This window comes from Papilio xuthus, unplaced genomic scaffold, assembly GCF_000836235.2.
Source record: "Papilio xuthus unplaced genomic scaffold, Pxut_1.1 DF827714.1, whole genome shotgun sequence".
Taxonomy (NCBI): Eukaryota; Metazoa; Arthropoda; class Insecta; order Lepidoptera; family Papilionidae; genus Papilio; species Papilio xuthus.
Genome location: NW_013530935.1, coordinates 766,741 through 820,855, shown reverse-complemented (window position 1 = coordinate 820,855; position 54,115 = coordinate 766,741). Strand labels below are relative to the sequence as shown.

At 35.6% G+C, this 54,115-nt stretch overlaps 6 protein-coding genes across 6 annotated transcripts; 3 read left to right on the top strand and 3 right to left on the bottom strand.

Annotated features, from left to right (window-relative positions):
* Window positions 1–8,670: 8,670 nt before the first annotated feature.
* Window positions 8,671–11,455, bottom strand: LOC106116600 (CD151 antigen). The gene is made up of 4 exons (XM_013310480.1): window positions 11,243–11,455; window positions 10,731–11,084; window positions 10,337–10,486; window positions 8,671–9,916 (listed from the first exon to the last, which is right to left on the bottom strand). Exons 1-4 carry the CDS (start codon window positions 11,306–11,308, stop codon window positions 9,686–9,688), a joined length of 801 nt encoding a protein of 266 aa, XP_013165934.1. The 5' UTR covers window positions 11,309–11,455; the 3' UTR covers window positions 8,671–9,685.
* Window positions 11,456–11,784: 329 nt separating this feature from the next.
* On the top strand, window positions 11,785–20,172 carry LOC106116868 (uncharacterized). The gene is made up of 10 exons (XM_013310919.1): window positions 11,785–11,869; window positions 12,051–12,177; window positions 13,519–13,724; window positions 16,599–16,872; window positions 17,190–17,508; window positions 17,783–17,923; window positions 18,215–18,250; window positions 18,470–18,606; window positions 19,175–19,444; window positions 19,744–20,172. Exons 1-10 carry the CDS (start codon window positions 11,787–11,789, stop codon window positions 19,879–19,881), a joined length of 1,731 nt encoding a protein of 576 aa, XP_013166373.1. The 5' UTR covers window positions 11,785–11,786; the 3' UTR covers window positions 19,882–20,172.
* A 5,453-nt stretch (window positions 20,173–25,625) lies between these two features.
* Window positions 25,626–32,935, top strand: CatD (cathepsin D). The gene is made up of 10 exons (XM_013310820.1): window positions 25,626–25,755; window positions 25,833–25,918; window positions 26,055–26,181; window positions 30,131–30,254; window positions 30,334–30,452; window positions 30,712–30,821; window positions 31,198–31,284; window positions 31,752–31,905; window positions 32,077–32,283; window positions 32,678–32,935. The coding sequence occupies exons 2-10, from the start codon at window positions 25,842–25,844 to the stop codon at window positions 32,837–32,839; spliced, it is 1,167 nt and encodes a 388-aa protein (XP_013166274.1). The 5' UTR covers window positions 25,626–25,755; window positions 25,833–25,841; the 3' UTR covers window positions 32,840–32,935.
* Window positions 32,936–33,949: 1,014 nt separating this feature from the next.
* On the bottom strand, window positions 33,950–43,646 carry LOC106116494 (PHD and RING finger domain-containing protein 1). The gene is made up of 9 exons (XM_013310364.1): window positions 43,255–43,646; window positions 42,700–43,179; window positions 41,972–42,067; window positions 40,829–41,179; window positions 40,239–40,526; window positions 35,059–39,805; window positions 34,878–34,975; window positions 34,639–34,767; window positions 33,950–34,200 (listed from the first exon to the last, which is right to left on the bottom strand). The coding sequence occupies exons 1-9, from the start codon at window positions 43,390–43,392 to the stop codon at window positions 34,096–34,098; spliced, it is 6,432 nt and encodes a 2,143-aa protein (XP_013165818.1). The 5' UTR covers window positions 43,393–43,646; the 3' UTR covers window positions 33,950–34,095.
* A 180-nt stretch (window positions 43,647–43,826) lies between these two features.
* LOC106116593 (zinc finger C4H2 domain-containing protein) lies at window positions 43,827–47,321 on the top strand. The gene is made up of 5 exons (XM_013310472.1): window positions 43,827–44,087; window positions 44,305–44,476; window positions 45,980–46,158; window positions 46,393–46,581; window positions 46,934–47,321. The coding sequence occupies exons 1-5, from the start codon at window positions 44,029–44,031 to the stop codon at window positions 47,058–47,060; spliced, it is 726 nt and encodes a 241-aa protein (XP_013165926.1). The 5' UTR covers window positions 43,827–44,028; the 3' UTR covers window positions 47,061–47,321.
* A 2,401-nt stretch (window positions 47,322–49,722) lies between these two features.
* On the bottom strand, window positions 49,723–53,065 carry LOC106116882 (cathepsin L1-like). The gene is made up of 6 exons (XM_013310942.1): window positions 52,887–53,065; window positions 51,957–52,156; window positions 51,641–51,776; window positions 51,201–51,406; window positions 50,683–50,878; window positions 49,723–50,348 (listed from the first exon to the last, which is right to left on the bottom strand). The coding sequence occupies exons 1-6, from the start codon at window positions 52,974–52,976 to the stop codon at window positions 50,190–50,192; spliced, it is 987 nt and encodes a 328-aa protein (XP_013166396.1). The 5' UTR covers window positions 52,977–53,065; the 3' UTR covers window positions 49,723–50,189.
* Between the last annotated feature and the right edge of the window lie 1,050 nt (window positions 53,066–54,115).

The window sequence follows — 54,115 nt, the reverse complement described above, 5'->3', positions numbered from 1 at the left end:
TCGTACTTATATAATATAATTTCCAAAAAACACAATTAAAAAAAATACCGAGCAAAGCTCAGTCGTCCAGATTTTTATATTTATTTATTAGACGTCTACTCTAATTCCGATAATAAGGGATACTTAAACGCTATCTTTTTTAAGTTTAAATTTTGAGTATCACACTCTCGGCTATGACACATTGGATATCACTAATCAAAAACATTGTATCTCTTGGTATCAAATGAAAGAGAAACCCCACTATCTTTAGTATGGCTTCTATTTAATATTAAAAGAACTACTTAATTAAAAAGTTTTTAATAAAAGAACACGTTAAAAGTTTTTAAAACATCTATAAATGATTAAAATTAGTTAACATTTGGATTAAGATTAACTTAGTTTTCAGCACTAAAAGAACACATATTAATGTTATTTTTGATCCAAATTAGCACAAGCCTTGTCCTTGATAATTAACTGTATGATATCACTGTTTAAATACTCCCCTTAATTTACTATGAGGAACAGAGATTAGTGTACTTTGCTTCGGCAGAGGAAAGCCACGCTAAGAATCTATATGTTAATAAAAATTTAACTTCTTTGACAACACTTTTAAGGTATATTTACATAAAGCTCATATGCGGTTATCAATAAAACACAGATTAAGTTTAATTTTTAATACTTCTACGCATTCAACGAAAAGAGTTATATGTCTCTTAAGAGATGTAACTCCTTTCATCACTTTGGTCGTGTTGCGTCATTCTCCAAAACTACATTTCCGTCTAAAATTGAACGAACGTATATTGATTTACGATAAACGAATTGAAAAAGGTCATATCACGTTACTTATCCATTTAGGCTCCGTTACGGAATAAATGAAATCGTGAGAGCATTTGATTTTGTTCTACAGAAGCATTGAAACAGTAAAGTTGTTAAATCAATTTGTGGTACGAACTGACTTGTTTATGTTGTCTATGCCCATCTTACTAATATTATAAATGCAAATGTTTGAAGTTTATTAAAAGGTATCTCCATGAACGGAACGACTGCATGGATCTCGCTGAAATTTAACATAGATGTAGAACATTCCGAGCGCACAGAGTTGCGGGTGACAGCTAGTATAGTATAGCAAAGAAAAAATGAATCTGCTTTTAGCCTAATAATTATTTCTAACCAAACTTCTTGACAGCATCAGTAAAGTAAAGAAGATGAGCATATTTTTTTACCTAACCTCTAATTTTGTAGTCGTGATTAGTTTTTTTATTGTTGAATAAAACTTAAGTCAACGTCCGAGAAATAAACCAATGGTCCGTGACATTTCTCACCGCGAAGCGTTAAATCGCAAAAATAATTACAGTTTTACACTGATCCGACCTATTATATTGCAAACGTTTGATTGTGAATTTGGAAAAATACAGAATTTGTTCATTCTCCGAAAACTTGAGTTGAATTCTAACTAAGCTACTCCTTACTAATATTATAAATGCGAATGTTTATGATGGATGGATGGATTTTTGAAGGTATCACCAGAACGGCTCTATGGATCTCGCTGAAATTTAGCATAGATTTAGAACATAGTCTGGAAGAACACATCAGCTTATTTAGTTTTTTTAATTCCTCGCGACGAAGCTATCATAACATTTTTAAAACAAGACATTTGTGTAACAATGCAAATACAGGCAAACTTAGGGAACATACCCATACTACGTGAACCTCCCTCCCCTTGGTGACCACTCGTAGTACATGCCATGACACCCCCCCCCCCATCTTTAGTTTTACGTAGTAATTCATAATTATGATTTTTAATGATATCACAAGCAAAAATTGAAAAATTTGGCTCATACTCTTCTTTATAGCATAAGACTGCATGCATATTTAAATTACTAGTTAATTATGTATTATGAAAAAAACAAGTACTAGACTACGTGACTTTTTTTTTTTTAGAGGGGAATGCTTTATGCATACTCCGCGCCCCGGGGGGGACGCGGTAGTTACGTGGGATTCTCCTCCATACCCACTAAACCCCTCTGTTCCTCCAACGCATCGGGACGGGACCACGGGCACGCTTTCGCTCTCGTCCGCGGCCCAACGACTACGTGACTAAAATCTGAGCCCCCGCCCCCCGATCCTGTGACTGACCGTAGTGTTTTAAAGACTCCGCTCACCCCTCCCTAAACGGGTCACGTAGTATGGGACGTTCCCTTATTAAAACTGAACCAGTTCAATTAAATAAATTTTTTCTTTGCCTCTCGATAAAAATATTGATTAAACTACATTAAATATTAATTAGTAATGATTAATTATTCTACTTTTTATATCGTAGTTTAATATGTCCTTGCTATCGTCGTTTACTCCATGTCGATAAATTACTGATGTCCTCGACTATTGTAGTAACAAGTTATAGCAATTGTAATGGCCGACGTGGTCTGAATCGATACAGTTGCCCAATGTTCACAATGCCTCATTGATTGCACTCAATAGCCCTCTTACAGGACCGTATTCAGATTACATTAATTTTAATCTTTAAAATACTTTTTAATAATAAATATATTTATAAGAATTAAATAATCGAATCTTACTAAATTAATGCGAATGTCCCAACCATTTGAATGGAATTCACAATTTGTTTGGATGGATTTTTGTCCGAAGGTATCTCCAGATTGGCCGCATGGATCTCGCTGAAATTTAGCATAGTCTGTAAGAACACAGATGCTATAATACTAATTTAGTTTTTTAATCTCGGACTTAGTCGTAGGCGACAGCTAGTGAATTTATAAGAACTTAATGCTCATACCAATCCAAAAGTAAGCATCCCGTAAGTCGAAATAACGATTATTTATTTTTTAAGAAGGTTTATCTTTGCCCACATACAACTATTGCTTTATCTATACAATATGTATTTCTTTTTATATGGGATAACAACAGAGAGGTAATGATGATAACCTAATTACTTAGCACGTTACATATTTAAATATCATTATTTTGTTTACCCATTTCATTTTCTTGCTATAAGAATCCGCTTCTGGCATTCTGAGCGACATGTTGCAGAGGCGGAGCATCAATTGGGAACTCTTAAGACGGCAATCATCACAATTACTGCAAATAGCCGCTAACTATAACACGATTCAAACTTTACGGCAGCTCGTGTTTAAATATCTATACTAATACTAAAATTATATAAAGGAAAGATTGTTATGTTCATTTGCATTGAATAAGCTCGGAAAATACTGAACCGATCTGAAAAATTCATTCGCTGTTGGGAAGCTATACTATCCTAAGGTGACATAGGCTTTTTTTTATTAGAGAAGTGGCAAACGAGAGGCGGGAATATCGATGTGATCAATGACATCCATAGTTATCTGTAGCACCAGAGAAACTGCAGATGCGTTGCCGGCCGTTAAGGAAATGGTATGCTCGCTTTTTGAATGACCCTAAAACGTAAGGCTATGTTTATTACAAGATTTTTCTTTAGTTCCAGGATGAAGGCGTGGTAAGCTGCTATTACGTATAAACTTGCGCTTGACCACGATTCCACTTGCAGAAAATTGTGATGTGGTTGAAAGATGGTACCCGCCCAGATATTAAGTTCTACTCTTCAAAATCTCCATTCATCTTTGCTTGGAATCACTAACATGCCAAGTATGAGGCGTTAGAAAGAATGTGGGAGTTAGGTAAGCTCAATGAAATTAAAGGAAAGAGCAAGAAGGGGCGTGCCCGCATCTTTTTAACGCCGAAAAAAATTGTGATGCGTGTGAGAAATTGCATGCCGCCATTAAGTTTGGATAGCAATATACCGCCGGTTATATCTGAGTATTGACTTAATCTTTTTAATTATAACGCGCTTTAGATAATTGAAAGACGAATTTATTTAGTACTGACCTTATTAATCTTAGCAAGTTATGGAATAATACGAAAGAATATACAAAGATATTTGGTATCGTAGGAAATAAATTAAAAAGTTGAACGCAAATAAAAGGAAATGGAACGAAAAACTTTATTTGTATTCCATTAATTTTATCAATCATTATGACGTTACTTTGGACTGAAATCTTTTAATAGATATTAATTATGGAACAAAAGTTATTGATCGATCAGTATTCCCCAGAAAACGAGTGTAAGATATTTTTTTTTACTATTTACAAAAGAACTTTTCGAACGATTATTCGGTGAAACTTGAAAATATTAAACACTAGTCGCCCGCGACTCCGTCGTTCGCGAGCTTGTGTTCTCTCAGACTATGTTCTACATCTATGCCAAATTACAGCGAGACCCATGCAGCCGTTTTTTTTTTAATTGCGCGCGGACACAGTTGAAGAAGACAGTTTTTACATAAAGACTTCACTGTTTGACATCTACTTTGTTACCAATAATGTGACTTTAACCATATGAAAGCATATCGAATTTGACTGCAATCTATTTTACGTCAGTGTCAACTGTCAATCATAGTTATATAGCAACATTGTATGAAAAAGTTACTATATATTTGCAGACGCTTGTTGTCTTCCTAGATGCAATCATACTTCTTTATATTGAGGTCTTTGTTTCACTAACATTTTTTTTATATCATAAGATGACAAACGATAGAGCGGCCACCTGAAATCGCTGAAATAGTGAAATGACCGTTGCCCATAGACATACGCAATTGCATATGCGTTACCTACATTTAATCGACGGAGGAATGTACATAAAGAAAACATTTTCCCCCTCCTTCCTCTTCCCATCCTTTCCTTATAAGAAAAAGGGTGGGAAAGGAAAGGGGACTAACTTATATTTCTTGTACCATTCTAAGTATACTTTAGGCTTGTGGTTGGAAATGGTTTACAATAGTCGAATTGCGGGATTCGAACTTTCGACCACATGATTGGAAACCCTTAACCATTAGGCTATTGGCGCTCTGTCGTTTAAATTAAGTAAAAATCTATTTATTAGTAAACAAAAGGTTTCATATTTCTCCATGTATTTTTATCTTATCGTGGGTTTCCGAGACCAAAATCCTTGTTGTTATTCAACAAAAACATATTGTTATTCCTATTTTGTTAAAAAAACCAGGGACGATATGTTTTATACAGATTTATTAATCTCAGAAACCCACGGTTATTTAGTACTTAATATTAAAGATATCAAATCTTACCTTGGTAATAAATTATCCTTAGAAACTTGCAAAGAGTTTGAAAACCTGCATTTTGTCACGTGATAAAAATACAGAGTGTATTTTGTTTTAGGAAAATCAAAGACAAAATTGTTAATGTATCCATTTATTAGTGTTTAAATTAACATTTGCATCTGACGCCGCTAGATGGCGTTCTACAACTACAACGAATACCATGGAAGCCTTGACAGATTGAATATCAAAATATTATTAATCAATGTAAATTGTAAGAAAAATGGTTTTATTTAAAAAAAAGTCGGATCAAACCAAAACACAAAATTAATTAAAAAAGCAAAAATGATAGATAAGTAAAATCATTAACAAATTCTATGCTTACAAACAAAAAAGTGCACGTAAGAAAAAATGTATCATGTTTTTAATTTTTTTTTTTACAAAATAGATTCTCTTTCAAAGATTTATTGCAAAAAAGAAAAATTACCACACAAATAACAATATTATTAAATGAACTGAAATTACATGAATTAAAAAAGAAAAGGATAATCGTGTTGCTTTTGAACTGAAACGTTTGCTAAGACTAGAATAAGAGCACGATTAAAGTGGAGTTCCACTGCCAAAAATATTTATGCCAGTACAGGACGTGAATATTGTTGTCTCCATTCTGTCAAAGATATTGAGAAAAAAAATCGTGCGAATATTTCAGCAGTGGAAACTTACATTAAGAAAACATAAGTCCGACTTAAATTATGTTTTTTTTATTGATGGTGGCTTATTGAAACATCCTATATATTGATATAAAAGGTGTTTAAAATACAAATGACTACCTCACTAATGTAAATAAGGCACTGGTAACACATTCAGCCAGATTTTAACCATCGAGAAAACCATAGACATTGTTTTTTTAAGACAAAGCTTCCACAGACTCAAACAACATCGACTAACAATTATTAATAGCTTAGTTTTATATTAATTTATTTATTAATTTTATAAAAAGCACACCCATATTAACCTAACGTTAACTTAACATCCGAATCTTTGCAAAATTGATAACCACTTCAATAACAATATAGCCGAAGACATTTATTACATACCCACTGCTGTGAAATCTCATTTTTAACGGTCTTAATGAGGTCATCATCATCAGCTCACTGTACGTTCCCACCGAAGGGCTCGGAGCCTACCCTATGTTAGGGGTGACTAGGCTGCATCACGATGTTTTCCTTCACCGTATGAACGTCGGATAAATGTACATTTGTAAATCGGAAATAGAAAAACACATTGGTACATGGCGGGATTCGAACCCAGGACCGTGCAGATTACAATTCAAGTGCTAAAACCACTGAGCCACCCACGCTCTGACTTAATGACGTAATCATCGTTAAACAAGTATGTCTATCCCGGTAGGAGGCGCTGCTATGGGTTGATTCAGAAAAAAATATATAAAAATCTCATTACACTGACAAGAGGCGTTAGTGACATATCATTTATCATGATTGAGTTTGACTTATGTTCACCGAGATACCCTTATCGGTCTAGTTTAATAATTTGTTCGTTATTTAAAGAGTAATTACGAGTTAAGCAACGAAAATAGTTACATCTCATAAAAAATATTTATACCAAATGTAACTGTTTTCTTTTTCGTTGAAGTAGGTTAACAATGTAATAGTCTAAGCGTAATTCGATTATAATACGTCAGAGGGCGCCACTAAAAAAGTTAAAAGTTACGGGCACACAGTGGCGCCGTCAGATTTCATTTCTCTATTTTATCGAGTGTGTTTTGTTATTTTTTCAGTGTGTAAAAACGAGTGAGTAACAATGAACAGAGAATAGTGTGTTGTCCTAATTAATTATATTTGTTAAATCGTAGTGTGTTGTATATATGTTTTGTTAAGTTATCATCATAATTCTATAATAATCATTAAGTGAAGAGAACGATGCTTTTATTTTGAACAGTAATGAAAATCATTTTACAAAAATTCGGATATTTCTAACTAACATATAAACCTAAATAAATAGCTACATAGTGTTTACTACATTAGTAAGAGTATTAATATATCTTATTAATTAGATATAAAATTATATCTTAACTAGAAATATAAGAAAAAATTAAACAATGACTAAAAACATTTGTACTGAGTTTGTGAAATTACAAAGTTGCGTTTAATTTGTTAAAGATTATATATATACGAATAATATTGTCTAACGTGGATAAGCAAGAAACCTCTATAAAGGTACGTGTCCATTGGCCCGCACAGGACGCTTCACACCGTAGTCTGCAACAGATTCTAGATTGCTACTGATTTTTCATAGCACTACGTCCGTCATTCGCACCAACCGCTTGGAACAGTCTTTCCCAAAGTGGGCGATAACGCCCCCTTGTGGGCACTGCAGTTCTCAAGGGGGGCGGTAAGAAACCCAGAAAGAAAATGGAGGCGTTGTGTAGAGGCCTTGGGGGGTGATTTGTAATTTTATTTAGCTAGGAGGACTTAGACACCGACTGCATGACTCTCAACAACAACTTGTGAACATCAACTAATATGAATTAAAAGATTGCTTAAACTCTAATATGGGGGCGCTAAAAAAATATTTATTCTCAAAGTGGGCAGTAGACAAAATAAGTTTGGGAACCACTGGCTTAGAAAGGCAAAAAGCAAATCCGTATAGGCCAGTGGAGCCGTACTTTAACTAAGAAAAATATCACCGTTTGGACTCTCACTTATCCAGATTCGACTCTGTATTTTCAAATTATAAATACGAAATAAATAAGAAATCCTATTATACTTTTATATTTAAAAATAAACGCACTTAGTAATTTTAAGTAAACATTGTAAAATATGAAAAAAAAATCAGTCTCAGTGGAAAAAAAACTTAAAACATAAATTGTACATTGGTTAAGATTTAAGTACGGCACAGTCTCTTTGGTGTAAATAAATACGAGAATTCAATATTAATTATGACGTCATCAGAATTGTATGAAAAATCTTATTTCCTTTCCTAAATAATTGTATTCATGAAATAAACAATAAAAAAATTATACACAAAAAACAATATAACTAAAGGGATGTAAAATTTAAAAACACAGTGTAGAACAATTTTTTAAAATTATAAGTCATGTCCACTCTAATATTACGTTAAACCCTAAAATAACGATAATCGAATAAGCACAAAAAACCACGTCAAATAGCCTGACCATTAATCATTTAAATTTTACAAAACCATTAATTCTTAACTGATATATAAACACGGCTAAACACTCACGTATATACGTCCGGTGGCGGCACCGACTTGTTTCGAGCCCATCGGTGGGCCCTTCATCAGGATGAGTGGTACTGGAATTATTTCGCGGACGCGGCCCTCAGCTCACTCATTAATTCTTGTATATTATGACTTAAATTCCTTATTTATCGAAATCTACAATTACATATAATATTCATACATTTATTTTATTAAAAAAAATTAAAAAAAAATCACCTTAAATTTTTTAAATATTTTTCTTAATACAACTAAGATAGGAAAAATAAATAGAATTAATAACATATATGGCACGCAAATAACTTAAAATACCTAAATAAAAGTAATAAATGTCTGTTAGTCTGTTATTATTCAAAATTATTAATTTCCATAAACATGTAACATGGAATAGCTTCTCTTTCTGACTGGGTGTAAATCTATCCATCTCTTTCTAATTTAATAAGGTTAGAAAGAGATGGCATGAATGTGACATTTTTTAATTTATTCCGAAAGAGAGTTACATGTTTTTTTGTTTCGACTTTCAAATACAGGGTGATGCATTATATTTTTAGTTAGTTTTTTATTATTGATAATAATAAATTAAAAAAAAACTTAATTCATAAGATTCCAATCCTTTTTCATTGTAATTGATTTATAAAGTGGATATTAGTTAACTTATTCTAAACTATTGTAGTAATATTTTGGTTTAGTTTCAGTCAGATATGGCTGGTCGAATAAAATCAGTCTTGTATAGATAAAGATCAACGTAAAATCAGTCTGACAACATTCGGACATACGGAATGTGACTAAAAGGAAATAATTATAGCGTATCAGAGCCAAAATGCCCTAAAAATAAAAAAATAAAATGCAAAATACAAAAAAAAAACTGAGTAACAACATTATCAAATCTGCTATGTATATTAGTAAATTAATTTCCACTGTTTAAAGAATTAAAAAAAATATCTCGCCAGTGGAAATACACAGTAACATGTTTGAAAAGGCCCTTAACCTATTACAATAAGCTATATTATTAGATTAACACATTCAATGCCACTATAATTTTTCATGTAATAAAATGTACTCGCTGGGGTAGTCGGTAGCATTGAAAGTGTTAAATCATTTGAACACATTTAACTGTACTAAATATATGCGACTAAAAACTTGGCTTTGGATGAAATACAAGAAAAAAACAATTATTTGTTTGTATGTATAACATAATCACATAATTAAATCAACATATTGTTAAAATTAGATGTAATTTTCATGACAAAAGATATCTTTTTTAAGAAATTAAAAAAAATCCAGGAGATTTTATGAAAAACTATTGGATTTAGTGAATAAATATAATATCTTTAATTCCCCTATTTAATCTTATGCCTTGTACCTGGTGTCATGTTGAGGTCGTGCTGCGATAGCGAGCGCGAGCAATAACGCAAGCACATGCGCGGCAAGCAGCGCGGCCGCTATACCCAGCGGTGCGCGCGCCACACGAGCAAGCTCGGCAAGCACACGCGGCGCGCATGCTACAGTATACAGTCCGGGTGACCCGCGCGATGCTGTCGCGATACGACGAGATGTCTCACACTCGAATGGGTCATCAGTCTATTTAATATAGAAAAATCCTCATTATGTAATCGATAATTAGTTTGATATGGTAAAACTACAATATCCCTATATTCGCGGATTTTCAATTGGCAGGCAAAAAATTTGTAGACAAATTCCATATTCACGGCTAAAATGTTAAGTAGCAGATATTCAAACGAAACAAGTTTCCAGAACGTAACACCCGCGAATACGGAAATTTAACTGTATATAACTCAAATAAACATATTGGTATTATATATTAATTAAATTACGTAAGTTAAGTAATCCTACAAGCATATAAAAAAAATTGCTATTTACATTGGACAATTTCTTACAACTGAAATAAATAAATCATGTATTATATTAATATTAGTCTATTCTAATTCACTTGGATCCAAGGCAATACTTTTAGGTCCTTACTCATTGTATAATACTCACCGCACAGCAGGAAGTGGGTACCCAATAGTAAGAGGCTGGAGCACTGACTGACAAGTCAAGGGAGCCTCGTGGTGAAGGCTCAGCGACATCGCCGCCAGCCCACGCAGCTTCCTGCCAGTCACGAACACTCTCAGCACCGCAACATTGTAACTGTAATATAATATAAAATATTAGATTAAAATAATTATGATACATTGACCGAGAAAATCTGCAATATGCTTAAATCCTCATTCATACTCAGCCATAAAGAATATTGCTAATGGCTTATGCCTAATAAATATATCTTTTACTGAATATTTATAAAATATGTATTTTAATCAATAAAAATATCCAAAAGATTACTATTGTCACACCTTTTGTTACATTTTTAGACACTTAATTCTAATCAACTTACCTCATGCTGTATAACATCAAGCATATGCGTATGCGAATGCACAAGCCCATAATCATGGGTTATTGTGTCTCGTAGTCTATCACGGAGTGCCTGTCTCAGCTGTGGTGCATGAGCAGCACCCCAGGCTGCAGCTGCTGCTTCTGCTGCACAAGCCAGCGCCAGCAGTGCTAAGCCTCCGCGTAACGCTGCAGCATGCCCTGCACCGCAGACGCCTCGGAGAGTCCCGACGGCGCCCAAGGCTAGTACTGCGCCCCAGACAGCTACGCAACTAAGACCCGCTCTTCCAGCGCCTACACCGCCTGCACCCTCCCATAACGCCCAGCCCGAGAAGGCGCATGCTCCTAGACCAACAACCTAAAAACGACAACCACATAAACAACCCAAGCCAATAGATGAGTAAAATAAGTACCAAATATGATTTAATCCTAAAGGTTGTTCAGCTTTGGGATATCTAAATAATGAAGATAAGCTTCCAATACTAAGGAATATATTAATATAGTTATTGGGTTTACCAAGAAAATAATGTTGAACAGTATCAGCAAACATTTCATGAGGGCGTAGCAACGCGACATGCCCATCGTTTTTCGTTTGTTGCAGTGTAAATCAGAATTAAAATACTAAAATTCTTTAATGAAGTTTCAGTCAACGATTCTAACTAGCATTTAAATAATACAACTTTGTATTTAGATACAATTTTATGTCAATAAAACAAATATTTATCTCAAATCCAATACACAGAATAGCAATCAAATAAGACACAAGACAAAACCAAAGACAATAAATATAGCTTTGACAGCTAGGGCTTGAGTATTTAGCCGGAACTTATAATAATGTTACAAAATCAATAATAAATTATTGATTTAAGTGCAATATAATCTGAGACTTTTATTTCACATTATGTTTTTTGGATTAGTTTTAACAACATAAACAAAAAATAATGTATCTGTTTTCGGAACATAACCACAGATAAAACAATAGACGCGAACAACAACCGAACACCGAACAGCGAACATTTTGACAGCGAACATGGAATGTCTCCCATGAAAACAAAAATAAATGGCCACCGTTATTATTACGTTCTTTCTAATCATAAGATTTTATGTTCGTAAAATGGACGCCGATAGTTTGGAAACGCTTAGGTAATTTACAATTCCCGTGATAAAACTTTATATCCATTTAATATTGCGTGATATTTAAAATTTCATTTAACAACTTAAATTAGTTAGATGACAGAAAGTTTCGCGCCATTCGTACAACTTATGTTGCTTGTGCCCGCGTCGCGTTCCTGTGATGTTACCAATGGAATTTTATTATTTTCAGGGAAGGAAACTCGCATCAGCGAGTAAAACGGTGGAGTATGAACTCTCAAAGATTGGAAGAAATCGTGGCGGAGTTGATGAAACCTATTAGTGATGTTCGCCGCAGTTTCGATACAGACCTTTGTGCGGTGAGTGTAGTTTTTTCTGATAAACGCTTTATAGAATCTCAATATATCACTACATATTTGCATTTAAATAATATTAGCAAAAAAACTAGCCAAATAATTATAATGTATTGGCATCATTACCTGCTAATATAGCCATGCTTACCTTGTTTCAATACGCCGCTTCTTCATTAGCATATTATCCAAACAAACAAAAAGTTTTAAAATGTTTTCAAATTTATATAAATTACAAGCCTATAATAAATCTTATACATCTATTATATGGAAAGAAAACTTTCTTACTACCTTGTAACAGAATCAGTATGTAGAAATTACAATACCAATGTTATTATATTTTAAGTTTCATTTAGACACCCTTATAATTAAAAATACTTTGTGAATAAAAAGTAATAATAATAATAAATTAATCTTAATATAAATATTATATACTTTAGTTTTATTCTCTGCATCCATTTGGTTATGTTAACACTAACAAATATAACATTTCACTTAATCATTATGAATTAGTAATATTTAAAGAAAATATTGTAATTTGTGGTATTACTTCGCTTTAATAAATATAGGAATTAATATATCATTGTCAAAACTCATTGTTAAAACTAAAAACAGTAAAATTAAACTACAAGTTAATATCTCACTGTATTTAAGAAAACTTTGTATTAATATTATAGTATTTTCACTCATCCAATGAAAAGAGTTACATCTCGTAAGAGAACTTATACAGTTGGATTGGTCAAATTAATTATGAATTCGACATATTTTAACCTGACTGAAAAGAGGGTAATGTTATTCACATGTATTTGAATTCCTTGTGACTGCTTGTAGCGTACACAACTGAACAAATTTTGATGTGTAAAGTGTGATCCAATTTTTATTTCTTTTTCTAAGTATTATAGGGTTATTTATTTAGGTTTTCTGGTTATTAAATGATTAAATTAATGTTATTTTGTGTCAGTGTTTATACTCCTAGAGGTTATAAACACATAGGTGAGCAAAGCTCCTATCTGTTCTGCGTTGCAACACTTTATTATTACTTCTGTGCTTTTAATTGTTGTTGTTTCTGATATTTATTGTGTCCCTAATTTCAATTATATAAGCGAAGTTTATAATTTAGTTCTTTTAAGTGTCTTTAAGTGTTTTTAATTGTATTATTAAGGTACAAATCCATTAGGCCGCACTGGACACACATACTAACTGTAATGGATTGCTTGTTGATAAATGCCGTCTTTTGTTGCGGGTGGCGTGGAAGATGGACGCAGCACTATGTAATATCTAGTTTGGGCCAATGGATGCGTACCTTAAGTGTTTTTTACCTTAATTTCTTATTATTTTTATTTTTATCAGCTTTTAGAAGAGTACCTAACAGAGGCGGGTCTCCGTGCGCTAGAGGCGAGTGAAGGTGACGGTTCCGGTGAGGAAATTGATGTGGTCCCCAACTTTGCAGAGCTGGCCCTAGTCCTGCAGCACTCCGCAAGTGTGTATGGAAGGAAGGTGGATTACCTTTATCAACATGTTCTACGAGTTAGTGACTCCTTACATAACAGTGTCGGGTAAGTTTGGCAACAGCCTTAATCTTATTTCTACTAATATTATAAATACAAAAGTTTGGATGTATGGATATTTGATAGAAAATACCTGCACAAGTCTAGATGAAATTTTATATAGATGTAGATTGCATTGGCTACTTACTATTTTTTTTTTATTGGGTATGGAAAAAGTTGCTGACAGAAGCTATAATAGTTTTTTATATATAGCTTGGTATATGTGTTTTGTGTACTTTAGAAGAATAATGAATTTGTAATATAATACTTAATATCAAGTGACTGTTATTCATAACAAAAAATAGCCTTGGTAAGCAAATCTTGCAAAGTATGTAATTTTTTATTCAACTATTTGTGTAGAATATTATTCTGTCCTGTAGAACAGTTTAAACTAATGTTTAGAACTCTTTTGTAACTTGCTGGCTCAATAACTGCGAGTTTTCATTGCTGAAACATGTATAAGAACAGATCTGTCTCATTATCTTTGAAAAATTGTAAATATGTTTTTGTTACTTTTTCTGCGGTCACAGTAAGACATGCTGTGTGTGACTAATTTTGTATGTAAATTATAAAGCACTAGCTATACCAGCGACTTTGTCCGCGTGAAACTCTCTCTTTGGGTAGCATTTTCATTATTTAGGCTACTTATATTACTAACATTTATAGTAAATAACAAAACATATTAATGTTACAAAAATGCTGTCATAAACCTTACATATTCTAATACAAATTTTCAGGACCGACAGACAGACAGACATTCGCATTAATAATATTAGTAAGATATTAAAATTTTGTTACTATGCTGTATCGGGAAGTAACAATAAAAAGACAAAATTACAGACAATTTGAATATCAAATAATATCTGTTATTTCAACTGTTGAAAGTTTTATACTCTTTTATTTATTTTTTTATTAAAAAATTATTTATCAGTTATTTGAGCAGAGGAAACACTTTATTACTTTTTGCCATGTGATTATAGGATATACTAAGAAAATGTTCTGTTAGTAAACATCTTAAAATTTTAGCTAAAATGACCTTAAAAAATGTTTACAAAGATAATAACTGAGTCCAATGTAAATGTGACTAACCTCAATACTTTCGACACAGGTGTGTTTGCAATATTGTTTTGTCTGCTTGAGGACACAACACGAGGCTAAATTGTAATTTTAGCTAGACGCAAAACAAAAAAAAAATCCTTTGTAGATATTGATTAAGTGCAAATATTAATGTTTGTTTTTTTTTTGGTATTATCATTGCTTTTTTTTATTTTTATATCGCTTGCTCGTATACTTGTAGTTGTAATTAGCTCCTAAGTTGATTGTTATGGGACTGACATGTTCAAAAGAACAAAAGTCCCTAAATAATAAAGAGAAAAAAAAATTCAAGGTTGGTGACAATTTTAGGTTAGATTTTAGAGCGTCGGTGGCTCAGGGGTTACTTGACTTGTAATCTGCGGCCTGGGTTCGAATCCCGCCATGTACCATGTGTTTTTGGGTTTTCATTTATCTGACGTACTTACGATGAAGGAAATCCAGATCCAACCTGGACATATTCGGGAAGGAATTTCAAGATATGTGTGATGTCAATCTGCACTAGGCCAGCGTGGTTTGCTTGTGGCCTAGCAGTAGTGGCATCAGCTAAGTATAGTGAGTTCTGGTGACGATGGTTTGATTTCATTTAATACAAATCCATGAATATCGCGTAATTTTCTTATTGTCAGGATTTATATTCATGAGATTGTCAACTGTTCCCATTTCTATATGTATTCATGTTTATAGTTCTACAATCATGTTTTAACGTACAAGATAGCGCCATCTATTGGCTCCGATTTAAAACAAAAAAAATGTTGAATTCAAGCTAAATAAAATATAATGATACATTTAAAACTCTCTTATTATAGAATATATGCTCGAGAAAATAAAAAAAAATGTTTTTAAAATGAAAAAAAAATAATTATGACCAGAGAGATTTCAACTCGTTTTTTCATTAATATAGAATTTTAGTTCCTCCGTCCACGATGCAATATATGACACACTGCGAAAGAAGGCGAATCGAATGACAGCACCCTCGTCAAAATTGGTACAATCGTTTAGACTAAACCATCACAATGGAATTTACATACATAATAACGAACGTACATAGGCACGAAAACTTACATAATCATTTTCAGTCAGGTAATAAAGAGAGTAATTGTTACTCTAAGTTCTATGCTCTTAATGGGCCTGCAGTTCATCTAGTATTGCAGACGTTCATGTCGTTGACCAGCTTGATATTCCAGCATATCGTTTGCCCCTTCTCTTAAAAAAAAAATTGTAGAATACTTCGTGCAATTTTAAGTGCAAAGAAGACTTCAATTAGCAAATATGTGTTTTCACTTATAGTCTCAAGGTCATTGTTATCGTTCAATGACGCCAAATCCCCCATAATACATTCAGCTCTGTAAACTGGTTAGCAAGATAGGTAAATATTTGATTATGGTTACTAACTATATTGTTCATAAAATTATTCCTTTTTTATTCCTAAATTTACTATATAATAATATTTTAGTTACTGCGAAATATAGGATAAAAAGGAATCTAGGTTAGATGCTGCAATAAGATTAGGTATTTTTAGACATTACGAGATAGATTCTTTTGTAATGAATGGCGCGCTTTCGTTACAAAATCAAGTGTCAGAATGATTAGTGAGGGGACATATGTCGACATTTTAGTAAGGCTAGTGTTGCGCCAGTACACCGGCACACTGTCGGATTTTCTTCTTAACAATATTAATGTACAAATTTATACATATTTAACCTCGAATAGCTTAAAGATTATCATCATCATTGAAACATGAACATGACTTTTTTCTATATTAAACATTATTATTACAATCTATTCCAGGGAATCAGTCAGTTCCGGAGAGGAACCGCAGACACCGAACACAAGCCGTCGCAAGCGGAAAGCGTCAATAAACAATGAGTTTAGTACCATAGAGCTGGAGGAATGTCCCGGCTGCAGGCGGGAGCTGGACGTGTCCCGACCTCCGCCCACGTTACCCCGCCTGTACCTGCAGCTGGAGCCCCGCGCACCCACTGCATATGATGCACAACTCCTCGACTACGATGGAGAACCTATCGGCATGCTTGCTGATCTACATGTCACTTGGAGATTACAGGTAATTACAAAGTTAGAACAAAATTATAAGTTTTACTAATGAGACATTAAAGCTCACTAAGGAAGACCTTTAGATGATTAGGTATGATAAGTATAACTTAGTAGTTACTTGAATATGTTACTAAGACATTTTTTTTTGCCTAACCATGAATATTAAAATCCTTGTGATGTAATCGCCTTTCCAATTACTAAACGTAAATTTCTAATGTTTACAAATTTTTCCCCCAATGCAGTAAAGTTTTTATATCCTAGGCTATTATTATCTATCTCTAGTTATCATTTAAAGAAGAATCATGTTTATCTAAAAATCTTTTTCAGAACGGTTTCCTTGTCGACGATCTAGCAGAACCGCCCATAGACAATGAATCTATAGGAGCTACTCAGCGCCCTCTAACTCTGACAGAACTACAGACAGAGTTTGACAATGGTGCACCACCAGATTCACCGCCACGTTGTTCCACACCATTACCCATCACCAATGGAGATGTCAAGGATGAACATGATGAGGAACCAAGACCTATGGATATGCTGGATCTCTCACCGATACTGGATGAACCGGCCAAGAAGAAGCTGAAGAGAAAAAGGAATATGTCGGATGATGTTGTCAGCATTTCTGTTACATTGGTAATAAGTGATGGTAAGTTATTTTAAATAAAAGACTATCCATATTCAAGGTTAACAAAAGGCTATTCAGACATAAAAATTAACAAAGTGCGACACTTCCCAGGTGAATTATAAAAAAACTTAATTAAGTCTATGTGTTCTTCCAGACGATGTTCTACATCTATGCCACATATCAGTAAAATCTATGCAGCTGTATTGGAGATAACTTCTAACAGACATCCATCCATCTAAACATTCGCATTTATAATATTAGTAAGATTAATATTAAAACTATATTTTTTTTCTAGAACAAAAACGTAGAAATCGTGAAGAGCATGAGTTCAGTTTACCGGACAAGTGGATAACAAGAGTGATAGATAAACGGAAGAAACGAGCTCTTATCGTGCGCAAAGAATTATTAGCACATGAACCTAGACCACCTAATTTAGGTATGTCATTTTAACTTTTTTTTTTAGACATTTATGAAATATTATTACAAAAGGAAAAACACTGAAAGTGCTGTTTATTTATTAGATAACATGTAACGAAACTATAACTATAACTATTTAGCAATTGAAAAATATAATAACTTAATAATATATACATAAACTTATTATTGAATATATATTTTATAGTATTATTTTGGTGGATAAATTTTAATTTAATTAGTCACTTAATAATTAATATAGAGTTAAGGAAAAACTTGTAAAACTAATGTATTATGTTGTTGCTTGTTTTAGAATTTCGAGGCATTTTAGACCCTAGAGATATTGAAGGTAAGACGAAAAATATATTTGAGTAATCTTAAAACTTTTCAAAACTTTTTTCTTATAATAATTTTCATCACCCAAAACGAAATCTGACGCATTTTTATATGTGTTTTGCAGAAAATATTTTTTTTAAAAGTATTCCAAACAAAAAAAAAAATAGGGATAATCTTTGCTTTTAAACTTTAATCCATATAATGTTATTAACTCAAACTACCTTGGATTCAGGGTTTCTCGGCTGGACTAAATCAGAGATAGCGGCCGCGCTGCTGGCTGCCAAACGTCCCGACGAATCTGATGATGACGGCTTCTTCGAGCAGAGCTTCTTCGCTGAGTCGCCCACCGGTGATAGACCATCGCATATTGTATGTTTAAATATTTATACGAGAAACATATTTACCAGTGAACCTCACCATTACTATACATAACAACAATATTATGCTTAATCTCTTTCTCTATCTCTCTATCTCTCTCTTAAACACTTATATATAAGTCATTGTGCTTTATGTTTTCAAATATATAACTTACATATGTGAAAATAACATATACAAAATTGTACCTTTCGTATGGTAAAAGAGTTGCCAGTCCCCTCCCCTTCCTATTTCATCACATACTCCTCATATGTTTTAGGAAGGGGAGATTTGGCCTTCACCAAAAGTTGTCAGTCAATCTGTACAATTGCAAGATAAGGCCAGACAATAATTGTATATTAATTTTACTAATATCATAAATGCGAATGTTTAGATGGATATATAGATGTTTGTCCAAAGGTAGGTACCTCCAGAACGGCTGTACGGATCTAGATAAAATTTGTCATAGATGTAGAACATAGTCTGTAAGAACACATAAGCTGCTAATTTAGGTTTTTTTTTAATTCCACGCGGACATAGTCGCGGGTGTGTGCTAGTTTTATATATTTCCGCTTTTCAACAGTCACAACGTCAGAACTCAAGTGAGTCGGGCACGGATCAGACGGACTGGCAGTCATGGCGCGCGGAAGTGGTGCGCCGCGCCGCGCTCAGCGAGGGCAGAGTCGTCGACATACAGGCCTCCGCCGCGGTGCTGCTCAAGCACGTGCAGCAGTCCCAGCACGCGCAGACACAGCACGGCCAGGACCATGACCTCGTGCATTGCGACAGACTCCTCAGCATTGCTAAAGAACAAACTGATGTCTCCAAGTTGTTCTTTGCAACGCTTTTCCTGGTAAGTTACTTGGTGACTACATTTGTTTTAGATTCTTTCCAAGAAGCACGCATACCATTTCCTTAAATGCCGGCAACACTTCTTCAGTTCCTCTTTTCTTATATTAAAAAGGTTATAGAATCTTCTACGATTCTGCAGAAGAAGCGTCTTTTTTATATAAACTTTTGGAACTATAATATACAGAGATATGGGTTACTAAACTGAAGCTAACTTCCCAACAAATTAACTACACACTATGAAGAAACTGTCTAAAACATATATTTATTATCTGTATTAAAAATTATGTACTTAATTTCCAGGCTAATGCTGGCAACATTGAAATGGTGCAAGGTCCACCAATGACAACAAACTCTTTCTCAGTGCGTCTGTTGTCGACGGACGAGCGGCTGTACCGCACTGTGATGCAGCAAAACTCGGAGCAACCGCTCCCACGGTGAAGTGATAAAATACTGTGCGTTATGAAGAACAATGGATGATGAAGGTTGACAGTGCATCATGAACATTTTAATGTGTGTGAGAACGCTCAAATACATGTGTTGTGTTTTGTGAGTTCTAAAAGCTAAAGATTGTGTTGGGTAACTAAATTCAAGCACAATGGGACCAGAATATGAATTTTGGGTGTTATGGAATTATTGGTAAAGTTTCTGGAAATCTGTGCCATAAATGTTTTGTAAATATTACGAAGTACAATGTGTTCTGAAATGTATCATCTGTAAGCGTAACTTCGAAAGATTATTTGCAGTAATATTAGATTTGGACAAAAACTTCAATTCACCGAAATTGGAGATTTAATTCCGGTCTAAATGTATAGATATTTACATACTTTCTACATTATTTAATTAATTAAAATAATCTATGGTCAATTTTCATTATAAATGTCTATGATACTTGGGTTCAAAAGTTTTTATAATGGGTAATGAGGGTTAGGGTATAGCAGAATAATCCAGAAACTTTTAACAGTATTATAAATCTTCAAATTTATTTAGTGCTTGTTTATCTATGGGTGCTAGCTACCAAATTACTCTTAAGCTAAGATTCTTTATGGTCAGGTGTCAATTCATTACAAATGGTTTACTGAGACAGCATCAGTGTAACTATAATTTTTTTTACAAGGACGCTTAAATAGGAACAGCATGCAAAATGAGTTTAGTTTTCACTTTAACATTAGTGTTTGGACAAATCTACTAAATTTACTATAAATATTTCTTTACACTTGAACAGATGTTTTGATCTGCTAGAAATTTCAATATTTTCTTAAATCTTTATCTACGTAATAGGCTGTAAGATAATGCTTTAAATGTTGTAATATAGGAGAAACCTTTTAACCTGATTTTATGAGGACATTTTGCCCAATGAAATAAGGTTACGCTCATAATGTTATTATGTTTTTTATTTTGAATATTTTATTTTGTTTTTTTTTTTTGTCATTTATTTGCACGAATTGATTGGAAAATTATGAATGCTGAATCTTTCTATTTATATATTTTTTTTTATAAATTTACTTTTAAATTATTGATGATATAATTGCATTTATTTTGTGAATAGTACATATTATAAATAAATCAGGGACATAAATTGGTGACAATAAATAATTTATATTTTCTTCAGGATCATGAAATTTATATTTATAATCTCTGCTAACCCATTGAATAAGAGTTTTTTTTTGTAATTTATAGTAAAAAATTATCAAGTTTTCTATATTTTTTTTTTATTTTAAGAAACATATTCGAGACATTAATATTGTTTTTTTTTTAATAAGTTTATTAAAAGAAATGTGTATATAAGTGTAATGGTTTGTTAACTATTGTTAATTTTCTTAGGTGTTAAGTAATTATGCAATAATTTTAATGCAAAAATGTTCATAGTATTTGGCGGCTTTATAGACTAAGAGCAACTTAGATTTGTCATGGTTTTGTTGTGCTTGGATTTACTACTTATTGTATATAATTATGAGCATCGGTGGCTCAGTGGTCAAGCACTTGACTTGCAATCTGCAGGTCCTGTGTTGGAATCCCGCCATGTACCAATGTGTTTATTCGATTTCCGATTTACATATGTACATTTATTCGAAGTTCTTATGGTTAAGGAAAACATCGTGATGCTGCACATATCTGAGAAGTAATTCAAAGATATGTGTGAAGTCAACCAACCGGCACTTGGCCATTGTGGTTGACTATGGCCTAATCACCCTTAACTTAGGGTAGGCTCCGAGCCCTTTGGTGGGGACGTATAGTGAGCTGATGATGATGTATATAATTATTATATCTGATTGTAAGTTGGAATTGTAAAATAATCTCTGTGTCTTTTCTGTATGGACAATTTAAATTTATATAGGGATGTGATTTTGTAGTGTAGTGTAAGAATTAAATTCGCACCCCACTTAGGATGAAGCTGTCATAAGAGCTACAATTTTGCATGTATTTATGACTAGTTTTCCACCTAATTGCAATGTGGGCATTAAGACATTACGAAATGGGTGATTAATGTCCTGGACTTTAAAGTGTTAAAAACAATATGGTGATTGGAGGTGAAGTGGTTAACTTTTAAAGTGGATTCCGGGTTCAAATATATCAGTGAATTATAATTATAAATATTTGTTAAAATAGTGCAAATCATGTTCTATGTCTTTGATGGATTTACATTGTTTTATGTATGGGTAAATATGGAAGATCATGGTAAAGCATTTTTTTTTGTATAACATCCATCCAGTTCAGATTTGAAATATTTACAATTTTGTTTTTTTTTTTATCAAAAATTTAGTTTGTCTTTGAATTAATATGACATTATGTATATTTTTGTAAGTAGAGTTGCATAATATTGAAAAAAAAAACATTTCTGTTATGTACGGTTTGGGAATTTTTAATTTAAACTTTCATCCAAAATTATTGTTACAGATTTCAAATATTTCTACCAGATTTATCAATGAAATAAAGCTAATACCAAAAATATTATTATTTGTCCGTCTTCAAATAAATTAACACTTTCTATGCTACATTATGTTCGTTTCACAAAACTCTGCTGGCTACTGAGTTGTAGTATTTGATGTGTTAAATTTATTGATAAAAATGTCATTAAAAAATTAATGAATTGTCGTATACGAATATTCGTGTACATATAATTTGGAAATAAAACGTAATTTAGATATAAGTATTGCCTATCCTTATCATTCTTCATAAAATACAATAAAAACGACATTGTAATAACATATTTTCCTTATAGTATATAAGAATTTCAATGTATATGTAATCATTAATTATGTACGTAAACCAAATAACATTTCATTAAATAAAAACTACTTGTCTACAATAACATGACAATTAATACCAATGACGTCATCGAGATAGTACAATGTAAAGAAGCTTATCTCTTAAAATAACCTGACATGTGTGTACGTCATTACCCTTAAGTTATTGTGCACTCGTTGTATTGTAGAGTTGAATTCAATAGAAATGACAAATTTTATGAACATTTTACAATGACAATTTAAATATTAAAACTGAAAAATAAAGCGCCAATAGCCTAATGGTTAACGTTACGGATTTCCGATCATGTGCTCGAGAGTTTCCGCCAATCGACTATTGTCGTACACCATATCCTATCACAAGCCTAGAGCTTACTTGGAATGGTATAAGAAATATTAGTAAAATTACATTTGTGTAAATATAATTTCTTATTTCTATTGAATTCTTTGACTTTAGATGTATCAGGCTTAAATTGCATTATCTTAATTGTTTGTATACTGTAGTTCATAATAAAAAAGGGTAGACGCGGGTCTAAATTATATAGGACAGATTACAGGGTCTTACATCTATGTATGTTCTCAACATGTCTTACCCCAATCTTGATAATGTCTTAGTTTTATCCTAACTATAGATCCGCGTCAAAAAGTTTTATAATTACCCTACTAGTCAACAAACATATCAGGCAATGCAGTTTATAAAGCCGCCATATGTAATTGAATATTGTAATTTAATGTTTATTAACATCGGAGGCAGGGTAATAATAATTCTCGAGACCTCAATACCTAGACTAAGTTTAGTGCACTCCTTTATATATTTTTGACTTTTGTGCCAACGCACAAGATTCTATGGAATTCTAATTTTGTAATAAAATATCAAAATTAAATAAAAAAAAATATGATTGTGAAGTTATCCGCTTAGAGTTAATATGATTTAGGTAAGAAAACAAGGGATATCTCTATATTTGTTATTTTTAATATGACATTTCAAAACGAGTGGTGTCGGGGAAAATCGATTAAATTTTCTTGTGTATCGATTATTTTGTCAAGAACTTTTTTCGCCTTTTCTCTTGCTGTTAATTTATCTTTTTCAACAGACCAAATTGAAATTTTTGACAGAAATCTCTTGGTCGAATAACTTCACGATAATGAGTTTCATTTCGTAGTAAAAACTGCACTTTCTAAGTCAATGTTCCGCCTAAAGAAGTTTGACTTCGAAAATTAACAAAAATCATAGTCAAAATTGGTCAATTTATTTCAGTATTTTTACGCAAACTGTCCCTCTGTGATCGAAGCACAAATATCTATTGATTTATATTTACTATCCATTATTTTATTCTTCAATAGTTTAATGTCATTTTTCATACAAGCTATATTTTATAAGAAAAAATATTACTAATCCGTCCCTTGTTTCAACGCTTATTGTAGACACAAAATATCTTTTTTATTCTACAAATTAGGTCTCTGTAAACTAGAATTGGCTCAATTTTAAAAAAAATAAGCCGTCACATTTTTTTTTTAAATAGTAACAGTTAACGCGCGTATTCATAACGACAAAATTTAACAAATTATAAATTTGGATATAAGAAAATCGAATATTTTGGATTAGTATATTTCGTGCCTTATATTGGTAAAGGCGAGTTCGTTCATAAAATAGTATAGTTACTTTAAAATCTTATGTAAATAATGAGAGTGCACTTAAGCTTGGTCTGTATAATTATTTAATATTAAAATGTTGCAGCCGCATTTGCTACACTGTGTCAATTGGTTGCATTCATTCCAATACATTTCTTGCATACTTCTGATAAATAAGCCTGCTCTTGAGAATAGCATGTATACAGTCAGCAAAAAAATACATATTTTTAAGATAAATATTATTTTGATATCTTCTTGTACATATTATGTTATATTTTTTATGCTCATTATTTTCTTAAGGGCTATACGTGCATTAAAAATACGTGAACAAGAACTTCAATCTGGCGAATTATGTTTATTAAAACTATGTTTGTTATATTCTTTAATTCTGCATTTCATAAATGTGTTTATATTATCCGATACATTTTACTTTGAATTTATTTTACTTGGAATTTTTGTAATGCGGTTAAAAGTGTAATAAAAAAAAAGAATTTAGTCGTTAAAATAATTTGCATTACGCCAAAGGAATTCCTGTTAGTTATTTTAAATATTTATGGCTTAATATTCTTCAATTAAGTACCCACATTTTTAAGCACAATATTTCAAGAATAGATTAAATATTAAGTTGTAAATATTTTTATGTAGAGTGTCCACGTAGCATCTGCAGCTGTTTTGCTGTCGTAACTTGTGACTATGGCTATAAGCCTATCACCGTGGGTTTCTTAGACCAAAATCTTATACGAAAATATATCGTCATCCCTGTTCTTTAACAAAAAAGAGATAAAAATATGTTTTAAATGAATACATTGGTTTCAGAAACTCACGGTAGGTAACAAAAGTGACGATAAGGTATGTATTGGCGTATAATATATATATGATACATTCTTTAAATCTAATAAATGTATGTATTTAGGGCAATTATTTGCCAATAACTTGTGTTTTGTTTGATTTTAAAATTGGACCATACTAACATAATTTATACTAAATATATTAATAAGCATATAATAAGGCACAAGCTCACTTTATAGTATAATTCTCTCCCTACACTTAGAGTCTGTCGATGAACACAATTTTATTTACTATGTGCTAACAGTGGCGTAATAATCAAGTATAAAAAACAAATATACGATAAGAAATCGAATACTTTTTATGTTGAGAATGGCATACTCTTATTTTATACTATGTACATCTGCTTCAACCTACAAAAACATCATCAAAATCGATTACAATTTTCATAGGTCAAAATCGATATTTATGCTTTATACTCTGTGCACAGATGTTGACAAATGACGTGACATCTTAAAAACGCCGGTAATTTAATTTGTACTCTGTCCAAGTGTAGTTTATTTGTCAAAGCGAAGAAAATAAATACGTCGATTTTATCAATTCTCAGGCGATTTGTACAATCTAACGGTGCAAGAGAAACGTTCCTTTAGCAGTAAGTATCTAGAAAGCAATAGTAAAATGATATATCTCCTATGACTTCGATGTAAAAGTTTTAATAAAAAATTTCAGAGTCCGTGTATGACTTGCAACAAAATGCGCAAGTTATTTGTTTTATTCCTGGCTTTCGCCGCTGCATGCGCCAGTGGGATTACCAGGTATACTTTTAAAATGCGGTACTTTTTTTAATTAATAATGTTTTTGCTTAAAAAACCTCAAAACTTTTAACGAGATTGATTCGTCATCTTCGCTCTAATTAATTAATTAACCGTATAAAATTGAATACGTGATCAGGGTGCCGCTGTATCGCATGCAATCGGTGCGCAAACACTTTCACGAAGTTGGTACGGAGCTGCAGCAGGTTCGACTGAAGTACGCGGTCTCGGGACCAGCGCCTGAACCGCTTTCCAACTACCTCGATGTGAGTGTTCCTAAAATTATATTTATTTTATCATTGCGTCGTTAACTCCTAGACAGTACACATCTATGTGGGACCAATGCAAATAAGTAGAAGCAATTTTAGTAATGTTTTTTTTATCCAAAAATAAAGTATGAGGATTTAAGGTAAGGAAAAGATTCATGGGAACTTGCAGATATAATGGTGAATAATTGGATTGATAAGTACATGACTTAATATGTAAATAACCATTATCTACTTAACAATGGCTATTTTGACAAAAGTTTAGATTTTTTTTTTAGGTTTACAAGATAGTTGTTAAAAAGTTATAAGTATTTAATTAATTTTAAATGAGCTGAACCAATATTTTTTGATTTCACAATTGGTAGACAAGTGGTTTCTTTTACAAGCCTATATATTGGCTATTTTTCTAAGTACTGTAAAATCCTTGAATACTTTAATGTCATTATATAATATTGATTGTTGTGTGCAACTGAATTCTCTTATGTTGAAATGTTTTCCTATTGTCTAACATAATAGTGCAAACAGTTTCCAACTGTTGTTTCTTTTAATAATTTCCTGTTAAGTCATAGTAGGTATTTTTTCTACCTAAAACAAAACAAACTAATATAATCAGGAGTTCAAATGTGTTATGAATATTATTTACCTCATAATGAACCTCATAATCTCGTAGGCTTAGCATATAAATATGTATTGGTCATGAATAGACTAATCATTATCAGCTTAACATCTCAGTTGGCTTGGAGTCAACCCTTATTTAGGGGTTACTCGGCCATAGTCAACCATGCTGGTGGTTTCCACACATCATTGGAGTTTTGCAGATATATGTACAGGTTGCATCACTATGTTTTCCTTCAACGTAAGAATGTCGAATAAATGTAGACAGACTGATAAAATGATAAAAATAACACAAATATAGTTGAAAAAACAATATACATTGTGATATGACTGTTTCAATGTAAACAGTTTATATTAAAACAAAAATGTAGAGCAAGACTAAACTAACAAAGCATTAGGGTCCCTTCACAAACATTGGGGCGTAGAACAGAGTGGATTTGCATCTCAAATAAAATTGAACTATATACAAGTGTAACAATGTTTTAATTTACTTTTCACGTCTTTTACGCTTGCTTTTAATAACAAAAGACGTGCACAGTAAAATTAAACTATTAAATAACTAAGCGTTAAATATATAAAAGCTGAATTATTTAGAAGCAACAAGAATTGTGTCTTTTTTTACGTCTTATAAGCTAGCACTTGACCAAGATCCCACCTGGTGAAGTGGAGATTTGGTCAAAGATGGTACGCGCTAGCTTAGTAAGTATTCACTCTACTTTTGAAGGTCCCAATATCATATTTGGACGGAAAAACAGAGGCTGGCAACTTGTTCCAATCCTTTGCGGTACGCACAAGGAACGATGCTTCGTATTTCAAGTATACAATAATCTCGTACAGATCCTGTGGCATTTATTTGCGAATCACATTTGTCCATGATTTCTCCAGTCAAGTGATAACCTTACCACCTCAATTATATACTTATCATGATGTCAGTGAACACTTCTATGTTTACATGTCGTGTTATTGTATATAATCAGTCTGACCCTGTTAGGGTCCGTTCACATAGATGGTTAGAGAAGAGGGGAGTAGTTATCGCAAATAAAATGTTTAATAGCTTTATACATATGATACAAGGTTTAATTTATCTTAGCAAACGTAAAAAAGTTTTGAAAATTAAAATTAAACCTCATTTCAATAGTATAAAGCTCATTTAAGTTTTGGATAAATTTGCTCCGCTCTCTCCTGTCCTCTAGTTTATGTAAACATACCATTACTGTTATCTGAAAGTTAATATTTGCAATTTAAAGGTATTTGTCATACTAAATTATAATTTTAAATATACATTAATATAGGCTATTTGAGTAATCAATAGAACACTGACTGTGGGTTTCTTAGACCAAAGTCTCCATTTAAAACATTGTTATCTCTGTTGTGTCAAAGATAATGATATTATGTATACAGTGTTCTAAGTCCAGAAACCTGCCTCTAAGACAGGTTTAGCAGAATAATAAATAAATAAAATTCCAAAAGAGTCAAAAATTTTACTTATTTGTCTATTTTTTTTTTTCATAAGGTGGCAAACGACCGGCCACCTGAAATCACTGAAATAGCGTAGTGACCGTTACCCATAGACATACGCAATTGCATATGCGTGGCCTACCTTGAGGAGAGGATGCAGAGAAAGAAAATATTTTCCCTTTCCATGCATCCTCTGATCCGGAAAGTCCACTTCCACTTCCCATCCTTTCCTTATAAGAAAAAGGGTGGGAAAGGAAAGAGGACTAAATTAGGCCTGCGGAACGCACACTCATCAGACTGTACGCGGAATTACTTCCACTTGACGCCTGTATTCTGTGTGGTCGTGGTATTTCACCGGGCAAGCCGGGACAATTCGTGCGAAGATGTTAAAGCGGGCTCTACCACTGTTAAATTCATATAATTATCTAATTAATTGATTATTAATAATCAATCATAAGTTTATTTTAACTGAATTAGTTTGAAAAAATCGATATTATTTTCTACTGGTATATAATAGGGCAATAACAAGAACAATATTTTGCTCAATGTGGCAAGCGTGCAAAAACAATTTCATGGATTTCAAATGTGCACTGTATAATGTGATTTATGTCTGTTACGAATTATAATTAGAAACATTATACATAGTTTTAAGAAAATTCTTATTGGCATTGTTTCAAAATAAGAAAAACGTGACATTGCAAAACTAAATAAAAATAAATAGGTAATATAATATTTAAGATTATTCAAACTTTCGTGAGACGTTATACTAGACTGATATATAAACACGGCTAAACATTCACGTATATTCGTCCGGTGGCGGCATCGACTAGTTTCGAGGCCATCGGGGGCCCTTCATCAGGATGAGTGGTACTGGTAGTAGTGAGCGACGGGCCGCGTCCCCGAAATTTACGTGAGTGTTTATATATCAGCTTATAATATTTAAGAAACATCTATATTACGTAATTTAATAAACAAAAGAAGGAATAAAATCAATATGTGTTCCTGAGGCAAAACAAACTTTTTTAGTTGTACTAGCTGTCGCCCGCGACTACGTCCGCGTAAAATGAAGAAAACAAAAATTTATTTCTTCCCGACAATTATTCTAATTTTTCTCACCTTTTAAACCATCCCTAGATCACCACGAACATTCGAAGACCGAGATAAGATAAATCCGTTCAGGCAATCTCGAGTTTTAGAGAGACTAACGAAAAATTTTCCCTGTTTATGCAACATTTCTCACTGACGCTTCGCTCCTATTGATCGCCTTCCTCTATAAATGGACTATCGAACAAAAAAGCATGTTTCAAATCGGACCAGTAGTTCCTGAGATTAGCGTTTAAACAAACAAACAAAAAAACTCTTCCGCTTTATAATATTACTAGTAATATAGTTTTGTATTGAGATTATCAAATATCTTGGGGACTTTGAAGATCACGAGTCTTTTACCGTAGCGGGGGTAAAAATGCAGTTGAGAGCACTACGCAACGTAGATGACATTGAGCCGTCAACATATTTGAAAAGACGTATACATCTTTTACACAAAATAACTATAATTAGTTTAATCTTATTCATTTATTATTAATATATTACATTTTATATATAAAATAAAAAATTATACAAAATATAATATATTAAAAATAGAGCACCACCGGCTGCGGAGTCCCATGATTCAAACAACCAGTGGTCAGGGCTGCAGAGACAGGAACCTTCTCACGATGCGTGCGGTTTCTAGGATAACTGCCTTTTGTATCGGGCCCTTAATCCAACTCTTTAGCGAGAGCTTCTTGAGATGTTGGTCGAAACTCTTCGCTATCAGTCCAATAATTAGTTTTATTATTACAATATGACATATAAATTAACTTAAAAAAAATTACAGGCGCAATACTATGGACCAATTTCCATTGGTAACCCACCGCAGACTTTCAAGGTCGTATTCGATACTGGCTCCTCAAACCTATGGGTGCCTTCCAAGAAGTGTCATTTCACAAATATTGCCTGCTGTGAGTAACTCTCATAATAATATTACTGTACTCCAAAATAATTTGTCTTTTGTTTATTATGTTTTTGTTACGTTTCCAGTGTTGCACAACAAGTACGACAGCAGCAAGTCGCGGTCCTATGTGAAGAATGGCACGTCCTTCGCCATACACTACGGCTCCGGCAGCCTCTCCGGATACCTCTCGCAGGATGACGTCACCGTGAGTATACATGTAGCGCAACATGTTGCACAACAAGTACCACACCATCAAGTCGCGATTCTACCTCAAGAGTTTAGGTTTCCATTAGAAATTGACTGCAAGAAGGTGTTTTATGACATTTTATAGCAAAAGTTGACAAATAAGCAAGCGGCCATTTGCAAATGAGTTGGCTGTTATTAATCGATGGGTAAGGGGATGATCAGATAGAAGATATTTCCCTTTCTCCTCAAAACGCGAGTGTTGTGTGTGTTGATGTCAGGTGGGAGGTCTGACGGTGCGCGGGCAGACGTTCGCGGAGGCGCTGTCGGAGCCCGGCCTGGCTTTCGTCGCAGCCAAGTTTGATGGCATCCTCGGCATGGCATTCAAGAGGTACACGCCACGCCATCTTTTATTCAAGAAGTCAAAAAACCATAATTTATTTTTAGCTGTTGCCTCAATTCGAGATTTAAAAAAGAAACTTAATTAGTAATATGTTCTACGTTTATGTCAAATTTTAATGATTTTCGTGCCGTTTTTTATATAACTTTTAACAAACATTGATCCATACATCCAAAACTTTTCTATCTATAATATTAGTAAAATTCAGTCAAATAACCTTGGCCTTTTGTCTCTGACAATTGTAAGCGGAACAGCACAGAATTATCTTTAAATGAAATTACTAACATAGAACTTTAGTACTATTTATAAATATCGTAGCTGCTTATCCATGTATTTCTCGGGCGTGATGTTTATTGTTTGTATGCAGCATCGCAGTGGACGGCGTGACCCCAGTGTTTGACAACATGGTGACACAGGGTCTTGTGCAGCCTGTCTTCTCCTTTTACCTCAACAGGTATGCAACATCATGATAGACACACCAATATCTTCATCATCAGCTCACTATATGTCCTAACTGAGAGGCTCAATGCCTACCCTAAGTTAGGGGTGACTAGGTCATAGTTAATCATGCTGGCCAAGTGCGGGTTTACTTTACACATATCTTTGAATTTCTTCTCAGATATGTGCAGCATCACGATGTTTTCCTTCACCGTAAGAATGCCGGATAAATATACATATGTAAATCGAATAAAAACATATATAAGTGGTTGGGATTTAGAATCTGAAAATAATGCTTGCAAAAGGTTTTTAGGCAATTTATTATGACCACCTATAGACTTAACGGTTTATAGATCCCTTCTTTGCCTAGTTTTTTGGCGAAATTTGTTCAATCGAAGATACAAGAGATCAAAATCGCATCAGTGGAAAAAGGGTTTTATGTAGGTAGAGTTAACTAATAATTGTGTGTGTTGTATGTGTAAGGGACCCGAACGCGGCGCAGGGCGGGGAGATAATCCTGGGCGGGTCAGACTCGGCGCACTACCGCGGCAACTTCACCTACGTGCCAGTCCAGCCCACCTACTGGCGCTTCCGCATGGACAGTGTCTCCCTCGCTGGACAGACATTCTGCGCCAAGGTCACAACACTCATACCTCGCCCTTTCATCTGATACCCGTAAAAATATGTCATCCGACATTTTGTGGCGGCAGCCATCTTGGATTTACAATGACACTGGATATAATGATATTGTTTATATTAGAAAAATGATACTAGAAATGTTTGTTTTATAATGTATATGTTATGACAGGGTTGTTCAGCAATAGCTGACACAGGCACCTCGCTGATTGGTGGCCCCGTGTCGGAGGTAGCGGCGCTGAACCGCGCGCTGGGCGCCACACCCATCGCCTTCGGACAGTACGCGGTCGACTGCGCCCTCATACCCAAACTGCCCAGAGTACACTTCTCTCTGGGAGGAAACACCTTCGGACTGGACGGCACTGATTATATACTAAGGGTAATGCTTACATTTTCAAAAGCAGAATAACAGTGGATATACAGAAAACATCCCCTCCCCTGCCAAATTCACCTCCCCTTCCCAACTTTTGCTTACTAGAAAAGGTAGTAGTTGCAGACGCGTTGACTACCTTAAATCAATAGAAAAGGGGACGCATAGATAAAAAATATTTCCCCTCCCACCTCAAATCAATTTCCCCATCCCTAATTTTATACGAAAAGGGTGGGAAAAAAAGGAAATTCAAATTATTAAAATTTGACCTTCGGAAATCACCAAATAACGCAGATTTCCTAAGGTTCGTCGAACAGACCCACTCCCTAAATAATTCTAAAAATACTCTAAATGTGAGACTTTCTAAAACTTTGTCCTAATTAGTAGAAATTATGAATTCCAGGTATCTCAGTTCGGTAAGACGGTGTGCCTGTCAGGCTTCATGGGTCTGGACATCCCGCCGCCCAACGGCCCGCTGTGGATCCTCGGCGATGTCTTCATCGGCAAGTACTACACGGAGTTTGACGTCGCCAACAAGAGGCTCGGCTTCGCGCCCGCCGTGTGAACACACACGAAACACCGGACAGACATCAACATACATCATGGAACTTTTATCATTTGTAGCCAAGTTTTAAATATGGAGATAAGTATTGTTTTATTTTAAAAAAAGTGACTCAAAAAATTTGAAAATTTTTCGCTCTTGATTACTCTAAAAAGTTGAAATTAACTATATTTCATCTCTTTGGAGTCATCAAGAGTTAAAAAGAAATAATTACAATATTTTCATTTTAAAGTTGGTTTACGAATGTATTTTAGTTAACATTAAGACATCACATTATAGAATATTAATGGAATCCATAATTTTTGTTACAATGCAGTTTGTCTAGAATCTGTCCGGTGTTCTTTGGAATTAGTTTACTCGTAAAGTGCTTATAGAGAGATGTTTAATTGTTATCTAGCTTTAATGTTTTAGTGTTTTTTAGAACAAAACACCAAAAAAAGCAATATAATTAATTTTTTGCCTTTTCTGTATGTAAATGTCAGACACTAAAACAAGGATTTCTACCAAAGATGAGATTCTCTTTTACAAAATATAATTTTTAAAAACCCAAATAGGAAAGATCTGATGTAACCAAATTATTATATGAATTCTTATAAAACTGTTGCTCTCAAACATAATTCATATTCTTGCTTTTTTTATTATTTTTTTCGCGTTTGTCTTATAATTCATCATACAATAAGTTTGTCTCCATAACATTGCACTGATGAAATCGAATAATTTTACATTTAAATTTCATTTTTTCTTTACTCGAATATTTTTTTATAGTTAATTTTTGCCCATTTGTTATGATTTTTCGGCTCTCTACACCCTGACTTTATAAAACCACATAATGTTGTATAATTTAGTTTGTTCAATTATATTCTATAAATAAAATGTTTTAATTTGTTTGTTTCATTTAAAAAATATATCCAACGGAACCCTGTGCAGGGCTAGTCTTACTAATATTATAAATGCGAATGTTTAGATGGATGGATGTTTGAAGATATCTTCAGAACGACTGTATGGATCCTACTGAAATTTGGTACAGATGTAGAACATAGGCTACTACGTTTTTATTTAATTCCGTGCAGACGGAGTCATTGGCGAGAGCTAGCTAATAAAATAAAAATGCAATGCATTAAAAAAGGTCTATATTTCAAGTAAACTCTATATTAATTTTATTTAAATAAAACATAAGTAAGATACAGTGACCATACATAAATTATAATTACAATAATCTGATTTTCTGCCGGCACTATGTTACAAACTACACGCAGCCGCTACGCGAGGCCCAGCTTGTGTTTTTTCCTAAACTTCTTCACGTACGCCTCAACCAGCGCCTGGATCTTGGTCGGGTTTATTTCGCCAGATTTATTGTGGCAAATCTGGAATTAACACGATTTATAATAAAAAAACCTGACAGACTTAGATAAACGATATAACGCCATCTATTGTCTATATTTTAAAATTATTTTAGCTAAATAAACTGCATTGTTATGTAACACATTATTGTAAACTATACTGCAAAAACAATGAAAAAATAAGTAATTTAGAGACAATTTTTTTTGTGAAGTAACGAAAATAATAAGCTCTACTATCAGATGTTTCAAGCAATGCAATTTCACAGTTGGGTTAGGTGTGGTGGGTCGCGGACGAGAGCGAAATCGTGCCCGTGGTCCCGTCCGGATGCGTTGGAGGAACAGAGGTTTAGTGGGTATGCCTCCGTTATGGAGGAGAATCACACATAACTACGTCCCCCCCGGGGCGCGGGGTATGCATAGAGCATTCCTCTCTGGAAAAAAAGGTGTGGTGTGTGGCGGTACCTTGGGCACGGCGCGGCGCAGAATGTCCTTGTACTCGTCTTTTGTGACGTGTTTCTTGTTGTAGTGCGGCTTCAGCACCAGCTTCACCTCCTCCACCACGCGCTCCTGCCGGTTCAGCTTCTTCAAGAACTGAAATACATATAACATTGCTGACTGAGAGACATACACTCAATTTAATGGTACCCATGTGCTGGCAGATTTGCGCAGAGTTTGTCGCAAGCTGTTCACTCTCAACTCACCTTGCTCTTGACCTGCATCTCGACGGCGGAGCTCGGCAGGTCGTCCAAGATCTTTAGGTTATCCTCGTCTAGTTTGACTCCCACTTGAGTTTTGATTCCTATAAAATTACACCAGTACAAAACAGGTTTTAAACAGAAAGACAAACTGAACCTAATTTTACTGCACAGTTAATACATTTACCTTTCTTTTTATTGAGTTTAACGGGCACTTTGGCAGCGGAGGATTTGTTCTTGCGCTGCTTCGAGGGCGGTTTGTCGAACAGCGCGTCGAAGATGTCGCGCTTGCCGCCGAGCGAGGGCGGGCCGGACGGTGCGGGCGGCTCGAACAGGTCGCCGAAATCGCTGGAGCCCGGCGAGTAGGGCGAGTCCGCCTGCTCGTCCTCGCGCCGCGCCATCGGCTTCACCGGCTGAGACTTAATGGGCTCCGCTTTGCCCACGAACAGCTTGGGCGTCGCGCGCGGCACCTCCGGCAGCATAACGCGCGGCGGCGCCTCCGTCTCCGGGCCGGGCGGCGGCTCCGGCGCCTCCTCGCGCGTCGACTGTAGCAGCGCCAATACTTTTTCTATGGGCGAGAGCGGCCGGCGCGCCAGCACCTCGTCCGCCGACAGGTTGGTACGCTGCGCCGCCTCCAGCGTCATGGAGCCGCCGCCGCTCGCCGCGCCCCCGCCGGGCGACGCGGACGGCGAGCGGGTCGGCTCGTACGGATCGTAGGCGTCGGGCGAGCGCGCGGAGGCCGCGGAGGCGGGCGAGGCGGCCGAGTGCGGGGAGGCGGCGGGCTCAGGCGGCGCCTCGGGCTCGGGCGGAGTCTTGGGCCCGGCGGGGGGTGCGCTCGGCAGCGGTTCCACGACGGCCGTGTTCTCGGCCTCCGCCGGCCGGACAACGCCGACCTCCCGCCTCTCTCTCGGCTCGGTCTCCTCCTTCTCGCCGTGGTCACTGTCGCTCAGCACTATGACGTTCTTCGGGGACGGCGTCAGCTCGCGGAAGGGCGAGCGCTCGAGGTCGATGATGGCGACGGGCTTTGCGGTCTCCGCCTCGGGCGGCACGGTCGTCCTCTTCCGCTTTCTCTTTTCTCTCTTCGTCTCCCGGCGCTTGCGCTTCTCGCCCTGCTCGTCCCGCTCCTGATCCTTGAAGCTGACGCTGACGAGAATGTTGTCCCCGGAGGTGAACACCTCCTTGGAGGGTCCGACGGCGTCGCGGATTCGCTTGTGTCGCAGGCGGTCGGGGTCGCGCCGCCTCTTCTCCTTGCGCTTCCTCTTGTCGTCCGCGGCGACGATGACTCTGAGCTGGCAGGGGTCGGGCGACAGGTCGGGCGGCGGCGTGCGCGGCGACAGCAGGCGCGAGTCCACGGAGGGCGGCGACCATTCGGCGGCGACTGGCCGCAGCGGCGCCGGCTCGGGCGAGCGGCTGATCGTCGGCCGTTTGTTCTTTTTCCTCTTGGGTGATTTTTGTCGCGGCGAGCGGCGGCGGGAGGAGGGTCGCTCGGAGCGCGAGCGTTTCTTCTTTTTGGTGGATTTCGGTTTGGGACTGCGCGAGGCGGACCTGCGCCGCTTCCTGCCGCGCGACAGGGAGCGACGACGGCGCGGCGAGGCGCGGCGGCGAGCCGACACTGAGCGACGCCGCTTGCGCTCCGGCGAGCGTCGCGGCGAGCGGCACGGCGAGCGGCGCGGCGAGATGCGCGGCGAGATGCGCGGCGTGGCGGACCGCGGCGACAGGGAGACGCGCGCTCGTCTCAGTATAACGGAGGAGGGCGAGCGCCGACCTCTGGACGCCGAGCGTCGCACTCGGAGCTGAGAGTTGCGGCCTCTGAGCGGAGAATTCCTCGCCCTGAGAGGCGATCCGCGCACTCTCGGAACCGACAATCTCCCTCTGGATGGCGACTTTCTTCCCAGGGAGCGAGATCTGCGGCCGCGCGACGGCGACTTGCGGACTCTGGACGGTGATCTGCGACTCCTGGAAGGAGACTTGCGTGCGCGAGACAAGGATCGCCTATTTCTGGAGGGAGACTTGCGTCCCCTCGACGGCGACCTTCTTATTCTGGACAATGATTTTCGACCTCGAGAGACGGATCTTCGACTCCTGGAAAAGGACCGCCTCGTCCGCGAGGGGGAGGGATCTTCGAGGGGCGACAGGGAGGTGGAGCGCAGACGCGGAGAGATGTCTCGCCCGAACGCGTCTTTCAACTTCTTTCTTTTTTCCGTGACGACAGTTCGGACGTCGTATCTCTCCAAATCCTTTCTTTTTTCTTTGCGCCTTTTTTGTTTCTCTTCCGCCGTTTCGCTCGACTCGCGACGATCTTTTTTATTTTTACTCTTTTCGTCTTTATCCCTCTCTCTGTAATTTCTTTCTTTACCACTTTTGCTAAGCTTCTTGAACGAAATATCGGCTTTCTTATGTTTGTTTTTATTTTTATCTCTGGCTTCTTTTTTGGATTCTTTCTTCTTTTTCTTTTTATTATCATCGCGATCTTCACCTTTGGTCTCTTTTTTCTTTACTGAAACTTTTTCCTCCTGTACTGCAGCAGGTTGCGTTCTAACCGGAGAGGTGAGCGACGTTTCCGAGGGAGCTTTTTCATTTTCAGAAAACATTTCGTTTCCTTCTTCATCGGATATCATCTCGGTGTCGAGACCTTCTATTCCCTTTTCTTTTTCGTTTTCTAGCGACGTATCCTTCGACTTGTTCTCATCTAGGCAGGGCGTGTAGCTACGTTCGTCTTCGGTTTCACTTATAGACTCCGTCATTTTTTCTACACCTTCCTTTTCCGGTGCGCTGTCTTTTTCTGACGAATGAACTTTGAGGCAGATTTCGTCTTCGGAGTCTTCATCATCAGAATGCACTTCGTTGTCAGATTTTTCGCTATCGGATTTACCAAGCTCGCTATTGTTAGCGTCTGTGTCTTTTGATAACAGTTCTGTTGGTAGTTCCTCAGCCTCTTCTTCTAACTCTTTGGCCTCTTCAGTAGCTGTTTCATTATTTATTTCTGCTTTTTCTGCGTTTTCTAAGTCACTGTCTTTGTCTTTCTCTGTGCCAGGTTCATCGAATGTCGGAGTTAGCGGTGATGCTTGCGCGTCCTTATTGTCTTCAGAAATATTCGTGTCTTTACATATTTGGTTATTTGTTTCATCTACACTTTTTTCTTCATTTTTATCCATGTTCATATTTACATTTTCTTCTGGTTTTTCTTCAGGAGTTGTCTCACGGACGCTGGAGACAAATTTTCCACTCATCTCAGATTTGTCGACTGTCTCAGTTTTATCGACTATTTCACATTTATCTACTGTCTCTGTTTCTTCATAAGTATCTTCTTCGTCGTATAAATTTAAATGTCTTTTTATAAGAGAATGTTTATTAAGTTTTATTTTTATAGGATTTCGCGTGTTTGTAGTTATTGGACATCTCTTTGATACTTTCTCCTTATATTCTTCGTCTGTTTTCTTTTTAATACTACTTTCGGAACTAGAATAATGAGGCTTATTACTAATAGAGTTATCTGTTAAAGGTTTGTTATTCATTACGGATGTATTTAAGGCCTCATTTGGGGTTAAATCGGGCGGAGGTACATCATCATCCTCCTGGACGAGGTCTTCAAGGTCATCTTGCGGCACTTCCTTGACGACCTCGACTGGTAAATTGTTACTTGTATTTGCAATATGAACACTTGTGGCGGAATAAATAGAAAAATTGGGACAATCACCATCAGACTCGTCGTCACTTTTGTCATTATTAGTTACGTTAGATTGTAACTTAGGTGAAGATAATAAATTTCTATGCTCTTTTAAAACTTGTCTTACAGCGCTATCTAATATATTATGAGGCACATTCATTGTACTAGTATCTATTCCCGCTAATATATTTTGAACTGTAGCGGGTGTGGGCGGGGGAGACTGCTCGGCTGCTGGCTGAGCTGGCAGACCTGGCAGACCTGGCAGGGCAGGTAAACCTGGCAGGGACACTGATTTTGTTTGTGTTTTATCATCCTCGCAACTGTCATCGTCATTTGTAGGTTCAGTCGGATCGTATTTTTCAGTATCGATAACCAAACCAGAATCACTTCTTTCATCTTCAGATTTTTCAGGTTCCGACATTTTAGAGAAATTAAACATCGGTGGTTCCGGTAACGGCTGATAATCTGGTGTTTGCGATTTATTCACGACAGTCTCTGAGCGTGAGTACAAATTGTTTGAATTTATTTGTGCAGGATAAGGTGCTTGTCCCATTCGCATATCAAGTGGGTTTTCGAAACCACCGAAAGAATGTCTATTGTGCGTTGTCGGGTTTTCAGGTCTTGGTCCGCTGCCCATAGGAAAAGATTGCCAGGATGGACCTAAACTATATCGCCCAGGACCTTGATCATTTAATCTCTGATGTGGACCATAGTGTTGACCTCTATTAGCATCGTTAGGAATCTGTCTTCTATTCGGACCTTGTCTATCATAAAATGAGTCATCGTTGTGTGAATACTGCGGTGGTCTTCTCGCGTAGTTACCAAAGTTATCGGATTCGTCGCGTCTCATGTTATTATTCTGATAGTTAATGTTTCCTTGTCTTTGATTTTGATAGTTTCCTCCGTAGTTATTGTCGTAGTTGCCTCTGTTGAAATTCGAGTTTTGTTCCCTGTGATAGTTCCCGCGATATCCGCCGCCCCAGCCTCCACCGCGAGACTGTCCGGGATACGAAGGAGCTTTCTTAGATGCGTCTTCACCTTTTGATAAATCAACTTTGTCATCAGATTTTGTTGGATTTGAATTATTTTTGGGCAAACTATTATTTTTATTTCTTTGTAATTGAATATCAATACTGCCATCAACAGATACGGACACGATAGAATTCTTAGAATATAATAAAGTTTGACTTTCTATTATGCTGGAAAGAATATCCGGTGCTGTTGATGTTTGTGGAGGAGATGGAATAGAAACCATCTTTCTTCTCGCCTGAAAACATAAATCAATTAACTTCATCTCATTCTTTGCATTTATTTAATCTAAATGTCAAAAAGGTATACTATAAAAATCTTGCGTACATCAGATAGATCTTCCCATCAAAATTTCATTAAAAAGATCTTACCATTCCCGGAGATTATCCAAAACAAAACCCTGCCTTGGTTTCACAATTTGTATTTTTTTTAGATACATACAGACACTGTACTGTTCACCATCAGCTCACTATACATCCCATCGAAGGGCTCGGTGCCTACCCTAAGTTAGGTGTGATTAGGCCATAGTCAACCACGCTGGCCAAGTGCGGGTTGACTTCACACATATCTTTGAACTTCTCAGTTATATGCAGGTTGCATCACAATGTTTTCCTTCACCGTACGAATGTACTTACACTGTTATTTAATTTACATATATAGATAATAATTACCTGTCTGTAAGCAGACAGCATGTTAGAAGTTGGTCGCATAACAGCAGTCATCAGGCCACTAGAATTATCTTGTTCATCGTCTGTGAAATGATCCAGCTCGTAGTCATTTCCAAACAGACTGAGTGAAGTGATACCAGCCCTTTGTCTTAGACTGGACAAGTTCTGTGTTTCTGACGGCGAGGAGTAGATTCTTATATCATTTGAAGTGATTTTTAAATTGACAAGTTGTGCGCGCACGCTCGCTCGTACGTGGGAACGACGCGCTGCTGTTCTCGGTTGCCGTCTCGTCTGTATTCACATTAAAACATTTGGAGCTATTAGAAAATTCGATCTAATAATTAAATCATATTACTAAATTATAGTAACTAGTTTGGATGGATGGATGTTTTTGTAGGTATCTCCGCGCGGAAATTTAAAAAAACTTAATTAGTAGCCTATGTTTTCTTCCAGACTATGAATGCCAAATTCATCAAGATCCATACATCCATTCTGGACTACCTTCAAACAAACATCCATCCAAACATTCGTACTTGCAATATTAGTAAGAAGTGACCAACTAACACAAAGAAAAAAATAGTATTTCTACCAACCTTCCTTTTCTTCTTAAGCTTCTTAAGTTTTTTATTTCTATTTTGTCTGTCTACATCTGCATTAGTCTTTAGTTTCCGTTTCCTTCGTTGTGTTCCTGATGACCTTCTGGAATATCTGGACCTTCTTTGAGATGTGCTCGTACCCCGAGACGTAGTAGGTTCATTTATATGTACATTACTCCGACCACTTGATGTCGACGGCTCTTCAATTGTGTCATAATTTCTTGGCATTGCTCTTAAATTTCTTCGCAACCTACGTGACCTGATGGCCTCCAAGTCATCGAGGTCCGACGTATTCTCAGCTTCCAGAAGAATTTGACATAATGAGCAAAGCCATTGAGATAAAGGCACCTTGGGAACAAAAATAAACAGTTTGAATAATATCACCATCAGCTCACTTTACGTCCCCACTGAGGAGCTTGGAGTCTACCCTAAGTTAGGGGTGACAAAGCCATAGTCAACCACGCTGGCCCAGTGCGAGTTAACTTCACACATATCTTTGAATTTCTTTGCTGATATGTGCAGGTTGCATCACAATGTTTTCCTTGAGAAGGTTATGATTGCAAAAAATATTTCAAGTAATGTAAATTATTTTAGTAATTCATTTTATTATAATTTTCTTATACTGACCGAATGGTTGTTTTATAAATTAATATCTTATTGTTATAATAATTTATTATTTATTCGCCAGTATTTAGAGAAGATATAAGATACAGTTTTAGTAAATAAATTTGGAAGTATCCATAGTGAGTTGATAAAATATTTAAAAAGTATAAAACCTTATACAAAGAGGAAACATTTTTAATCTTTGTACTAGCTGTCGCCCGTGAATAAAATGAAAAAGTTTATTAAAAAAAAACTATTCATTGCAGCGTAATATTATATAGCTTAAAGCCTTCTTCTATAAATGGACTAACCAACAAATAAAGAATTTTTCAAATCGGACCAGTAGTTCCTGAGATCAGCACATTTGAACAAACTCTTCCGCTTTATATTAGTCTAGATGTTACAAATAAACTCAAAAAATACCGGATCAATTGTGAGAGTTCTTTTACCATTAGAAAGCTGCATTATAGAGTAACATAGGCTATATTTTTTACTAGATTTTTTTTGTAATTCCTTGCGCAGTATAAAAGTACATACTGTAGTGAGAGGTGGTGTGAGGCACTGCATGTGATAACCACGGTCACATCCATCACAAAGTAACATTGTTTCTTCATTATCTGGACTTGAACACACCTGTAGTAAGAAAAAATAGTACTTAAGTACTCTTAAAACTATTCAGCTCAAACAACTGGTGAGATGAAGATATCCAAGCAAGTCTATGGTTTAAGGTTCCTACATAACCTGTCGTAAGCGACAATTTTACAATTCACCCCTTGTTTTTAGGATTCCAAACCTCATAGGAAAAAAACGGAATCCTTACATCACTTCGTTGTCAGTCCGTCCGTATGTCAGGACCCTTTTTTTTAGTTAGGTTAGGTTAACATTGTTATGCTGTCAGGTTGTTTACATACAAAATACTTTGTGTAAATTGAGATTCATATCTCCTACATATATCACATGCAATTTGGGTTAAAAAATTGTTAATTGATGTGTCATATTGTTCTCTATTAATTGAGTAAGAATTTCAATAGCATTGGGGTAATATAGAACTGTTTTTTAATCTGTACATAGTGATCATAGCCAATATTTTTTTTCTTTATAGATTAACTTTTTTCTTGACTATCAGCTAAAGATTTAATTCTTGATACTGTCCTTAAAAATGTCTTTATAGTTTATTATAACTTTTTATTATTGTACTGAAGATCAGAGATTCAATTCGTAAGATTATATTTTACTGTAAGAATTAATTGCATCTCAATACTAACCTCACAATATGTTGAATCTTCCAATATAAGTATATCTGATGAAGATCTCCGTGGCAGCACTTTCACGGGATCAGACCTTATGACACTTCCACCAGCATGGGTTTTCACAATTATAGAATTAAACGTAATTCTATCTACTGGACATGTATTGACATTTTTAGCCCATTCCGATATGCAGTCCACACAAAATATATGGTCACAGTTCTCCGGAGTGCCCACCTCCTGGTCTTTGAAGCGGAGAAGGCAGATTGAACATTTATCAGAATTCCCTTCAGAACTGTCTGATGCAAATCCAGATGTTTGTGCTGCAGGTTTGTGTGGTGTTGGTAGCGTCTTTGCTGCATTGGAGTCATCAGTTGTCCATCCCGAGATGTCACTCTCATCATCTGAATATCGCAGTTTACACAGCTCACGTTTACGAACACCACCAACTGCCACTGAGCTGTCGCTACCGCTGGCAGATTCCTCGTCACTTAAAACCTGAAAATACATAATTTTTACAGTAAATGTATTCAAAAATAACTCTAATTGTTCAACTAACAAGTTGCTATTTACCCGAAGCCTCTTTCTACGTGTATCCGCCACGCCGATGCTATCATCGCTATCGGACTCTGATGAAGAAGTCAAGACACCCACAGTCTTGGTTTTCCGTTTGAACCGCACGGGCGAACCTTCGCTATCCTCCTCACTCATCCTGAGACGTAAACACCGATTCACAAGTGCTGCTTCAATACGCACGACACGAAGCGAATTGCAAAGGTGTAAATGACCTTTGCGAGCTAATTGTTACAACATCTGAGCTAAAAATTATTTGTTTCCTCCAATCTTAATATAAAAGAACGTAGTAAAATTCGTTTGATTTCATTAAAATTATTCATACGCGCTACTTTAAATTATTTTTATATTTTGACAGCAAGCCGCTTTCGACGGTCAAGCGGCCATTTTCATTATTGCAATTCATAGACAATGAGGACGACTCATGAGCTTTGCTTTGTTTGTTTGGTTTTCATTAAAAAAAATCTTCTTAGAGTTTATATAAACGACAAAATTGTGTATCATTAATTGAATTTCAATAATTTATAACAGAAAATCCGTAAGGTTGGATAGACTTAACATAATTAATAGTAGAACTGCATTATTATGTTGTTTGTGGTAACTCAAACCGACTGTTATCGACATTATTAATAGTAAATTGATCTGATTGCAGCACATCACTAGTAAATCTCATGTGCGGCTTATTGCATTGTCGCTTTGTGCGTTTTCATTTAGTATTTATTTTCGAAAAACGGATTACCCGGACAGCTTTTTTACATTAAACATAACAAAGAAATGACAGCAGAGAACGAACGCGAAATATATCATAAATTAGAAGCGATGAAAGAAATCAGGTACTCTCATTGAGAATGTTTTTTCAAATGCTTTCGCACCTGTAGACACGATCAATAACTACTTGACACCAAATAATTATTGAATTTGAATATATTTTATTATCTCTTGCATTGATAAACATCAAAATAATCATATTGTAATTGCTATTAAGAAAGACGATACATAATTCAATAATGTATAGTATTTCAATTTAAAAAAATAAACGATTGTTTTTAGAAATAAAACGATAACTTTGGAGCGCTTGAAGCGAAGTATTCTCAATGAAGTGCGCAGTGGTGACCAGGAGGGCCGGTGCTTGGCACAGTACAAGAGAGAAATGGAGTTGCTACAGCAGGAGAAGATGAGCCATGTGGAAGAGCTACGACAAATACACGCCGACATAAATGCGGTAAGTTAACATCAGCTTGCTCTTTTTACTCCAGTGAAACGGCGCAGAATTAGTCTCATTGGTCATGCCTGAATTCATACCCTTCTTACACATACCCTTTCACACAATCTCTTTCTTTGGTCTGCCCGTACCTTTATAGCTTCCAAGTTAAATTATATTAAACAATATTTGATGTCAACTAAAGACCCAAATTATGTAAACTGATTCCTTATTTTACAAAAAACATCAAATTCTATAGTGACTATTCAGTTATTTTGTAAATTATTTGATATTTGCGCACTTCCTCGTCATCATCATATTCAGCCTAAATTTGTCCACTACTGAATGTAGGCCTACCCCATTGATTACCACAATGCCCAGTCCTGTGTCATCCATATCCAGTGCTCATACTTGTTCTAATTACAAATAAAAGAAAACTAGTTTTAACATGAATTATTGTAAGAGTCAAATCTAGTTTTTTTTCTTTACCACTAAAGCACCATATTATAGCCGGCTATCAATTATTTCTTATACTATTTTTTGATAGTTGTACATAATTAATTAATTAATTATTTAAATTTCTATAAATCCAGTGAGAATGTATTTTATAGTTATATAAAAAAAGATAGAATAAACATAGTTATTTTTCAATATTTCAAACAGCAAGAAAAATAGTTTACGAGTGGAGTGAATGTCTTTTAGACATAGAATGTTTGTTATTGCTAGAGGCGGGCTATTGTTGGAACACAATTGTAACATGTTACTGTGTTTGTTTGTTTAACTAGATCGAGAGCTCTCCCGCGCGCTCTCGGCGCCGCATAGACTAATGTAACAACAGAATAAACACTATTAAATAAAAAAATTAAAAAGATTAAAATTAAGAAAAAATATCTGAAATAGGTTATGTATGTGTGTCAGGTTTTTTGTAGTTTCTGTCTTAAATTGTAAGAAGTTTATTAATTATACAATATTATTATAATATAGCTGCCAAATTCTTAAATATATGTTGTATGTGATTGTCATTCTTTTAAATTTTGTTTTCATGTCGGTATAAAATTTTCTATTTCACCAATCAAATGAATATCAAAATATGTTACTTAGCTACTGAATGTGTCTACATGTAGGTTAATCTGTGCAATCGCTAGTTTATTTCTCGTTTATGTTCAATGATAAATCCGGGTGCGTAACAAATTAGGGTTATACTGTTGTGCATGAATCAAGCATCAACTTATATCAGTTTTTTGTCATATTTTTTTCCAAAGAAAATTTTTATTCTTATTATATTTCTCCTATAAAAAGTACTAAAATATTGTATTTCATGAACAAATAAGGTCAGAAGCTCATGTGAAAAATTTTGGGCGAGGCCTATGGTTAGCAAAAGGTGACTTAAGGCTGTTTTTGTTGATGAGCTCAATGAAACCTAACATTATTGTGTATAACATACAAGATAACTGGTGATCACTCTATAAGCCATCTAGAGTTAACTCTAACTTAAGTTTGAACTAGAAACTGTATATTTTCCAGATGGAGACAGTGATAAAGCAGACAGAGGAGAGCATGGGTCGCAAGCTGACAAACGCATCACGACTGCACGAGGATTACCGGCCATTGAAGGCCGAGGTGGACATGCTGCGCCGGCAATGCCTCGGCCTCGACCGCCTGCCTGACCTGCACGAGGAGGAGGGCTCGCCCATCACACCAGAGTGAGTCTAAACTATAATTAATAATTTAGTAATTTTACTCTTAACAATTATTTATCTATGGCAACCATAGGCTTTAAAGGACAAAAACTTTTCTAGTCCAATCAGAGTGCTGGCTGAATATAAGAAAGTGTTTATTCATATTTAATCTATGAGCTGTTTTTAATCTATGACATGATAATGATTTTATAATCTATGACAATCATTATATAATCTGTGGCGACGAATGTTTCGCAGCCGCTTTCCAGCGTCAGTGAGGGGTTCAGGTGTGGGGGGCGGCGCAGGGGGTGTGGGGGGTGCGGGTCTGCCGACTGGCGTGGGGGGTGCAGGGGGCGCCGCGTTCCTGCCCCCCGCGCCGCGCAAGCCGCCCCCGCCGCCCGCGTTCAGGTCTGCCCTACAACAAGATTTCATTACCGTCTCGCTGAGGTTTGATTATGATTTTGTTTTTGTTTATTTTTATCCTCTCCTTTCCAATATTCCTGTTTATTTGTTTACCTCGTTGATACTTGCTGCCTTGTTTATAATGTCCAGGATAATTTGATGGAAATTATAATATCTAATTTATGAAAAACAATTCATTTGAAAGTTTATAAAACAAGTATTAAAAAAAGTAAAAGTAACCAGAGTTAATTATAAGAGAAACTTTGCAGCAAGTATTTTATTATTTTTTATTTATTATTTGCTTCTAGTGTAAAACTTTAAATCTCTTATAAATAAATATATATAAATAAAAATAAATAAATATATATATATATTTTTTGTGGGTCCATGTTTGCAGACAGCAGCCGCCGCCGATGAAGTCCTGCTTATCTTGTCACCAGCAGATACACAGGAATGCTCCTATCTGTCCGCTCTGCAAAGCCAAGAGCCGTTCCAGGAACCCCAAGAAACCAAAAAAGAAATAAAAATAAGAAATAAATTCAGTCTCTATAAACTAAGGTAAGTTAATTTTGGGAATAGAATTTTGACCATACTATATGTATGAAAAAACATATGAAACGTTTGTAAATATTTTGATGTCATATTTTATAAGGAGTATTTGTTAGGTTACAGTAGGATAAAGTTAACTGACCCAGTGAGAAATCTAATTAGTTTTGTCAGAAAATATATAAAACTTATATAGATATGACAAAGTTTTAACAGTGGTAGAGCTCGCTTTAACATCTTCGCACGAATTGTCTCGGCTTGCCCAGTGAAATACCATGACCACACAGAAGACACGCGTCAAGTGGAAGCTATTCCAAGTACAGTCTGATGAGTGTGTGTCCCGGAGGCCTAATTTAGTCCTCTTTCCTTTCCCACCCTTTTTCTTATAAGGAAAGGATGGGAAGTGGAAGTGGACTTTCCGGATGAGATGCATGGAAAGGGAAAATATTTTCTTTCTATGCATCCTCTCCTCCGTCGATGAAAGGTAGGCAACGCATATGCAATTGCGTGTGTCTATGAGCAACGGTCACTTCGTTATTTCAGTGATTGCGAGCGCTCGTTCGTTTGCAACCTTATGTTATAAAAAATAAAAAAAACAAAGATCTTGTGTAACATTTATATAGACAAAGATGCATTAATATGCTTTAGTTATTTTTGCCAACTGGCTTTAACTTTATCAGTCTGAATTTTTTAAGAATTTTGTGTATAAGTTTGAAGTTTAATGTACAGTGTAAATATTTTATTACATCTTAATAATAATTATAATTACTAAAACTTTTTAGCATTAATCAAAATAGGTCTAAAATTAAATTGTCATTTAATGCCGTCTCCATAGACATACAATCTTTACATATTTAATCATCATCATCAGCTCACTATACGACCCCACCGAGAGGCTCAGAGCCTACCCTAAGTTAAGGGTGATTAGGCCAGGCCATAGTCAACCACGCTGGACAAGTGCGGGTTGACTTCACACATATCTTTGAATTTCCTCTCAGATATGTGCAGCATCACGATGCTTACCTTCACCATAAGAATGTCGGATAAATGTACATATGTAAATCGGAAATAGAAAAACACATTTGTACATGACGGGATTCGAAACCAGGACCTGCAGATTGCAAGTCAAGTGCTTGACCCCTGAGCCAACGACGCCCTAGATATTTAATACGGAGAAGAAATTGAGTCTGGTGCCTTTGGAAGCTTTATTTTGGGATAAATTACTTGGTTGTCAATCTTACTAATGGAAGGTATCTCCAAAACGGCTAAACGAATCTGGCTAAAATTTGGCATACATAGTCTGGAAGAACACATAGGCATATTGAGTTTAGTTAATACCGCACGGACGGAGTCGCGGGTGATAGCTAATATTGAGATAAATTTCCTCAATTTTGTTAATTACAATATGACATTTCCAAAATATATTTTTTTATTAGATGTCCTTGTATGAACTATATCTATAGGTTGTATGACTATGGCTTTGTTTATGTCGTTTCTTTGAGTACATACTGTGCCGACCCTCTTTAGGGTAAAAGGATGAAGGTTGAGTTATCTTGTACTGCAATATGATCTAGTCGAATATGTAAAAGTAGATTAAGAATCGATTAAGAAATTTGTCCGTTTGTAATTGGTCTATATTGTAATGTTTGAATGTAATCTGTTCCCGTCAGTTTATAAACTAACATATTCAAATGGTTGTAATGTGCAGTGAAATTTTCTTTACGATATTATGTTACTCTGACAAAATAAAATATTAAATCGTATTATAGTTTTGAGAATTACTCGAATATGTTTAATAAAATCTTTTTTATATGACTTTAAAATTTTTTAAGCGGGAAAATATGTTAAAGACTAACCAGGATATCTGTCCCGGTGACATGCGCTGCTCCTGACACAAAATATATAAAACCCAATCTTACTAATATTATAAATGCGAATGTTTAGATGCATGGATGTTTGTTAGAAGGTATCTCCAGAATAACTCAATGGATCTTGATGAAATTTGGCATAGATGTAGAACATAGTATGGAAGAACATAGGCATATTAACTTTTCTTTTAATCCCGCGCGTATGGAGTCGCGGGCGACAACTAGTTAGACGTAAAATGTCATAAAAATACAGGACAAAAAGCTTGTAATATTTTTTGATATTGATTAAGGTGGCGCTAGTGAGGTATTACGACCCGCACCAGGTCAGATATACTTGTCTCCATCCAGGTCAAATGAGTAGATAAAGAGGTACAGATACTTCTAACAAACGTTCATACTATAATATTTTTTTAATAATTTCATTTTAAAGTAAATTATTTAAATTTGTAACTAGCAAAATAAACTTACGTTACGTGATCATTTCGCTATTCCGGTGAATTCAGGTGGCCGCGTGTTTTTTTGCCATCTTGTAATAAAAAAAGCTAAGTCGGAATAAACCGGATTTTTCCAGTAGTTTAACCGATTCGCGCTTGTTTTAAGCCTTGTCTTCAGTTTATCTACTCAAATGGTTATGTAGTATATATTAATATTAAGGTAGAATTTACTAATTGTAAATAAAATGTATAATAAGTGTGAATATAATTGTTTTTATAATATAAAATTTCAAAATCTATAGTTGTTTAATTGAAACCTTTATTGTAATCTTCAGACATATTTATTTTAAGCGTACGAATGTGTTACGAACACTTATAGCGTGTCTAAGATAGATTAGTTTGACAATTCATTTGACATTTCACTAGAGATGGGTTGAATAAAATCGGTTATGAAGATTTCCGATTTTCGATGTTTGAGCTCATAGAACTTGCAATCGAAAATTTCGTAGTTCTTGATTTCCAATATGAATGAATTTGTTTCTTTTGAGAAATTGCGCGAGACATAGCTAAATATCTGTAGTAAATTTAAAATAAAATATCTAAGTTATAGTATTTATTTATTGGAATATTATTACAAGACCGATTCTCGATAGTTCATAATTGCTCGTAATCCGTGTACGGTTGACGCTATCGCAACCGTTACAAAAGTACAACATTAAACCTCATACAAAATTAATTGGATACTTTATAGACGTCAGTTGTCAAACTAATCTATCTTAAATAGACACTATAGTTTGAAAGTCAACTAGAAATAGGGATAACTAGCAGCGGACGCGATGCCGCACTGGTTCCCCTTGTTGCGAGCGAGCCGCATGTAGCCCGCAGTACCCCACTGCGTGCCCCACGAGTTCTTCAACAGCCAATACTTTTCACTTCCCTGTATACCGTACCCCACTATCAGAACCTGAAAAATCACGCAAACAAGCCCAGTCACAAACACGAATCGAACGAACAAAAGAAAGAGTGTATGGCGCCACAGTTGAAAATCCAGACAGCCGATTGGTCGTAAAAGCGCTTTATTTTTAAAAATGTAGTGCTGTAGTTGTAGTTCCAATTTTCACCGCATTATAGTTGAGAAAAGGAGATATTTTATAACATAAGATAATACGACGAAATTATGAAGACAGTTTAAAGCGAACGCAATGCAATGCGAACAATTACAAATAGTCGATACCTATTATAGACAACCGATTTGTCTTATTCATATAGGTGGACAAAGCGTAAGTATAAGTACGAACCGAGACAGTCATTCTATTTTCTTCGGGGCAATTGTCGGAGTAAATGCCGCTCTTGTAAAAGAAAAAATCGTAGAAGCAAACGCGAAGGCGCGCCGCGACGGGTTGTTTGGCCACAACACGCTTCAACGCCAACTCATCACCGTTGATGAGCGACGAGTAGCCGACAGATACTAACATCAGTGCCGACCTGTTGAACCTACGGACAAAAAAAGGAAAGGAAGTAAAAAATAATATGAATATTTTCGTACATTTATTTACTTTGCTAACAGCAGTGTCCTATTTCTAACATGTATGCTATCACAATTTTATTCCTATGAAAGTGAATTCTCTTTTAATCAGATGTTGGTAGTTTTAGGAAGAAAATCCGACAATGTGCCGGTGAACTGGCGCAACACTAGCCTTACTAAAATGTCGACGTTTATGTCCCTTCACTAATCATTCTGACACTTGACTTGGTAACGAAAGCGCGCCATTCGCGCCAAATGATTCTAACTAATAATGCCTAAAAATAGATATACCTGCAAGGTTTAGTGCGTGCTTCATACTTGTAGTCTCTTTCGGTGTTAATGCCCTCGTTGGCCGCCACGTACTGTAGAGCTTTCTCTATAGTGCCACCCGCACACCCATGATTGTGGTAGTCCACGCTACAGTCGACTAGATTTTGCACCGACAATGGTATAAATTGACCTGTCAATGTATACAAAAGCCCCTCAAGCGCTCCAGCCTGAAAATATGTCATCAGATATTTTATATAACCATCTCAAAAGCTGGTAACGCATCTGCAGTTCCTCTAGTATCTCAGATGTACATGGGCATCGATAAAAACTACTCGTTTTGCTTGTTTGCCCCTTATCTTGTTAAAAAAAAAACTCCGATCGAACTCCGATATAATGACGATTGGTGTAGCCTGTATCCTAAACGTATGTCAGTTGCTTTTTTAATTAAAAAATTTGGTTACCGCGGCAAAAGCATATGAACTGTCGCACTGGCCTTGCCATTTGACGGCCGAGACGGCACCGCGTTTCCTCCAGTCAACTGATTGAGGCACGTAATCTTGGACTTTCGGTGTCCAAACAGAAGCGTGGTTCCGCATCCTGACAAACATACAGCACATCTACTGAATTTATGCATTTATATTTGTGTTAAAATATATAATTTTTGTTGTAAACTAGTGGACGTATAGAAACAAAATTATAAATAATTCTGGAGGAATAATACTCCAAAATCAAAGACAATGTGTTTTGTTTTGTAGTCAAAAATAATATAACACGTACTTTGCATCCGACGTATTGTTGTAATGGAATATAAGTCGTTTTATTTCGTATACTATACGATTCGGTGTGTCCTTTCCGTTTGATAGTGAGTTGGCAAGATTTATTGACCGCTGGTAATCATTTTGTGATCTTGCCGTATTGATTAATAACACTTCAATTCCACGTTGATTATCGCTCGGACCCTTTTTATTAATTAACAACTGAAAACAAAAGGCAAACATTCACATTGTTGACAGTTGTCGAACGAAAGCCAAGGAGTTGTAAGTACAGTCACCTTCGTTCGCGGTGTACCAGTTACAGAAAAAAATTATTTGCACTTAGCAACGTAGTTATTTATTAAAATATACAACTGTGAGATATCTTCATTGTACCTTTTTATCGTTTTAAGGTATAAGTTATGTGAGTTTCGGCAATAACATTTGTATTAACCAGCATTTATAGGTACTGCTGTTCATGTTTTTAATTAAATTATGTGAGAGATGATAATATGCCTCAATACAAATTAGTCAAAACCAACAATGCTACGTCTCACTGTTGAGTGTCGCTTCTACGTTTTCATTTAGATATAAACGGGAAACGTCCGAACAATGCTCGGCCGTCGCGTCAGGGCGAGACAAACATATGGGAACACATGAGAGCGCTATACCGCTACTAATGTCATCGTCGGACAATTCCCTAGTAAACGTAAATCAGTTCGCTTGTGAACGTAGCACACCGCGAATGAAGGCGACTGTACCTTTTAAGCAAATAATTCGGATTAATATGGAATGTTGGCAAAGTAGAGGGCAATATGATACGATTTGTTTATGTTCGCACACATCTTATTGCATATAAATTTAGGTAGCGAGAGTGTTAAGAAAATTGTCATAAATCGAACTATCCAAGGGATTAAATTATCGTCTGATGTAAAAGGTCTCACACAAGACAAACCTTGATAGTTTTCCATTGGTCAGCGTTGAGGTGTAAACACAGCACATAGCCCAATGAGAGGGTACACATTAACAATACTAAAACACGCATTGTACAACCTGGAAAATACTAATTATTCATTATAAAAATAAAACTTTTGGTTCCAAATCTCATATGCCATGACAATGGCTTTATTAATAGCTGACGACCGCGACTCCGTTCGCGCGGAATTAAAAAAAAGTAGCCTATGTGTTCTTCAAGACCATGTTCGAGATCCGTTGAGCCTTTCCGGAGATACCTTCAAACAAACATCCATTCAACCATCTAAACATTCGTATTTATAATATTAGTACGACAAATCTTCTATTGAAAATAATAAAACAACTGAAAAAAGAATAATCGAAATGCCTCCATTTGTTCCATGACATAGGGATATCTTTAATATTTCCACAATGAATTATAAAAAAAACTTAATAAGTAGCCTATGTGTTCTTCCAGATTTCATCAAGATGTGGCGTTCCGGAGATACCTTCTAACATCCATCCATCCGTCTAAATATTCGCATTTATAATATTAGTAAGATATAAAATATCGTTCATCTTTAAATGAATACTAGCTGTCGCCCGCGACTCCGTCCGCGTGGATATAAAAAAACTTAGTGTAGCCCACCCATCCATCCATCCACATCACATCCATCTAAACATTCGCATTTATTATTTTAGTAAGTTAAATAAAAAGCAGCTCTTCAAGGCATAAATTCAAAAAAAAAATATAAAAATGAATAAATAGTATCCTATTTCCGTCTCCTGGCTCTAAGCTACCTCCTCACCAATTTTCAGTCATATCGTTAAAGTCGTTCATGAGTTATAAATAGTGTAACTAACACAACTTTCTTTTATATATAAGATATAATGGAAGTGTATATTAAAATTCTGTAACTAATTAATTTAAATGATATTAAACAAAATACTTAGTAAATATAAAACTAACATACCCGTTTCCTTTCCCAAAAACATCTATTTGAAACAATATTTAAAAAAATGTAAAACTCTTTGAATATAAAACCGAACAGTTTGATACTGTAAACAATTATGTTGATTTATTTAATTGTTGGAAAAAGGAAAATGATAATTAAATTTAATAATTATTTATATACAGTTAAAATAATATTAATTTAAATTAATTTTTGTTTTTTCCTGTTAATTGTTATAATTTAAGGATACGTTAAACATTTATCTTAATTGGTATTA

Excerpts from the sequence above, each read along its gene's own strand:
- LOC106116868 (XM_013310919.1), top strand. The coding sequence starts at position 11,787 with ATGGCCACCGTTATTATTACGTTCTTTCTAATCATAAGATTTTATGTT. Across the intron at positions 11,870-12,050 it reads GATAGTTTGGAAACGCTTAG|GGAAGGAAACTCGCATCAGC; the intron begins GTAATTTACAAT and ends TATTATTTTCAG. Across the intron at positions 13,725-16,598 it reads TCCTTACATAACAGTGTCGG|GGAATCAGTCAGTTCCGGAG; the intron begins GTAAGTTTGGCA and ends AATCTATTCCAG.
- CatD (XM_013310820.1), top strand. The coding sequence starts at position 25,842 with ATGACTTGCAACAAAATGCGCAAGTTATTTGTTTTATTCCTGGCTTTC. Across the intron at positions 31,285-31,751 it reads TTCTCCTTTTACCTCAACAG|GGACCCGAACGCGGCGCAGG; the intron begins GTATGCAACATC and ends TGTATGTGTAAG. Across the intron at positions 31,906-32,076 it reads GACAGACATTCTGCGCCAAG|GGTTGTTCAGCAATAGCTGA; the intron begins GTCACAACACTC and ends ATGTTATGACAG.
- LOC106116593 (XM_013310472.1), top strand. The coding sequence starts at position 44,029 with ATGACAGCAGAGAACGAACGCGAAATATATCATAAATTAGAAGCGATG. Across the intron at positions 46,159-46,392 it reads GGCTCGCCCATCACACCAGA|CCGCTTTCCAGCGTCAGTGA; the intron begins GTGAGTCTAAAC and ends AATGTTTCGCAG. Across the intron at positions 46,582-46,933 it reads TTCATTACCGTCTCGCTGAG|ACAGCAGCCGCCGCCGATGA; the intron begins GTTTGATTATGA and ends CCATGTTTGCAG.
- LOC106116600 (XM_013310480.1), bottom strand. The coding sequence starts at position 11,308 with ATGGGCATGTCGCGTTGCTACGCCCTCATGAAATGTTTGCTGATACTG. Across the intron at positions 11,085-11,242 it reads TGTTCAACATTATTTTCTTG|GTTGTTGGTCTAGGAGCATG; the intron begins GTAAACCCAATA and ends TGTCGTTTTTAG. Across the intron at positions 10,487-10,730 it reads TTGATGTTATACAGCATGAG|TTACAATGTTGCGGTGCTGA; the intron begins GTAAGTTGATTA and ends ATTATATTACAG.
- LOC106116494 (XM_013310364.1), bottom strand. The coding sequence starts at position 43,392 with ATGAGTGAGGAGGATAGCGAAGGTTCGCCCGTGCGGTTCAAACGGAAA. Across the intron at positions 43,180-43,254 it reads CACGTAGAAAGAGGCTTCGG|GTTTTAAGTGACGAGGAATC; the intron begins GTAAATAGCAAC and ends ATGTATTTTCAG. Across the intron at positions 39,806-40,238 it reads TGCTGTCTGCTTACAGACAG|GCGAGAAGAAAGATGGTTTC; the intron begins GTAATTATTATC and ends TTATGTTTTCAG.
- LOC106116882 (XM_013310942.1), bottom strand. The coding sequence starts at position 52,976 with ATGCGTGTTTTAGTATTGTTAATGTGTACCCTCTCATTGGGCTATGTG. Across the intron at positions 51,777-51,956 it reads AACAATACGTCGGATGCAAA|GATGCGGAACCACGCTTCTG; the intron begins GTACGTGTTATA and ends TATGTTTGTCAG. Across the intron at positions 50,879-51,200 it reads GCACGCACTAAACCTTGCAG|GTTCAACAGGTCGGCACTGA; the intron begins GTATATCTATTT and ends TTTTGTCCGTAG.